A 72,089-nucleotide genomic window follows, 5' to 3' on the forward strand; every position below is an offset into this window, starting at 1 on the left:
CAACCTGAGTGATCAGCCTCCTTACCTTAAAGTGTCAAATTTCTCGGTTTCTGAATGGACGGTTTGGCTTGATTGACAAACGCTAACATTCGGGCATGATTTATACCATCGACCTGTACTAAAACGTTAGCACGCTTTGATCGATTGTTTGGAGATCGCGTGTTTCTCCGTACGAGAGCGCATTTCCTGTTCACATCCGCGACAAAACAGTTGATTATTTACAAATAGAAAGCAAATAGAAACGTGAAAATGGTCTCATTTGAAAGAAAATATCCTAAGCTAAAAGATGATATAGTGTGACTGATTGAAGCAGCCCTTATCAAAAGTGCGGGGGTCAATTTCTGTCTTTTAAAAACTGGGGGTCCAATGGTACTTCATGTTGTGTTTTCCAATATTGTAATATGCATTTTGTGTGTGTTCAAATTAAAACATTTATTGAACCTGATTCATTATATACAAAAAATAAAAAAAATGAACTGTGGTAACACCTGTGTGTAATATAAGATTCAGTTGCATAATACACAGATTGCACATTTGGATAAGACATAATCAACAGATTTCCAGTTTCTCTTTTTTCTTATTAAAAATATTTTTCTTTTGAAGGTTTTTAAGTATTATGACAGTATTATCCTCACCTGCATTTACTTAAGTTGTCTTATTATGTTGCTCCCAAACCTAATGTTGTCCTGTTAACAATTACAAAATAAGCTTTAGTTTTTAGTGTCTTAAGAATGTACAAGGTGCTATAAGAGGTATTAGAATAATGTTGGATGATGCTGATTACTCATATTTGATTTCAGATGAGAGCTTTATATTTTAGTCATTTAAAGCTTTTAATTCTGTTGAGCATAATTTCTTTTTCTTGCCAATTTCTTGCCAACTTGTCAATTGTCATTACTAAGAATAAGAGTTTATTATGGAAAAACTAAAGCTTTGGTTTCATACTGTAGAATCATCTGAGTTCTCAAGCGTGAAATGTTGCTTTCTAAAGCTGAGAGACTCCTCTAACTTTTTTAGCTACTTTTATTTATGTTGATATGATTATGTTCTTTAATGTATTAAAATAATATTCTTGCCCCCGGTTTCACAGACAAGGCTTAAGCTAGTCCTAGACTAAAATGCATGTTTGAGCTGTTTTAACTGAAAGTAACTTGTACTGACATATCTTAAAATATATCAGTGTCATTGTTTTGTCTCAAGATGCACACCAGTAATGTTTTTTTTTTTTTTTTTTTCTCATTTATAAAAGCTACTTAAATGCCCTAATTGAACTAAGGCCTAATCCTGGCTTAGGCTAAGCCCTGTCTGTGAAACCGGCCTAGGTTTTATATTTGTTGACTAGTTGACTTTTACAAGAAATGACCTGTATTGTGATTTTTTTGTTGTTTTTGTTGTCATATCAGGGGCCATATGTGTAAAGCCACTCAGAGTAAAATTTTAGTCTTAGTTGTGTCAAAATTCTAAGAATGACGTAATTTTACTCTTATTCCTAGACTTAAGAATAAGTGTGATTCATAAAGGCTTCTAAGCAGGGGCGGAGCCAGACATTGTAAACATTCGGGGCTTAGCCCAAATCTATTTTGTCCAGTGACAATTTAATTTTCCGTTAACACAGCTTTATTGTTATGAAAGGAAATTTGTAGTAGTATGCTGGAGTAAAGTTCATAAAATGTACATTGTTTCCCACAGGAATTTGCAAAACTTTGTTGGGTGTACCTCCTCTATAGGGGGTCCAGGGGCATGCCCCCCGGAAGAAAATTTTGTACATTTTAAGGTTAAATGGTGCACTTTGAGAGCTCAAAACTGAGAGCTTAAGCCCATGTGCAGTGTGCATATTGAACAAAGAAACAGCATTGACTTGTACCTGTTTTGGAAAAACATTCGGGGCTCCAGCCCCCTTAGCCCACCCCTAGCTCCGCCCCTGCTCCTAAGTGTCAAGACTAGGGGCCTCATTTATAAAATGTTGCCTAGAAACTCTCCTACGTTTGATTTAGATCATTTCTCAAATGTGTGTACGTGTAATTCCGAAAAAAAACGAAAGTATGCACACACAAAAAAACGTGCGTTCGCCTCTCTTTCACATGTGAAATCTATAAATCGCTAATGATCTTGAAATTGTGCGCAGCTGAATGGTTTCAGATCCTCTTATAAATGCCCCTAATCATTATTAGCATATAAAAGCACCATTCAACATCCTAGTATATTTGCAATGTACTATAGAAAAAAGGAATATATTTAAAATACAATAAAGTATACTTTTTTTTCACTAGGGTCACCTTTAAACGTATCAGTTTAGGACACAGATCTAAATCAGACACGACAAATAAGAAACACCATGGCATCAATTTAAATGTAGGCTATGCCAGAAGTACTTTTCAAATTAATATTTAAAAATACGTAGGTCTATAATATGATTAGTATTAGCAGCCTGTTATAAATAACTGTTATAAATAACATATATATATACTATATATATAAACTGCAATTCATTGACTGGATGCTAGGGACAAGCTCCAAAAGAGAGCAGAATCTCATTGAGCCCCATGTTAAAGTGCCCAACTTTACAGCAGAAAAAAAAAACATGTTTACAGCCTGGATCAAATTGTGGTTTTGGTTTAAAACTCATCTGTTTAAATTATTTTAGGCCTTAAAATTCTGCATAATTAAGGGCGTGGCCACTTGACTGACAGGTGGATTGTCGCTGCTGTCTGTGAGCATCATGTTACCTCAGCTAATTCCAGCCGCTGAATTTGGCATCTCTGCCGTGTTTGTGCTTTTTGGGGGTTTATTTCATACAATTATCAAATAATATGGCTTGCTGTGCGGTTTATGGTCGAGACAGATGTGCGTCTGTGTGCATGTGCACACATGCGGAAGATAAACAGAACACACGTTGTTGGATCGTCTTGGCAGTGGCTAACAGTTTTGTTCGTCAGATTTACTACAATGACAATGGCTGGAGAATATGCCTCTCAGGACTCCAAAAACTCCAACAGCACTGCTTGGATATTATAACTAAAACTGCTGCACTATTTTGAAAAATTATACTTTGGACGTGGGCTCATTTGTTTGTGAAAGTCTAATGTATACAATCATATACAGTTTTACAACATAAACTCTGCTCAGGTTGCATAATTTCTTGAAGAACGGTGATGGAGAGCAGATCATTCAGAAGAAATGTGATGTAAACAATGGACAATATATCAATATTTCAAGGATTTAATGCTTTTGTGGACAAAAAGTGCTCATGGACATTTTACCCAAGTGCGACGGATTGGATTCATCTCGCGATCACTATTTCATTCCAAAGGTATGGAAAGGAATGTACAGCGCTCTCTTCCACCCTTAATACCACGACTGAGGTGAGACCCCTGAGCAAGGCATCGAACCCCCAACTGCTCCCCAGGTGCCGCAGCAAAAATTGGCTGCCCACTGCTGTAGTGTTGTCATGGTACCAAAATTCCAGTAGTCGGTACCAATACCAGTAAAATTTTACGGTTCTCGGTACCACAGGAAAATCTGTTAGAGCTATTTTACTATTTTATTTAACTAGCCTATTTTTTTTTTTTTTTTAAATAAATAAATAAATAAATAAATTTGTTGGTAATCATACATATAAATATTTGAAGCGTGTGTGTGTTTGTTTGTGTGTGTATATACAGTGGGTACGGAAAGTATTCAGACCCCCTTAAATTTTTCACTCTTTGTTATATTGCAGCCATTTGCTAAAATCATTTAAGTTCATTTTTTTTCCTATTAATGTACACACAGCACCCCATATTGACAGAAAAACACAGAATTGTTGACATTTTTGCAGATTTATTAAAAAAGAAAAACTGAAATATCACATGGTCCTAAGTATTCAGACCCTTTGCTGTGACACTCATATATTTAACTCAGGTGCTGTCCATTTCTTCTGATCAGCCTTGAGATGGTTCTACACCTTCATTTGAGTCCAGCTGTGTTTGATTATACTGATTGGACTTGATTAGGAAAGCCACATACCTGTCTATATAAGACCTTACAGCTCACAGTGCATGTCAGAGCAAATGAGAATCATGAGGTCAAAGGAACTGCCTGTAGGCACAGATCTGGCCAAGGTTACAAAAAAAATTCTGCTGCACTTAAGGTTCCTAAGAGCACAGTGGCCTCCATAATCCTTAAATGGAAGACGTTTGGGACGACCAGAATCCTTCCTAGAGCTGGCCGTCCGGCCAAACTGAGCTATCGGGGGAGAAGAGCCTTGGTGAGAGAGGTAAAGAAGAACTCAGTATTTAGTAGAAGCACCCTTTTGATCTAGTACAGCCATGAGTCTTTTTGGGAAAGATGCAATGGGGATCCTCTGCCATTCCTCCTTGCAGATCCTCTCCAGTTCTGTCAGGTTGGATGGTAAACGCACTGAGGAGAGGCTTCCGTCGGGCCACTCTGCCATAAAGCCCCGACTGGTGGAGGGCTGCAGTGATGGTTGACTTTCTACAACTTTCTCCCATCTCCCGACTGCATCTCTGGAGCTCAGCCACAGTGATCTTTGGGTTCTTCTTTACCTCTCTCACCAAGGCTCTTCTCCCCCGATAGCTCAGTTTGGCCGGACGGCCAGCTCTAGGAAGGATTCTGGTCGTCCCAAACGTCTTCCATTTAAGGATTATGGAGGCCACTGTGCTCTTAGGAACCTTAAGTGCAGCAGAATTTTTTTTTGTAACCTTGGCCAGATCTGTGCCTACAGGCAGTTCCTTTGACCTCATGATTCTCATTTGCTCTGACATGCACTGTGAGCTGTAAGGTCTTATATAGACAGGTATGTGGCTTTCCTAATCAAGTCCAATCAGTATAATCAAACACAGCTGGACTCAAATGAAGGTGTAGAACCATCTCAAGGCTGATCAGAAGAAATGGACAGCACCTGAGTTAAATATATGAGTGTCACAGCAAAGGGTCTGAATACTTAGGACCATGTGATATTTCAGTTTTTTTTTTTTAATAAATCTGCAAAAATGTCAACAATTCTGTGTTTTTCTGTCAATATGGGGTGCTGTGTGTACATTAATGAGGAAAAAAAATGAACTTAAATGATTTTAGCAAATGGCTGCAATATAACAAAGAGTGAAAAATTTAAGGGGGTCTGAATACTTTTCGTACCCACTGTATATACCTCAATGAAATAAATTTTGAAATATAAGAAAATAAATAAACAAATAATCAAACATCCATTGAAACAGATGTGCGTGCTTATTTTAGCTATTCCTTCAGTGAAACAACACACTACAGCCTGTAAAACTATGAAATAAATATCAGTAAATAATGGTAACCTAAGTTAAGTATTATTCTATATTTTTTATTTCCACACAAAGATGCGTCATATAGCCTACTGCTCTGCAATTTGAGAGGGATGTGGGACACGAGCAGGAAAGGACCATTTCTCTTTAATAATACCTTCATGTTATCTCCTGATGTTACAAGCAACTGACACGTGTTGTAAAAGGTCTGAAGAGCGAGTTTTATCTTCAGACATTCAGGCTATGTTTGATTTTGCGCTGCCAGAGAAAGCGAAACTAAAAACCACGGACGTGTGTGAAACGCGCTATACAAATAAACTTGACGCGCCTTATAAAGTCTAATAACAAGCACAAACTGTGTTAAATAGAAATTGACGTGCAAGCAAAAAGGTTTCTGTCCTACGGTGTTTTTTCTACTTTACCACAGTAAAGAATGCGAATATAAGGCCTAATTAAAAGCGAACCAAAGGGAGAAACGTTTATAATCCCCTGCATGAGTGAAGATTTGGGAAAAGAAACAGAGATTCCATGTTCAGTGGAATAACTAATGAAATATTGTTAAATTCTATGCTAATCGGGTGACCAGATCATGATTCGCAAAACAGAATACAAAGCCGACAAAGCTTAAATGTATGGACTCGCGTACCTCTCTCATTCGGCATGAACTAAAATGTTTCCTTGGCTGCAATGTCACATTTAATTGCTAACCTTTTAGCCTATTTCTTCTGTAAACAAAGCTTTGTGCTTCACTTGGGTCATATTCATGTAAAATACTGCCACAGCCCTATCAGTGGGTACCGAATATACCCGGATACTCGGTACTCCCGGTACTACAGAATGCTGGTATTGTCACATTTTCAAAATTTCAGTACCGACTTGGTACCGAAGTACCGGTACTTACTACTGTACCGGTACCGGTACTACTGCTCCGGGTGTGTGTTCCCTGCTCAATGCTGTGTGTGTGCACTTGGATGGGCACACATTCCGAGTATGGGACACCATACATGGCTACATGTCACGTCACTTTCACTTAAACTACAGCTACAGGTTTCAGAAAAACAAAAAAAGCTCAGAAAAAAAGCGTTGACTACACTGTAAAAAATTGTTCTAAGAAAAGGCCAAATTTCGACAGGAACATGCTGTTTTCCATTAAAACAGTAATATACTGTAGAAAACAATGCATTCTAGGTAATATTTGACGTTTTCGGAAAAAAAAGTAGCCTACAGCAATATACCGAATTAACAGCGCTCAAAGTCGACACTCAGAGGCTGTGCTCCAAATCACACCCTGTACTCTCATTCCCTATTCCCTTAGTTTACTAATATAGTCCATATGACAGAGTGATTGAAAACACGTGTGTGAATGTGTTGTGATAAACACCTGCCTTTAACAAGAAGAATCACTAAAGCAAAGAGAAATAACAAGAACAGAAAAAGATGAAATCAACTGAAGATAAAAGAAGACACTAAATCTCTCAAAATCTGATTAAACAACTCCACGAACAGCATTACAGCTTCACTTATTACTAACCAGATTGACTTTATTTCTGTCGTACGTCTACAGAAGATCTTATTGAGAATGAACAGAGGTTTAGATGTTGTTTTATTGTTTCATTTGACGTTACCATAATGGAGATCCATGTTTGCTTTAGTTGGGCTCTTGTGAACATTAGTTTTTCTTTGGCTGCTGAATCTCAACAATGGGGACAATCAAAAGCTTCATGTTACAATGCATGCTGGGTACCAGCATGCATTGCAGCATGAATAAATTGTTGCTGAATTGTCTGGTTATTTTCTTTAATTTTTACTGTTTGCCTTTATATTGGCTGTCGTTTTTGCGTTGACTTCTAGTAGTGTGTTTTATGATGTTCAGAGTTGATCTCACTGACCTCCATCATGGTGACATCGAACGAAACAATAAAACAACATCTGAATCTCTGTAAATTCTCAATAAGAACTTCAGTAGACATCTGACAGAAATAAAGTCAATCTGGTTAGTAATAAGTGAAGCTGGTAACGCTGTTTTTGTTGTTTAATCCTCCTCTGCTGAGATCTTGTGAGATTTAATGTCTTTTATCTTCAGTTGATTTCATCTAAGGCTGTGGCTGGAAGTCTGTTGTAGTTCTTGTGTTTCTGCTCGTCTTTTGTCTGTTCTCGTTTATTTCTTTTCCATCAGTGATTCTGCTTGTTAACGGCAGGTGTACATCACTAATTATCAATTATCACTTAATCACTAAATTATCTCAACTTCAACACTGCTTCAGTGTTACTCTAACATGCTGTAGTGTGGACACATACAAGTGTTCATTTAAAATTGAAGACTTTGCTGTGGGGTTAAAAGGGTTAAAAATGTAAGATCAAATAAAACAGAGTGATACGTAATTTAACAGTAATCAACTGTAAATTAATTCATGACAACATACTGTAAAAAAAAGCAGCAATCTACAGGCAACCACAGCTGCCAGTAGATTACTGTAAAACCAAGGAAAAACAGTAATATACTGTAAATTAATGTACGACAACAAACTGTAGAAAAACAGCAATTTACTGCCAACCCTGCTGCCAGTAGTTTACTGTAAAATCGAGGAAAAAACAGTAATGTACTGTAAAATGTAAAAGTCAGATTTTCTAAATGAAATAAGTTAATTTCACTGAAAAATTAGTGAAAGTTAATAGAAAAAAGTTGTGCAAAGTCAATAACTGATAAGGAGAACAAATATTAAACTGAATTTTTTTTATGTGTTTTTGCACAAGATAATATACAGTAGGAGAGATCTGTTAGTTTAATTCATTCATTTTGTGGGTCACCATTGTGCTGAAGATTAAAGCCTGTGCTTTAGTCAATGATGAGCTGAGAAACACTGATGTTATGCTGCATGTTGCTTTATTTAAAGGCAGTAACTGTGTAGTTGCTGATGCAGTGATAAGACATTTGCTAAGTACTTTAGCACATATATATGTGTGTGTGTTATTGCTAGCTAACTACGAGCTGCAAAGATTTGAGTTATTATTTCATTATTACACATTAAGTGTTTGCAGTTTTATATTAAGAAATATTCATTTTCAGTTGACTAAAATGAAATAAGGCTACACTCAAACTGTGTGAAGCAATCAGTTTCCCAAATTAAATGAGTTATTTCCATGGTAGTATTACGTTAACAAACTGTAAGAAAAGAGCACTGTAAATTTACGGTAGAGGGCTGTAAATTAACAGTACATTACAGGCAACCACAGCTGCCAGTAGATTACCTTTATTTTACAGCAAAATATTTTTACTGTACAACATAATCAGTTTTTAATATTTCATTGGTCCTCTTGTTTTTCATTTTGTGTTCATAATTGCTTTGTACAACAGCCTGGCCAAAAATAATGTCTGCACAATTTGTGCAGGACAGCTACACAATATGCTTGCATCTATTATAATATTTTTAAAAAAAATATTTGAATTAAGGTCAAAGATGTCAATTTTCCTATGGCTGGACATCACATTTGGTCACTACTCTATGGCAGTTTATTGACTTTCTAACTGACCATCAAACCATAGCAAAAGCAAGCCACTTTTATGTTGACTGTGGACTTTCCTGTTGTTGTTGGAGCTGTTGATGAAACTCATCACATTATTGCTCCAACTGTAAATGAGGAGACCTATATCAATAGAAAAAGATTCCACACCATCAATACTAATTTGTGCTTATTTTGCACAATGCAAAGCTATTTTTAAAAATAAATTTAAACATTAAAACTTTTCAGTGTCTTTTTAAATTAATATTTTTTTATTTAAAGTCGCCAAAAATGAAATCAAAATTGACAATCCTTATTTTTTTTTAAGGAATACTGTAGTATTAATTATAAATAATTTATCTGTGCACTTCATTATTTTTTTTTTAAAAATTCATGTGCTCTCGTAATCTTTAATCAAAAATATTAACCTCCCCTCCCCTTCAAAATGACTCATCGTCTCTTCCTGTCACATGCTATGGCTCGAGGGCGGAGCTATCTGGAACTGCCAGCAGATCCAGTGATGTAAGGGGTAAATGATGTCGCTGGGGTAAGCGGGTGAAGTGCTGATGCCAATCATTGGGGTGTACAGTACCCTTAAACATTGAAAGGATATTACGAAAAACATTACATTTTGGACATGGCAAACTTCTTTTTTTTTTTTTTTTTTTCCATGAATGACTTAACCTGATGGACAGTCAGTCAGTGAGGCTGTGTGTCCACTGGAGCAAGCGACCCAAGCGTTTTTAAATTAATTCCTATGGAAGTTGAGTCACGCTTAACTTATGTGTGAACCTGAGGCTCAACTTCCATAGGAATGAATCAAAAACGCTCGCTCTTCTACACTCGCTCCACACCAGTGGACACGCACCGTCAGTCAGTCTCTCGCACGTGCTCTCTCTCACTGTTAAGTGCCGCTGACCATCCTCGTCATCGTCTTCCTCAATAAATAAAGTTCTTACAGTAATGTGAAGGTGCTGGCAGTGAGTCCGGTGGAGGGAAATCCCCCACAACTGACTGCAAATGGGCATTCAGATCTGCCTCCATTTTGTTAGCAACGCCCAACTTCCAACGATCCAATCAATTCCCGAAGGACAAAATCAAGTCCCGCTCGTTCATTTCAGATGCTGTTTCACTCGGATAGACATCACAGTAGAAAAGAAAAAACAATTGCAACTTCCGCTTCATGCCGACTTTAAATAATTGGTGTTGTGCTGTTGTGATTTCACCCTTGCAGACTTGCTATTGGCTGATTCAGAGGTTGAGGGCGGCCATTTTGAGTTGACATCATTGTAGTCCTTAGTTCTAAACACTAAAGTCAGCACTTAAAAATCAGTCTTAGACTTTACTAAAAGGTGCTTTTAGCTTCTTTATAAAAGTCCTACATTTTACAAAAAATTTTGACACTTAAGTCAAAACTTAAGACTATTGTTAAGAGCATTACTGAGAAGTTTTACACATACGGAAAACTTATCAGAATTGCTCTAGTCTTAAGCTTTGACTTAATTGTCAAAAAATTCTTATTAAAAAGTAGGACTTTTTTAAGAGCAGGAGACTTTTATAAAGAAGCTAAAAGTGCTTATTATTAATTAATAGCAGGTATTCATCATTAATGTTCAATCATCACTTAATTAATCACTTAATTATCTCATTAACTTTTAGGGTTAAAGTTGAGGACCCCTGATCTACAAGAATAAATCTGCTTCACTATAAATACTTTTTCAGCTACTACACAGCAAAATCCCCAGTGTTAAATTAACACCCCTCATTGTATATGTCACAGAGACAAACTCCGTGATTCCCTCCACTGGGCAGCAGAGGGCGCCCTCACCTGAATACTGACATACACACACACACACACACACACAGTACATTCCCCATCAGCCCCGTACCTGGTACTGATTACGCTGCCCAGCTGCAGCTTGTTGACTCGCCTATATAGACTGTTGCTGCACCAGTCCTCTTTGTGAGGTCTTGTATTACGATGGTTTGCATTTCTGAGCGTTATTTCTTGTTTTGCCTGCCTGTTGTGACCCAGTTTATTCCCCGTTTTCGATTCTCTGCTGCCTGCCTTCTGGACTATTTGCTTTGTGTTTTGACCTGTGATTGTTCTCCGCCTGCCCTGATCTCCTGCCTGTTTTACGACCACGACACTGTCTGCCCTCTGTTACTGTATCTGACCACTGCCTGTCTGACTACGTTTTATAATAAAGCCTGCTTATGGATCCTACCTTGAGTGACGAGTCGTTACAGTATATGTGTCCATGCTACAGGGTGTTAAAAATAACACTGAAGCAGTGTTGAAGTTAATTAGTGATTAATTTAGTGATGATTGACAATTAGTAGTGACACCTTGATGCTAATAAGCAGAATCATTGAAAGATAGAGAAACAAGAAGTTGACAATCAATTTAGGCTTACAATGCTTTGGGAAATGCAGGCAAAATCACGATGATTGTGTTTTGTTGATGACATTATCATTGCAAAATGGCCACATTCATCATTATTAATTGGTTAAATAGATGTTTTATTAATTTTTCATTACAGTAATTTTCTGGTTTTACAGTTTAAGTTCTAACAGTACTTTTGAAATCTGAAGATTTTTAAAAACACACAGACATCAAGAATCAGCATATGAACCTTAACAATGGTGACAGTCAAACAAAGTGCTTCATGTTGCAGTGCATGATGGGAGCCACCAATCAAAACTCATCCATGGCTCCCATCATGCATTGCAGCATGAATAAATTATGCAGCTGATTTGTCCTGTAATTTTCATAGATTGTTCATGTTTGCTTTTATTTTGCTGTTGTTTTGTTGTGACAGTAGCTTGTTTTGTGATGTTCAGAGTTGATCTGTTTGTCAGTATTTTGTATTTATTTATTGTCACCATTCTTGAGAATCATATGCTGATTCTTGATGTCTGTGTGTGTCTAAACACAGCAGGCTCTGTTTTGTTTTTTGTTTTTTTTTAAGTTGTTTATGTTGTTGTTGGATCTCAAGCTGGTCATTACATGATGATAATGTCACATTTTCTCTTGCCACAACAAATGTGCTTTACAAACACAAAGTTGGAGCAGCCAGAGAAAGACTGATATTAAGAAGTAAAAGATCAAGAGCCAAACTAAAACAAACATTAGCATGAGGTGTCACCACTGATGGTCAAGCATCATTTAATTAATTAATTATCTCATTAACTTTAACACTGCTTCAGTGTTACTTTGAACACCCTGTAGTGTGGACACATATGTACACTGAGGGGTGTTAATTTAACACTACATTCACTTTGCTGTGAATGAATAACTCTTGCTTTGAATGCGTTCCCGGCCGCATCAAACCGCGAGCAAAGACAAGAGACAGAATATTTCACTGTACGAGTCTTTTTATGGACCCGAAACATTTTCGCATAAAGGACAAATGAGCTGCTCTGTGTCCAAATCTGCGCTTTGTCAAAAAAAGGCAGCAAAGTCCTGTCTTCAGATATTTCCTATTTAATAACATTATATGTGAAAATAAGCAGTAGCCTACTGGTGAATTTCAATTGTCTCATTACTCTGTACATTTTTCAAAATTTTTGGGATGCAAACGATAAGAATTTGCGATATACACAAAATTATGTATGGAAACGGCTCAAGGGCATATTTTTTTTTTTAGCGATACAGCAAAACTTATGCGACAATTAATTTTTTTTAGGGATGATGTCATCTTGCCCACCATTTCATCAGTAAACTGGATGGAAACAGTCTCGAGACAGCGAATTTCACAAATATTTTTTTTGCGCATATTTGCTTTGTTGATAACACCGCAAAAACTGGATGGAAACTTGGCTAGTGAGACGTTTTGACTAATGAAACGTTGAGACGATATACAGACTATAGTGATTATGTGGTGTTTCTGTGTTCTTAAATCAATTAAATCATTTCTAATGCAGTTCTAATGGACATACACTGTATAGAATACTAAAATAATATATTTTCTGGCTCATTCTTTGATAAGAAGTCACATCGGATTACAGAATATTATTTCAAACACACATTCTGACACACACTGACATTCTAAAATTAGTATGGAGCAAAAACATGATTTTAATCTAAAAAATTGTCAGGTTATGATGCCGTGCTAAGCTAACATGCTAGCCCTCATGCAACTGTTATGCTTTAGGAGGAATTATGCTTAATGACTAATTTTGAAAGGTAAAGATCATTGAAATTTATTTTTAAAAACATTAGGTCACACCAACTACATTAGTGTGAAGGTTAGATAATGTAGAAATAGCATTTTAAGGTAATATTTGCAGCCTAACACCTTTTAATAGTGTAACAGATTTTCATAGGTATCATTTTTGTCTCTGGTGGCCATCCTTTTTTTTTGGCAGGGCCCCAGCATAAGTACAACGTATGTTTTGAGAAATTTTAGTGTTTACAGTTAAAGCTTCAACCTTGAAGAAGCTGTGAATCCTGTGTATCTGTATGCGCTATTGTTCTGTGCATCGCCTTCCTTATTCAACTTACGGAACAAACACGGCGCCAGTTCCGGTTTTTCCGTAAGTAGAATAAGGAAGGTGTAGGACATACAGCGTAAGCTCTTTGAAGAATACGGAAAGCGGAATGGTGGAAGCACTTGCAAGGCGATCATTTGTGTTTATAAAGCATATACATTTTTTATTTTTTTTTAGATAATGACCGATCGTTTCTCTAGATAAGACCCTTATTCCTCATCTGGTATCGTTTAAAGCCCTTTGAAGCTGCACTAAAACTAATTTTGACCTCCAACCGTTTGGAGTCCATTGAAGTCCACTATAAAGAGAATAATCCTGGAATGTTTTCATCAAAAACCTTAATTTCTTTTCGACTGAAGAAAGAAAGACATGAACATCTTGGATGACATGGGGGTGAGTAAATTATCAGGAAATTTTCATTCAGAAGTGAACTAATCCTTTAATAAAGTGATGATGGTGATTGGGGCATTAGGTGTTGTGGTCAGAGTGAACTTTACTTTGACTTCCTCTGCTTGATGTGGAAAGTTTTTTTTTTTTTTTGTCTTCCTGTCTGCTTCAGAGTTGCAGTAGTTTCATCTTAAAAGTTGTGTGAAGGGAAGCAAATTCGTACTGAAGTGTTTTATTCACGACAACATGAAGATCATTCAGTTTCAGCTCTGTGAGTTTATTACATGATATGAATATATTATTTACATGCGCTTTGTCATGAATTGTTTTATGTTAAAGGCTCACGATGATCTTAATTATAATGCTATTGTATTTTTTTTTTCTTATAGATGTATTAATCTGTTGTCAAGCAGCAGTAGCAGATCAACTAACTGATTTGGGATCAAATGTGACCATAAACTGTGATCTTGATGAAAATGAGGTTTATTGGATTTTACTGAAAACACCAGATCCTCCAACAGTGATTCTACGATCATTACCAACACCATTATCACCTTTTTACTCAAATAAAACATTCAGAAAGAAATATTCAGTGCAGTTTAAACATTGTCTGGTTATAAATAATGTGACAGCTGATGAATTAGGAGTTTATTACTGTATGAACACAGGCACACCTCTAAGATTCAGCAACAGCACCAGACTGTACTTCACCGGTGAGTTCATTTACTTTTTCAGTAAACAAGGCTTATTGATGATCACTGTTTTAATTTGTCATTTACTACTACTTCTTTTTTTTAGATTTTTAAAACTTAATTATATTCATATACTTGTAATTATATTCATCTTTCATTTATTATTGATATTTTCAGTTTTACAAAATTGTAGCCATTGTATTAACAGTAACAGTTACTGTAACAGATTATGGACACTTTCTTTCCAGAATCAACTCGACTAACTGAGTTTCACAATCATACAGTTGTGGAGTTTATTGAACAGAATCAAACACAATGTCAGATTATTATCATCATATCTGGACTAATGATCGGGCTTCTGCTCATTGTGCTGATCGGTGAGTGTTCTTTAAGAAAAAATGAAATTATCAAATAAAATACACTGTAGTCTAAAATCAGTATGATGCTCTTCTCTAGAGGCAGGTGACACTATAATTGTGAATTTTCCATTATTTCGTCTGTTGACTATTATTTAGCATCTCAGTTTAAGAAAGAATAATAACTTCAGTAAATAATGAAACTGATTTTATTGTCTCATTCTTAGTGTTTGCTGTTGGAAAAACAGAACGGTTGGAAAAACACATTTATGATGCTGATCTGCTGCAGACACGAGTGATATATCAGCTTCAAGACCAAAACTGATTAACATCACATTAAATAAATTATGTGTCAGTTCTGTGACTATATAACATGTTCATAAATAACATGCAGTTTATTGTGTGCTTAATATACTTGATGTCAAGAATAAATTGCTTTAAACTTTAACATCTTGTGTACTGGAGACTGGGGCTTGTTGTCACTCTTTACAGTAAAAAAGGTACATTTTAGAAAGTCAGTTTGTGTACAGACTAGAAGAAAGAAAAAAAAAATACAGTTTAGGACTGTATGAACACAGACACAAATTAAGTGTCAATAACACATTCATTGGTAAATGGTCATTCAGTTATCAAGTCTGCAAGACCTAGTTCATTTAGTTGCATTAAGCAAAATATGTTTGTATTTTTCAATAAATTAACTGGGAAAAAACAATCTACAGTGATTCTTTGGAAGTGGCCTAAAATAAGTCATACCTTGTTTCTATTGTAATGTTCTTGACTGTTATACATCGATAATCTATGGTGAACGATTATAAGAAATTATTATTATTATTGCTGTTTATATATTTTTTATATAAAATATATAAATATTTATATTAATTATTATTACTATTACTATGAATCATGCTACATATACCTATAAAACTGACAAGTTTTGTACATAGTTTTTAATTAAAATTTAAAAAAAAAAAAAAAATCAATCTACAGGCTGTGGTCAAACTCAACTGAAGTGCTAAAAAAACAGAAACATGTTCCACTAGTTGGTGACTTGGTCATCTGACAGCCAATGACAAACAGAGTCTCTCGCCTTCATCTTGAGTGGTGGTTTAACCTTGAACCACATGCCAGTACCTTTATATGTTTATGTATGTCAGTTCTCATAGTTTATAACCTCAAATGGAAACACTGGGTTTAAACTCTTCACGAGATGAGGCTTCTTGTTTGTGTATCTAGATCTACACATTTAATATCAGAGCATTCGGCTATCCTGTAAAACACAGAAAGTACTTTTACACTTTAAGTTTCTATTTCTATGAATGTTCAACAATGACTCCAATTGTCAAAGCTGTTTCACATGGATCTAGAGTCATTTGACTAAAAGAACAAAGGCTTTTACATTGCAGGGGTACTAGAAATGCTAAAACTAGGCTTTATGAAAAATAGTTTAACATGACAATACTATATGTATATAATATTTTATAAATTATTTCTTTATGTTAAGCTGAGACGCAATGAAAGGAAGCAAGGAAAGGAAATGAGGATGCACAAATAAGAAATGAGAAGCACCCAGCCTCTTCATCTTCTTCTTTGGGTGTTTTATGGCGGTTGGCAAACCAGCTAAAAGGTGCATTTACCACCACCAACTGGACAGGAGTGTGAAGCGTTGACAGAGCGTAAAGTCAATTTTAAAAATGATACTAGACTATATTCTGTTAAACAATCCTGTTTCCCTTAGGTACCTCAGTAGAGCACTATAAACCCTTGTCTCTTTCTGTGCGCTATGAAATATGCTATTTACTGACAACTTGTTAATTCCTACATAGCTTAATGATTCTGTAAAATGGATTCTTTCTCTGTTATATGCTGTGCAATGAATCAACACATGCTTAACTGTTTCTAACAAGCCACACTGCGCACAATTTCCAGAGTCTCAAAGGGAAGTTACTAAGACAATTCAGCTCATAATTTATTCATGCAGTAATGCATCTGCATGCACTGCAGCATGCTTTATTATTCTCACCACTGTTGAGATTCACAGGCTGATTCTTGATGTCTGTGTCTCTAACTGAAAGAGACTTTTTTTTTAATCAGAACAACTTTTAAGAAATCCTTTGGATTATATTGATCTTCGGCTGTAGAATCACAAGACTGCTGTAACCAATAATATAAATCTAACTCAGAGATTGGGCTCTAAATGAGTTCAGTGATTTAGTTCAAATAATGATTATGAGAAAACATAACCAGCACCACCTGATCATCTTTTCTCTTTGCTTGTCTAGCTTTTGTATTTTAACAGCCAAGCAAATTACTAACATTAAAAAGTCAAGGGTCAAGAGCCCAACTAAAGCAAACCCTGATCTCCATGATGGTGACTTAAAATTGTGATTTTCTCCTTTGGTGATTCTGCTTGTTAACATCAGGTATCTTCAATAATGGTCAATCATCACTCAATTAATCACTTAATTATCTCATTAACTTTAACACTGCTTCAGTGGGTGGAATAAAAATATGGCAGGACTTTTACTTTCTGACCCCTGGACTTTCCACCTCTGTTTTTCTACACATTTCTTCTTAGAGTGTAGTTGCATAGCTGTCAATGGAGGGACAGAAATGTCTCAGATTTCATCAAAAATATCTTCATTTGTGTTCTGGAGATGAACAAAAGTCTTACAAGTGTGGAACAACATGAGGGTGAGTAATTAATTTTTGTGTGAACTAACCCTTTAATTAACTACAAAAAAATACAGCAAGTTTCACAACAAAGAACAAAAAATGTGCAGCAGGTGTGTTTTGCTTTCTATGTTTAATTAATTTATGAAGCTGCTGTAAACTTTATAGTTACATATTATATTGTCATATTACAATCAATACTATCATATTTTGTACAGGCAATTAGCTTACTTCGTTTTAAACAGAAAAGCCAGACAATATCACTAAATACCATGTAGTATTGTAGTATTTTGCTGTTTCTTACTGACACGCCCCAACTCATAAAGATCTGGGTTTAAAGGAAACCCTGAGATTCCCACTCGAATTAACAACAATGTGGTAGCATTCATATGCGTTCAACTCAATATTTCCGACATGACTTGAACACACCAATAGCCTACGTGTTTTGTCCATCATTAGAATGGCCACATCTGAGGCAGTAACTGTATCACATTACATTTTAATCAACTTTCTGCTTATCAAGTTTACTGTATCTATGTGGGCCTTCATTTTTTCTGTCCTTTGGCCAAAATCTCATGTTATAAAAGATGAATAGGGTGCCGCCTGGAAGGTGGGTGAAAAGCAGGGGGTGCCCTAGTTCATAATCTCAATTTTTTATTGTTTCAAAAGATAGACTGGCCTAAACTGCACTCTCCACACTATACATTATACAAATACTATATATTTGTACATTAGTTAAGTCTCTGAAGAAGTAATATTAATTAATACATCAGCCTTATATGAAAAAACATCTTTAAATACATACAGGTGCAGCTCAATAAATTAGAATATCATAAAAAAGTTTTTTTTTCTGTAATTTAATTCAAAAAGTAAAACTTATATATATTCTAGATTTATTAGACATAAAGTAAAATATTTCCAGACTTTTTTGTTTTCATTTTGATGATTACAGCTTGCTGCTCATCAAAATAAAGAAATCAGTATTTCAAATTATTAGAATATTTAATTTCAAGTTCTATTAAATTACCATTCTCAGGGTATAAATACTGGGTTTAGGTCAGTAATCCCAACAGCAGTCATGGGGAAGTCTGCTGACTTGACAGTTGTCCAGAAGACGATCATCAAGACCCTCTACAATGAGGGTAAGCCAAAGAGGGTCACTGCTGAAAGAGCTGGCTGTTTGCGGAGTGCTGTGCCAAAGCATATTCATGGAAAGTTGACTGGAAGGAAAAAGTGTGGTAGGAAAAGGTGTACAAGTGAAAGGAATGACCGCAGGCTTGAGAAGATTGTCAGGCAAAGCTGATTTAAGAACTTAGGAGAGCTTCAAAAGGAGTGGACTGAAGCTGGAGTCAGTGCATCAAGAGCCACCGCATACAGACGTCTTCAGGAAATGGGCTACAACTGTCACATTCCACGTACCAAGCCACTTCTGAACCAAAGACAACGTCAGAAGCGTCTTACCTGGGCTAAGGAGAAGAAGAACTGGACTGTTGCTCAGTGGTCCAAAGTGCTCTTTTCAGATGAAAGTAAATTTTGCATTTCATTTGGAAATCAAAGTCCCAGAGTCTGGAGGAAGAGTGGAGAGGCACAGAAACCATGTTGCTTGAAGTCCAGTGTGAAGTTTCCACAGTCAGTGATGATTTGGGCTGCCATGTCATCTGCTGGTGTTGGTCCACTGTGTTTTCTGAAGTCCACAGTCAACGCAGCCATCTACCAGGAAAGTTTAGAGCACTTCATGCTTCCTTCTGCTTACAAGCTTTATGGAGATGCTGATTTCATTTTCCAGCAGGATTTGGCACCTGCCCACACTGCCAAAGGTACCAAAAGCTGGTTCAATGACCATGGTGTTACTGTGCTTGATTGGCCAGCAAACTCGCCTGACCTGAACCCCATAGAGAATCTATAGGGTATTGTCAAGAGGAAGATGAGAGACACCGGACCCAACAATGCAGATGACCTGATGGCCGCTATCAAAGCAACCTGGGCTTCCATTACACCTGAGCAGTGCCACAGGCTGATTGCCTCCATGCCACGTCGCATTGATGCAGTAATTCATGCAAAAGGAGGCCCAACCAAGTATTGAGTGCATAGAAATGAACATACTTTTCAGAAGCCTGACATTTCTGTTTAAAATATCCTTTTTTTTTATTGATCTTATGAAGTATTCTAATTTTTTGAGATAGTGAATTGGTGGGTTTTTGTTAAATGTGAGCCAAAATCATCACAATTAAAAGAACCAAAGAAAGTACTTCAGTCTTTGTGCATTGAGTTGAATTACTGAAATAAATGAACTTTTCCACGACATTCTAATTTATTGAGATGCACCTGTAAGTGTATGTACAACAGTGAAAAATTACAGGCCAATTCTCAAACTGAAGGCATGTTTTAGACTCTAAAAAGTTTATGAAGACATTGAACACTTCAAATGTCCCAGTAAACACTGAAGATAAATGTAAGTGTTATTACCATATTAATTCAATAAGGTTATCAGCTTCAGTCATCAGGGGTGTCGCTATAGTGGAAGAAAACGTGGGACAGAAAACAGGGTGCCCAGAGGTATTGGGGGTCCACAACAATTCCTGAGGGGCCACATTTCTGCTGAGAAGATGTGAAATGACATTATAGAGTTAACAAATTGTACAAATCAAACCCCCAGTTTCACAGACAAGGCTTAAACTAGTCCTAGACTAAAACGCGTGAATGAGCTGTTTTAACTGAAAGCAACCTGTACTGACATATCTTAAAATATGTCAGTGCCATTGTTTTGTATCAAGATGCACACCAGTAATGTTTTTTTCTAGTGAACGTTTATAAAAGATATTTATATATCCCAATTAAACTAAGGCTTAATCCTGGCTTAGGCTAAGCCTTGTCTGTGAAACCGGGCCAAAATGTTTACAGTTTTGCAGATATCGAAGATAACTTTTTAAAAACTATATTCAGCTCCAAGAATGAACTAGGCTGGGATTAGTGAACTTGCAGCAATAACTCTCATATTACAACATGAGTGCTGTTTTTTCTTAACAGAGAGCATGCGTAGGCCTAATGGTATTTGAGTTATTAATGAGAAAACATTCACTTTTAGTGAAAATCTTATAACTTATAACATGCAGATTATCTTAACACCAACATCTGCACTGTTTCATTCACACATTTGTCTTGTACATTAAGATCATCCACACACATGAAACATGACTTTTTTTCACTCCTCTGAATGTACCTGTGAATATTACAGTATATTATTATTACAATATTTCACATTCCGTTGAAGCTCTAACACTGTGGTTTTATGGACCGATATTATTATAATTATTACAACCCTGAACACTGTATGCCTTAACGGTCAACGTGATTTTGATCCTGGAACAACATTTCTATCCGAAAATTTAGTCCTAACCTTTTCCCAACCCCTAAACCTAATCCTACCCATAACTTATCCCTAAAATCAGAGGGAAATGATAGTTGAATAACACTGTTGTGGAAGCACCTAACCCAGGTTGTAAGCCTAAACTTGACATAAATGGTAAACTTGTCCCTCAAATCTGATTGTTGATCCTGGAACATGTTGTACTTGGTGAAATCAAGTTCACCGTGTATTAACACTGAAATAAACCTGACTGATGTGACAACAAAAAATAATTAATTTAGTAAAAGAAATGAAATTTTAACAAACATAAAATACATAAAGAATACAAATGCATTTAATACTGGCAAAAGCAACATTATGAAAAAAACACTTGTGGCACAGAATTGTTCAGGCAGCAACATACTGACAGACTCATTCATTTTTTAACTTTAACAAAAAAAAATCATTTTTCAGTGTTTCAAAATGTAATTCAATTATACAATAAATGAAAAACAATGGAGTGCATATGATAAGAATATAGGTGCTTTCACGCCATATCGTAATTCCTCTAACAATGAGATTCTGGCTCGTAAAAAGCGTTCACGTCCTCATAGAGCTTGTAATTACAGCTTGTAAGCTGGGAGTTTTCTGAAAGCTCCCACATGTACCACCTGTACCACCTGACCGCTGTAGATTTATTTAGGCGTTGATAGTGGTGCCATAGAAACGCATAATTCCCAGTCAAAGGACATGAACAGCTCCGAATATAACGTCACATGTTGTCATCTCAAGATTCCAGTAACTACGAGATGGCGTGAATGCAGCATATAACTACAAGGTTATATTCTTACCATTCTTAAAAAAAAATCAGAAAAGCTTTTAGCCCTGATTTGTCATTTCTGTCTCTGGTCTTGGTTCTTCAGAAGGGAATAAGGCAGCTTGAATTCTTTTTCTTAAGTGAAATATGACAAAACTGGCTATAAGATTAATAATACTACAGGTAATACAATGTAAACCCAGAGTAATGTTGATGATGTCACCACAGCTGTTCCTGCTTCTTCTCTGTTGTTTCCTTGATCGGTTGATTTGTTTCCTTTTTCTGCTGTTGATTCTGTAACAAAAAAGTAAAAAAAAAAAAAAAAAAACATTTCTGCACTGATAAAGACAACAGATCTGTCTATAATTCAGACTGGAACATCACTAGTGAACATCAACATTTAATCATAAATTAATAAACCAGTCTCACCATTGATGATCAGCTGTACAGTCTTCTGTTCAGATGAGTGTGTGATGAAGCAGCTGAACTCTCCTGCGTCATCATGAGTGAGATGGTTGATCTTGATGGAGAAGTTTCCTCTCAGATGCTCATCAGGGAAGGTTTCAGCTCTGTTCTTGTACTGCGGGTCCTGTTTCTGTAGTGAATCTTGACACTTGATTATATCATACACAATCTTACTGTCATTGTGTCTCCAGTGTACATCAATGTCTTGAAGTTTAAGAGCACGTTCAGTGGAAGAACACGGCAGGACAACAGAACCACCAATAACAGCCTCTACTGTTTCCTGCAGAGACACTGAAATGACAGAAACATTAACTGTAAACACTGTCTGGCATTTAAATATAAAGTTTGTGTGTTTAAGTGCTCACCTTTGTTTATCAGCACTGCAAAAACACAGATGAAGCTGAAACTGTAGAAACACACAAAACAATTCCTTAACCTCAACCATTAAGTTAGCAACTTTCACTTATAGCAACAATTACAGAAAGCTCGCACACACCCCAAAAAAATACTATGATTCTGTTATCCGTTTTATCGGTCAATATTCAAATAATTTGTAAAAATGCATCAATTTACTACTAATTTTGCCAATGTTTCCATTAATTTCCCTTAATAATATATTGGGTGTTGCATCATCATCATGTACATGCTAAACTCATCTCTAAATATGTTACAGTTTAGCTGTAAATGTTCTTACCAGGTTCTTACCCATCTTAACCTACTGGTAAAACCCTAAATGCACCTTAGGTTAATACTAGGCAAAATTACATAAACTAAAACTAAACAGCACATGCTCTGGGAACTATAATGCTAATGCTAATGCTAATTTCTACTGAGTAAATTAAAATTATAGATTTTTATTTTTTCATGCAAATTAATCTGTTAATCATTAATAAATCAAACCATGTTTAATATATTCATGACGTCTAAAGAGGTCCCCTGTAAATGCTAGTTTAAATAAAACAGTAGAACGCCAAGACAGAAGCACCACGCCAAAAGCAAACATCAGCCCTTCAGTGCTATCTGATAACCTGCGACACGCCTTTGTCCAAACAGCGCTTCATTCAGAAATCATTAACATACCTGGTGATCATGATGCCCTAAAATTACTTACATACATGGTATTAAAATAAATAACAAATAAATATTTCTGGAATTATGACCAAATGCTACCTTTTTAAACAACAGGAAGTATCGTAAAACTTCCGCATCAATATGCCACGCACGCCTCGGATTTCATGTAAGTGACGTCAACATTTGACGTCGACACACAGTAAAATATCAAAATACATGCATGGTGTTTCACCATCCAGATGTCGAACACATTAATCATATTGTATATTATGAATGTCAATTATAAATGTCCGTCAGACCAACATCAGACCAGAACAAACAAGAAAGCATGCGTGCTGCTGCAAGTGATGGGACATTAGGTGATATAGGAAAGAAATAATGAGTAAATTTACTCATAAATAATTACTTGAAGCTTCCTTTTGTAGACTCATTTGAAAAAATGAGAAAGAGAGACAACAGATCTGAACATGCAGTCTGGATTTTCCATGAATTTGCCTTTCAAATTTTTCTTGTTTATTAACATTTACAGTTGCAGCTGATAAAAGAGAAAACAACAATTACTCTCTCCTGAAAAATAAATAAATAATGGATTACGTGTTTTTTTTTTTTTTTTTTTTTTACAATAAGAACTTACCATTGTTGTTTTTTCATATGTAGACTCAATACGTGAAGTTCCTAAATGTAATTTCGGGAGGAGTGAATCCATCTAACCCAACATAAAGTAGGTATCTTGCTATCAAGCATTAGTAGTCCCACTGGGGGGTATCTAAGCTCGAGTTGAAGCTGCTTCTTTGAGACCCTCCACTGCGGACAGCAAGCCAAATAGGCCTACTTTTAACATTAAAAGCTTAAAAATTATATGGGCAAATTAACTCCCCTGCAAACAACCCTGCACTGGCCCTTTATGGGCCCACTTAGGGCTGCCAGCGCAGGGTCCCTGCGAATGTGCTCACTGGCAAAACGTTGGCCCCTTAGCACAGGCCCTGCATGGGCAGCCCTCACTTAGCCTTCAGGAAGCCCTCACTAGCCTCACACAGTGCCCACACTATTAATCTACAACAATAAATCTGTTTCACTATAAATACTTTTCGGCTACTATACACTGTAAATAAATAAATAAACGTAAAAAAAAAACAAAAAACAAAAAAAAAAACAGTGAAATTCATGGAAGCACAGGGTGCCAAATGTTTACCATTAATGAAAATAACGGTCAATGAAATGATTCTGAAATTCTTGAAAGCTTGGTTTGTTGTATGACCATTGCAACTTAGTTTTTAATTACATATATTTCATATGTAATTAAAAATACCAAAAAAAAAAAAAAAAAAGATTAACATGGAGGTCTGTGGATCAAAGCCAAAGTAAAACACCACATTATTTAAAGTAGTTCTCTGCTGCCCTCATGAGGCTGCAAATAGTAGTTTTCCACTCATTTTCACCAAGTTGCTGCTACTGGATATTTCTGTTCTCACCACTGGATGGCAGCTGTTACTGACTGACCCTCACTGTTTCATGTGATTGTCTGTTTGCTGTATTGCAATTTCATGCGCACACACTCCAGATTCATCATATACTCAAGGTCAAACCGTGAATTGACAGAGACCACTCAAACTGATCTAAACCATGTTAGATTTGTTTGGATTTGTCTACTACTTTGTCTAGGCTACTTTTTAGGTGGTCCATAGGCCGTGAAAGAATATCATGTGTAATACTTGTTTTCATTTTGACCCATGTAACATTGTATTCTAATAAATAAGCTACAAAATTTGTAGATAACAGTGGAATTTCGCAATTCTCGATTCCAACTTATATACTACTAGTCTAACTAACATATATTTAAAAAATTATTGAATGCAAATGAACAGTCAGTAATAAAAAAAGAACAGTGCTAAGAATTAAGTGCTTTAAGCTTTTTAGGTCTAACAGTAACTCAGGCACTGAAATTGAATAATCAAATGTAAAATAACATTGCATAATCTTCACTGTATAAAATATAGATTAATAGATTTTTTTCTTTTGTTCTAACTTTAATGACATAGACGGCAGCATGTAGGCTATATTAGGCTGCTGTCACTTTAAGACTGAATGCAATATGAATCCAATATATTGATTTCATCCGATTTCTTTCTCGACTGTGTACATTCAGTTAAGACATAACCGCATATTTTTACTATGATACTCTCCAAGACGGCTATTTTGCCATACTTTTATGTGTATTTGTCCGTTTAAGCACAATAGGAGTATTCATGCATTCTCTGTGTGTGCTATGGATAAAGCGCCATATGCCTCACACCACACGTGTTGTTCTCAAGTTCAAAGCAGCAATGCAAAACAGTGGCTCTTTAAGAATGAAATAAAGTGGCTTTGTGTTTTGCTATAAAAATTTTGCAAACGGAAACAGTCATTTAATGGAAAACTATGTGAGTGGTGCTCTGTGACAGGGCAGGATTTTGAACAGCTCTGCGCATGTGCAACTCCCTCTATTCTTAATCATCTGTGTTTTGCAACTAACGTTGATATTCCCTTAATATTCAATGTTAATACATTAACAATGTGCTGTGTCACCGCACGTCAAAATAAATGCTTCTTTCAACAGGAGGTGAAATGGAAGTAGCGAATTAAATTTTAGGGTGGCACCCGGGGGTGACCAATTAGATGTCAGGGGTATCCAATGCCACCCCGGACAGACCTCTGGCTTTGCCACTGCTCTTGCCACAGATACATCATGGGTGGGGACACACACAAGTTTTGTGTTCTCTGCCTGGGAACGAAGCATGCACAGGCAGCTCTCTAGGGGGCTGCCTGTACTCACTGTGAACAGCTGCCGCTTAGGATGCTCTGGATGAGGTGGACACAGCTTCAGCACTTTCTCTGCCTTCATCTGTAGGTTCTGATGAATTGGAAGCTCACAGCATCGATGCGGGAGTGATTAAGGATTCGCCACCCTACTCGCCCGCTTATAAGGAGCTGGTTGAGGTTGTGACTCATGCCCAAACTTAACATCAAGTGGCCACCAGAAAAGCAGAAAGCAAAATGAAAGAGCAAACTAGATGAACGCTTTCTGTCAAGCCGAGCACAACCTCAGCATCTGGGCTTACCTTCTTTCACAATCTCCAAGTTGAGTTATTGTGGAGCCATTCTCTTTCCATTTATCGAGCCCATCAGCAAATGTGTATTCAAACATAATGGGCTCGAAAGAGAATAATATGGAAGGATGCTGTGGGTGGAAGAGACTTTGGCATCTCGTTTTTCCCCAACGTTGCATCATCCCTGGAAGCCCTGACACTGCCCACCAAGCCATGCAGATCTTTATATGCCTTATACATGGGCAAGGCAAGGCATATATGGTGGCTAGTGCAAGGATGCTGGTGCATTCTTGGCCATGCCATGGCCATCATGTAGGCATACCAAGCAGGCTTGCTAAGGGCGAGAGGGTCAGACACAACGACATTAACGAGCTGCGTTAGACCACCGACCTGTCTCTCTGTGCCACCAAGGAGACGGCCCAAGCCAGCATTGGTGGCAATGGAGAGGCTTTTGTTATTAAACCTCTCAGGCATCAAGGAGAGGGATAGAACATTCCTCATTGATGCCCTGCTGCTGCCTTCTGGCCTCTTCAGTGATGCTGTAAGATCAGTCATCAAAAGGTTTCAGGAGGCGAAACGTCAGTCTGCAGTGTTTAAGAGGTTTATACTTCGCCGCTCTCAGTCCCATGGGGCTGCTGCCAGGGAACAGCCCCAGCCACCAACTCATATTGTCAAGAGCAAAAAGAGAGTACTGCTGCTCTAAGAGCTTGGGGGTCAAGGCAATGCTCTCACCCAAAGCCTCAGAGGGAGGAAACGTATCTGAGGACCATTGTTCTCTCGAAAACGGCTTTGGGGAAGAGGTCCTGACATCAGACACAGTTTTTTCCTCGCTGCCTCATGTGCCTCGAGGCCAGAGTCGTCACAGCCCTGCGGAGTTTGCCTTTAGAAAGTCATGTTTGGTTGCTCCCTGCCGGTCAACTGCTTCAGGGCACCAAACTCAGTATTCGCAAAACACCAAAGTCAGTCTTGAAAGACTGATATATCTCAATGGGCCCTGCGTATGGTAGTTTTGTAGCAAAAGTCGGAATTTGGAACAGGAAGTGCACTCCCTCTTGGCAAAGGAGGCAATAGTATTTGTTCCTCCTCCTGAGAGGGAGTCCAGTTTATAGAGCCACTACTTCATAGTTCTGAAAGAGGATGGGGGGGTTGCACCCGATCATAGATATTCTGTAGCTAAACCGGTCTGTGAGGAGATTCAGGTTCAAGACATTGACAGTCCTGCTGATTGTGAGTCAAATCAAGTCCGAGGACTGATGAAGCATTCCAGTATCGGGTTCTTCCATTTGGCCTAGCTCTATCCTCCGCATCTTCACAAAGTGCATGGATTCAGCACATGGGCATTCATGTGCCCAATTATATATAGACGACTGATCGATTTTAGCCCAGTCACAGTTTGGCATCAAGCTAGGCCAGCCCATCACTGTAAAACATTTTCAAGATTTCCGGGGCTCATGGCAGCTGCATCCAATGTGATACCTTTTGGCATGCAGTACATGAAATCCCTGCAGTGGTGGCTCAGGTCCAAGGGGATTTCCTCCATATGATCAGGGTTACGCGTAGATGCCCTCTGTACAGACTGGTGCATCAGGTCCTCATCTGAATGTGTGGGCAGACATCCTGTTGAGGCAGGGGCTGAGGCCCGGGGAATGGAGACTCCACCCTGAGATGGTGGAGTTAGTCTGAAGGAAGTTTGGCCAAGCAGAAGTAGATCTGCACTCGAGAGACAACCCATGGTCCACTGTGTTTTCCCTCATGCATTCAGCTCTGCTGGGGCTGGATGCCATGGTACAGGTGTGGCCAAGGCGACACCTGTACGCTTTAACCCTAATTGCTCTGCTCCCTGGAGTTCTAAGAGGGTCTGCTGGGACGGGGTCAGTCTACTCTTGGTAGCCCCATTCTGGCCGGCCTGAGTATGGTTTTCAGACCTCATAGCACTCCTAGATTCCAGACAGGAGGGACCTTCTGTCACAAGCCGGGGGCTGTGGAAGCTGTGGGTCTGGCTTCTCAAGTTAACTGATGTTGTTGAGACCATAAACTCAAGAGCTGCCTCCACAAGGAAATTGTGCACCTTACAGTGGAAGGAAACTATGCACCTTAAATTGGAGAGTATTAGTGTTGGTGAAGTTCCTTACACTAAAGTGGCTTTCTTACTGGCAATAACGTCCCTTAAGAGAAAGGAGGACTTACAAGCCCTGTCCACCTCTTCTTGTCTTTTTGGAGTTCACTCCTGGGAGAGCTAAAGCCATTCTCTACGCTAGACCGGGTTATGTGCCCATGGTATTGATTAATGTGGCATGGCCTATTGTGCTCCAGGCCTTCCATCTGCCACGGCATGTGTCGGCGGATCAAGAGAAGCTACACCTTGTGTGCCTGGTTAGGGCTCTGGGGACCGATGTGCATAGGTCCTCCCCATGGAGGAAGTCTGACCAGCTGTTAGTGTGCTTTGGGTCTCCCAAGAAGGGGTCCCCAGCGTCAAAGCAGACAATGAGCAAATGGATTGTCGAGGCAATCTCTACAGCATATGAGGTGCGCGGTATGCCTTCACCTCTGCTGATCAGGGCACGCTCTACAAAGAGTGTTGACTCCCTACACACATTTATGAAATTCTAAAGTCTGGAACTTCCAACCTGAGTTGTTCCCAGACAGGTTTCACACCAGGGCAGGCATTAGTCAGTGTGGCGCAGTGGGCATTTTGTTCCCAAAAGTGTCGTCATTCGATGCAGCATGAGTCTAGAATTAGGTTCTACAGTGGATCTTTCTCTGCAGTCAGTCTGTTTCACTGAATGATGTTTTATTAACAAAGTTCGGGAGGAGCAGGTTCAGATAATTAACCTAATTAGAACAAGTGGAGAGGATTCAGTTAATCAACTCAACCAACGTCAAGAGGTATAAATACAGCAGACTTATCTCTGTTCGTCTGACAGTTCATCAGCATCCCTCCACCACCCCATCTCCTAACTTCTAGTTCTATCTATTCTTATCACAACCGGAAGGAGTACTCTGGATTCAGGCCAAAATTCTGAGCTCGGAGCCCTCCCCCCGGACAGCACGCCAAATACGCATAACTTTACTCTATTTAATTAAATGTAAATGTGAACTCGTGAACTCAGTTTAATCAAACACACACGTCACATAAATATGATTAAAATATCAAAAATCTTATTAAAACAGTGGTTATAAAAGCACAAAATATGTTTTGATTAATGAAGTGATAATGATGATAGTGGGGCAGCATTTCCTCTGCTTGATGTGGGAAGTTTTGTCTTCCTGTCTTTGTTTCAGAGTTGCAGTAGATTCATCTTAAATGTTGTGTGGAGGCAAGCAGATTAAATAACGGGAACAACATGAAGATCATTCAGCTTCAGCTCTGTGAGTTTTACATGATAACAAAATATGTACATGTGCTTTGTCATGAATTGTTTTACAGTATGTTATAGGTTCACAATGATCTTAATTATAATGCTATTGTATTTTTTTATCTTATAGATGTATTAATCTGTTGTCAAGCAGCAGTAGCAGATCAACTAACAGATTTGGGATCAAATGTGTCCATAAACTGTGATCTTGATGAAAATGAGGTTTATTGGATTTTACTGAAAACACCAGATCCTCCAACAGTGATTCTACGATCATTACCAACACCACTATCACCTTTTTACTCAAATAAAACATTCAGAAAAAAATATTCAGTGCAATTTAAACATTGTCTGGTTATAAATAATGTGACTGCTGATGAATTAGGAGTTTATTACTGTATGAAAACAGGCACACCTCTAAGATTCAGCAACAGCACCAGACTGTACTTCAATGGTGAGTTCATTTACTCCTTCATTGTATTTACTATTCATTTTATTGTTTATCACTACTTCAGTTTTTTAGACACATGAACAACATAATTATTTATTTTATTGGTTGCTCCACACAGATATGAATATATTGTAAGCTAGATATTATATTCAGATTTATAAGAATTGCAGTCATTGTGCTCTATTGGAGACTGACATTAACAGACTGTGGAAACTTTCATTACAGAATCAACTCGACTAACTGAGTGTCACAATCATACAGTTGTGGAGAATCAAACACAATGGCCGATTATTATCATCATATCTGGTCTGATGATCGGGCTTCTAGTCATTGTGCTGATCGGTGAGATATCGCTTTTTAGTTTAGAAAATTAAGAATAAAAATATGCAATCTGTTAACATATCAATATGATGCTCTTTTCTACTGGCAAAAGAGTGTAGTATTTATGTAAAAGTTCTTTATTTAGGATTGTTTATATTGACTATTCAATATTGACTATATTTTGACTATATTGGTATTTATGCGACATCAAATTTGTCTTTATATTTTAAGAATGAATAATACAACCTAATATTGAATCTGATTTTGCTGTTTTATTTTTAGGACTATTAAAAGTTTTAGTCATTGGAAAAAGAAGGTCCACAGAACAATCACAACTCAACACTGATCTACAGCAGATGCAAGTTATAGAAGAGCATCAGGACCAACTACAGGTAAAAAATTATTATTGAGCATTCTTCATTATTATTAATTATTGAGCATTCTTCCTGACATATTTCAACAAACTTTACCTTTTTGTTTAGATCATGAAATTAATTTTGTTTTAGGAACAACTGCGGCGGAAGTACTAATATTGTTTTCCTCATTGCTTTTTCAGTACGCTGAGGTAGATTTTACCAAGCTGCGTAGAAATATTCGGTTCAGCCAAATCAACAGCACCTATACCGCACTAAACCTGCCAAAGTCATAAACACATGAGTATGACTGATGCTTATATTGTACATTATTTGATTATTAACCTTTTCATTTCATAAACCTATTTAAATATGATAATTAAATATGATAATTCCAAGTACAACACAAGCTAAAAATGCTAATTTTTGCTGTTGTTGCTGCTGCTGTTGTTTTACCTCTTAAAACGGTGTGTATGTAAATCTAAGTGGTACATTGGAAATCTATTGTTCTTTGTTGTTAACATTAATGTTCAATGGGTGAGATGCCATGCATTTCAAAGCCTAATAGATCTTAACATCATTATTATATTATTACTTACTACTGTAATATTTACTTAAGGAAATTATTTTTTAATACAAAGTGTTTCAAATATAGATCAAGTGACAAGGACAAGAACTATTTTTTTGTACTTCAAGTTCTCAGAGAGACAATTGCAGGAATATGAAGCAATGATGCATTCATGATTATTTATTATCTGTTTTTTGTTTTAATTCTCTCGAATATTTTGCATAGTTAGCATCCTTATGACAAAAACAGGTTGAAAGCAGGTCATGTCCTTGAGCCTAGTGACATGAATGAACACTGCACACTTTTGCATGAATCATAGTTGTTTTTTGTATATTGGGAACTCTTTTTATATTCAGTAAAATTGTTAAAATGTTTTATAATATTTTTTATTATATAATTACAATTATATAATGTATTAATATCTTGTTTTTTAAATCTCCAATTAGTTGGACAGTGAACGGGATCATTGGTGTAAATTTAATTATTATTTTGTCTTGTGGAATATAAAGTGAATATCTGTTATGTGAAATAGCCTTATTATGGTACTAAATAAATTTTTTTTTTTAAAGTTTTAAAAGTTTTATTATCCTTCTTATTTTTTAAAAAAAGTGAACATACATATGTTTATTATTTAAATGGTTTTGTATTCAGAAAAAAAAGTTACAGGAAACACCATGTGGTTAAACTCAACTGAAGTGCTAAACCAAAACAGAAACATGTTCCACTGATTTGGTCACTTGTTGACAACCAGTGACAAACAGGGTCTCTCGACTTTGTCTAGAGTGGAGGTTTAATCATGAACCGAGCGCAGTGTTTTTCCAGTACCTTTATATGTTCATGTATCTCAGTTCTTACAGTTGTCTAAACCTCAAATGGAAACATCCGCATGTGCTGTGTATGTCTGCTGGGGTTTAAACACAAATCTTTACTTCATGACATGATGCTCTTTGTCTGTATATCTACATCAACACATTTAATATAAAGCATTTGACAACTGTGTTGTAACATGAAAAACACCCTTTGCACTTGATACCGAAGTTTCTTTTGCTAGGAATGGATAGACTGCAGTAAGACTGCAACTGTCAAAGCAGTTTCACATGAATCTAGGCCAAGGGTCTGCAACATATAGCACACAGATATATACTGACACGCGAGCAACCGAGAGAAAGGTTGCCCATTCTCAGCATGCAACACTTTTACAAAGCCATGGTAGGCCTACTATGGCAAAATATTAAAAAAAAAAAGTGAAAAGAAATCATAAAATGAACATTCACCCTACAGTCTATGTGAAGTCAGAGCTGAACCCAATCCCATTGCACTTATTTTTTGTGATAGATGAACATTGTAGTTGTGTACATAAAAGTATGTAATAAGAACAATAATAATAATGAATAATGATAAATAATAATAATGATTATTATTACGATACCGTACCGCTTCTGTAATCAGTTAACATGATATTTTAAACATTTGCTGGTGAAGTCTTCTATTTGTGTCATTCAGAGCTTCTCATGCTGCCCTCTGCAGGTCATTTATGACCAAGAAACTGAATGAGTTACAGCAGATTTAGATCACTTTCCAAGCATGCTTTGCACATGATTAATATAGTGAAACACGGTTAATATAATTCAAAATTTGTTTTGGAATTATTTAATTCTCACCTAGATGAAAAAATATGACAATAATAATGAATTAATAATAATTAATAATAATGAAACAAGAAAATAATACTGAGGATAAAAACAGACTTTAACACAATTTGTTGTTACGGGGGATCTGGTATTGTTTCTGTTTTGGGTGGATTTTGCATGTGTTTAGTTCATCTTTTTTTTGTGGTTTGTTTTGAGTTTTATTAAATAAATCTTTGCACTGATGCATTTAGATTCATTCTCATCATTTTTTGCAACCGTATGCTGACAGAAGAACAAACCAAAACATGGATCTAGCGGCAGTTCGTATTCCTCTCTCACAGGAAGGACAGGCCCTCAAAAGACAAATGCAGGTGTTCCTGGATTTGTAGCTTCTCGTCCACTATAACAAAGGCAGCCTGTGTCCTTGAATATCCCTCGAGGTCCTTCTCTGGGCAGGCGCACTCTTGTCTCTGCGTTGAGACCTGCCCGGAGTTGGACCTCAAGGGACGTTCAAGGAGTATGTAGACTGGGTGCTTCTACATAACCGTTTCACTACACCTTCGACGAGAGGAGAAGTTCAGCGCACCATCCGCAGCCATCAGCCCAGAGAATGCAAAGCTAGAGCCCACCACAGACACAGAGCCCGAGCCTGCTGCGATACGAGAGCCAGAGCTGACGCCTGAGACATGGATCACCCGAGCCAACCAGGTCTGACCATGTCTGCGTCTGCATAAGCCGGCAACATCACTTGTCACTTGTAGATATACTGGTGGAGTACGAGGTGATGGAATGGTGCCCCATCCCTTCAGTTAAAGTGGATGTAGACACACTCTAATCTGAGTCCCTGATTGATTGTGAGAATGACTGCACCTTGCTTGTCTTGTCACCCTGCACCGAGCCAGTTTCTTCACTCTGCACCCTGAGTTATTGAAGTCTGTGTTCCTACCCTGCCTCCCACCACCTCTGCCTGTTTCGACTTGGCCAACAGAGCCATTCCTGAAATCTGTGCCTGTTCCATGTCATCATCAGCCCTTCTACTGATGATGACATGGAGTTTTGGTCATCAGCCCTCATCAGCCCTTCTCCTGCTATGTCTTCTTGGTACTTTGAGAACCTTGGACTGATTGTTTGCCAACTCAGCCCTGGACTGTCCGCCTAGAACCTCCATGCCCGTCACTCCATCCCAGCCCGTCGACTTGTTGGATCCATTGTGGCTCCTCACCCCCTTGGCTCAGCCTGGGACCATTGTCCCTACAGGCTTCCTCATCCCTCTGGCTCTGCCCTGGTCAGTCGTCGCTCTGCCTGTGCTATGGACTTACAGGCCTTCTTCTAAAACTCATCAATCGACACTTTTGGCTTTGTCGGGCTCCACCTTTTCTCCTTGCCACCTCAGACTTCCATATATATATATGAATGATCAATATATTAAATGATATAACAGCATATTTGAAAATATACAGAATAATATATTGTGTAAATATATTACAATATATTGAATAATACATAAGGAATTGCCACTTTTCATAAATTGAAAAATATGTGATAATATATTTACTAATATATCATAATGTATGTAATTTTATATTCAGTAATATACTTCATAATATATAGATTTATATGTGATCAGATATGGTACTGCATGCATAATATATTGCAGATATATTTACTCATGCAGTATAAACACGTATATGGTAAAATATATTATGTAACACATTTCTTATATTTCATAATTATTTACATTTTAAATGTTTCATATTTTCAAGTTAGTTAACAAAAGCACACCTGCATGTAAGTTTCTACCAAAGCGACTATTACTGTACTATAGCATATATAGTTATTATAGTCTTAATGGTGTTCAGCCAATCATAAACCTAACCACAGACTCTACTCTTCAACACAATGGTAACCCCGAAAACTCACACATAACAGAAAACCTTTTAGATTCCAAAGTAATACAACAACAAACACTAACAGATCTCCCCATATTAATATTGAGCAAAACACATGGAATTACACTTCATTTTAATTTAATTTAATTTAATTTTACAGTCAGAAGCAAAGCATGCTGGGAACTAGAAGTCTGTTGTAACCACTGATCGTAACTCATTCTTATGTGTGTACAATACATACACATTGATAAGGGAACATGCATGAGCAATATACGTACACAATAAAGGATAAAACTTTATGAATATTACATGTAATGCTATTTTTGTCTTCCTTTCAAAATGTTTTATATGTATCAATATATAGCCATACATGGTCAATGCATATATTGCAGTATATTGAAAAATATAAGCACTAGTTTCCCATATATGGAAATGTATTATGTAATATCTTGCATTATATTCCCATATATTTTTGTTCCATAAGGGTTCACCCCGGCTGCTCGTCTCCATGGTGTAACCAGAGATTGTATTATTATAGAGAGATAGGAGGGTCTGTATCTCTTACCATTGGAGAAAGCGTAACGGCTAACTTAATCACGTGCAGCACCTCTCAGCCTTTCGTGTAATGGCAGTGACATCAGTCGCAACATTCCCTAGTCTGCCTTCTCTTAAAAAAAAAACATATAGTTCCCAACAAAAGTATTGTTTAGTGTAAAACATGCTGAAGATTAGCAAACAGGCTGTAGATTAATTAAATTATTAGCTATTTCCCCACAAAAGCTGTTTAATCAACATAGTGAAGCCTCTCATCCATTGACATCCATTCAAAAAAACAGCCTCTGGTCTCATTCCCTGCGTACCGCCGGGGGCGGAGCATTAGCATTAGCCGTTATGCTTTTTTGGCTAAAGGTTGCAGGCTTGCCTTCCAGTGGCTTTGGTGTTACATCTCGTCTGTTCTGTGACCTAGTTTTCCCCATTCAGTTTAATTAGTCATTTCCATCACCTGTGTTCTGTTAATCACCTTGTTAAGATCCTTTGTTTGCTTCATGTATTTATACCCTGTGTTCTCCCTCATTCCTGGTCCGTTCTCGTCTATGTAAGAGGTGTTAGTAGTCTGAGTGTTGTCATTAAATCCTGTCTTCATTGTTCATCTTCGTTTGCCTGTTGTTTGATACTACACGTGACACATGGCTTGTTTTGTTTTTGTTTGTTTTGAGTTGTTAAATCTTTGCACTGCTACATTTACGTCCATTCTCATTGTTTTTTGTTTTGTTTTTTTGTAACCGTATGCTGATATTTGTCAAGTAATTTTAAATTGTTGCAAGCTTGTTTTTGTTTTTTTTTTTTCCTGACAATTTCAACTTGTTCATATATGATAATAATAAAAAAAACACTACTACAAAAGAAAGGCTAACACAGATGTTTATGTGGCCAAACCAAAGTAAAACATCATATGCTATAGAACAGATGGTAGTTCTCCACTCAATTCACCAAGGTCCACCCACATACACTTCCTCTGACTGATGTGGGACAAGTCTTTTTTGTTCCTATCTTTGATTCAGAGCTCTGCAAAAGAGTTCATCTTGAATGGTGTGTGGATTGAGTGTTTTAATACACAGCAACAACATTAGGATCTTTCAGCTTTTTCTCTGTGAGTTTATCATGCTATGAATACATTTACATGTGCTTTATCATGAATTGTTTTATGTTTTGGATTCACACTGGTTTTATGTGGGTAATCATAATTAGGGCCCGAGCACCGATGGTGTGAGGACCCTATTGTAATTGCTCAGCCAATTATTCTTCTTCTCCAAAATGAATCGCATTTTTGAGGGCCTAAACATGCCCGAAAACTCATGAAACTTTGCACACGCGTCAGAAGTGGTGAAAATTTACACCTGATATGGGTTTCAGAATTAGGTGTGGCAAAATGCCTTGATAGCGCCACTTACAAAATTTCAATTAAGCGCCCTTCGTGCTACGTTTAACATACAGGTATGAAATTTGGTAGAGAGATGTAACAGCCCAATACCTACAAAAAAGCCCCTGGGTGCAAAATCTGTAAACCCAACAGGAAGTGAGATATTTTGGATTTTCTCTGCAAAATTTTGTCAGTTTTTGCCATTTCCACACGTTGTACTTTAACGAACTCCTCCTAGAGCTTTAATCAGATCAACATCATATTTGGTCAGTCTAATCTTAAGGCCTTTGCGACGTTAAATTGTGAAGATCTAGAGTTTTCGCTGAAGGACGTGTCCGTAGCAGCCTGACAAATTTCGATGTTTCGCCAGTTAACAGGAAGTTGTTGTAACTCATATATAATGTCCGATCTGCCCCAAACTTCACATGTTTTATTAGAGTCCTAGCCTGAAGACATCTACATGCCAATATTCAGTTACAATCATAGCGCCACCTGCGGGCAACAGGAAATGACATGTTTTACACTGTGATTAACTACTCATAGATATTTAACCAGGTCAACATCATATGTTGTCAGTCTAATCTTAAGACCTTAGCGATGATAAATATCAAAGATCTTGACTTTTCGCTGAAGAGCGTGTCCTTGGCGGCCTGACAAAGTCTGATGTTTCACCATGAAAGAAGCTGTTGTAACTCAGTCAAACAATGCCCGATCTGCCCCAAACTTCACATGTGTGATAAGAGTCCTGTCCTGAACACATCTATATGCCAATATTCAGTTAGTCATAGCGCCACCTGCTGGCAACAGGAAATATCTTGCTTTACACTGTAATTCACTCCCAGGAACACATTTTAATATGCCACAAAGTACCAAACATGCTAGGAACACGTTAAATTATGCAATACTTAGCTAAAGTATGCGATTAACGCCACGAAACAGGAAGTTGTAACTCAGGCATACAATGTCTGATCTGCTCCGAACTTCACGTTTGATAATAGTCCTGGCCTGAAGACATCTACATGGCAATATTTAGGTATAGTCAAAGCACCACCTGTTGGCAGCAGGAAGTGTGGTGCATCAAAATGACTTATGACTCATATTTCTCCTCTATCCTCTATCCGCTTAAATGAATATTGCCCACTGTTCACAGTTTTCCTAAGGACACCGGGCGGCGGTGAGCCCAGGTGCGAGGGCCCTTTCATCACTGCTTGGAGCTTTAATTATAATTGTATTTTTATCTTATAGATGTATTAATCTGTTGTCAAGCAGCAGTAGCAGATCAACTAACTGATTTGGGATCAAATGTGGCCATAAACTGTGATCTTGATGAAAATGAGGTTTATTGGATTTTACTGAAAACACCAGATCCTCCAACAGTGATACTACGATCATTCTCAACCACAACATCACCTTTTTACTCAAATAATAATAATAATAATAATAATTCAGAAAGAAATATTCAGTGCAATTTAAACATAATCTGGTTATAAATAACGTGACTGATGATGAATTAGGAGTTTATTACTGTATGAGCACAGGGAAAACACCAAAATACAGCAACAGCACCAGACTACATTTCATTGGTAAGTTCGTTCGCTTTGTGACTACAGTTATTATGACCTACTTTTTTAGGAACTGAAAAGATAAGTAGGCCTCTTATTGGTTACTTCAATCCACAGAGAGATGAATGTGTTTAAATTTAAGTTTTAAAATTGCAGACAGTAACAGATTATGGACACTTTCTTTCCAGAATCAGCTCAACTAACTGAGTGTCACAATCATACAGTGATGGAGTTTATTGATCAGAATCAGAAACAATGTCAGATTATTATCATCATATGTGGACTGATGATCGGGCTTCTGCTCATTGTGCTGATCGGTGAGTTCTTCCTCTTTCAGAAAAAAATGTAATTTAAACAGCCAATGAAATATGAAACTGTAGTCTAAAAATATCAATATGATGCTCTTCTCTAGAGTCAAGGGACATTGTTTTAACTGTGAATTTTCCATTATTTAGTCTTTTGAATATTATTTGTCATCTCAGTTTAAGAAAGAATAATAGGCTATACCTGTCATAAGTAAATACTGAATTCACTGTCTCATTCTTAGTGTTTGCTGAACGGTTGGAAAAACACGTTCATGATGCTGATCTACTGCAGACACGAGTGATATATCAGCTTCAAGACCAAAACTGATTAACATCACAATAAAGTACATCATGTGTAAGCATCAGAAACCATCAGTTTAGGACTGTAAGAACACAGATTAAGCATCATTGGTCTTTCATTTATCAAGTCTGGTGTGAAGACCTCATTTAGTTGCATTAAACAAATTAAAAAATGTGTTTGTATTCTTCAATAAATTAACTGAAAAACAACAACAACAATGAATCTACATTGATTCTTTGGAAGTGGCCTGGTATGAGTAATTGTATTTGTACAGTCTATGTTGTGATGTTGTTGACTGTTATGCATTGGTGTTATTTGGTGAATTTTATTATAAATTATTATTATAATGGATATTTATATATTTTTTATATAAAATATCATAATGTATATTAATTATTACTGTTAATCATTATATATACACACATAGAACATTCACACTACAGTCTGTAAATATAAGGCTTGATATAAAGATGTAAAGTCAGAATTGAATGTGTGTGTGTGTGTGTGTGTGTGATGAACATTGTAGATGTGTACAAGTATGTACAGATCGTACCTCTTCTGTAATCAGTTAACATGATATTTTCGAACATTTGCTGGTGAAGTTGTGTGTATCAGAGCTCATCTGCTGTCCTCTGAAGGTCATTCATCATAGTTCAGATTGGTTCATCACTGTACAGAAACTGTAGATATTTAAAATTATTTTACTTGTGGCAATATCTTGAAGTTTTGTGGATTTTTTTTTAACCTGAAAGTCTTTTGTGATTGAAATTGCCCTGACTGGATTTGATTTTGATTGGCGTTGAAAGTTTTCCAAAAAAGAAACTCAAGGAAGGGGAAAGAAAATTTGTCAGTAAATGAGCACAACAAAAATGCAGAGCTTGTTGCTTGTTACACCCTTATTCATGAATAATTTATTTAGCTTGCATGTGTTAATAAGTCTGTCAAAAAAAACAATTATTTGTCATTGACCCAAACCCTTACAGTCACATTTACTAAATAAAAAGTTAATTTTACTCATACTACTGAAAGTCCATTGTACTACAGACTAATAAAAGTTAATATTAAAAGTTATGTGCACTCACTAACTGTCACAGACACGCCAGGCTCTACACTCACCCAATCACTACGCACTCCCTCTCCTGAGTATTGACAAGCCACACCTGACGCTCATTCACACTCATCACCACAGCCACATAAAAGACACGCCAGATCACTCAGTCACTGTCTGGTCTCGTTAACACATACCAGTGTTATACTTACCTCCAGGACTCCCGAAACACGACTACTTACCTGTCTCCAGCGTCTCCTGTGATCCCTTGTGTCTCCACGTCTCCTGTGATTCTCCAGTGTGTTCATCTGCTCCACGTCTCTGTTGCACCCCTGGAAAGACAAGACTCCGTCTTCTCCTTTTTACAACTTTATTCTTCTCAGTTCAGTGTTGGAGTTCGTATTTACACGCAAGGATTTCTCTATACATAGCCTACACACACACAATCAACAGTGCACGTTCGCTCTCTTTTTTTTTTTCTCAAGGACTCAGGCTGATGACGCCACTCTTCTGCTCACCTCCGACGTATCGGTAGCAAAATCAGTCAACATAATTTAACACAATAGAACTAGGCTGTAATTTTGATATAGTCCCCTTTCAAAACTAAAATTCACATCCGATTAAAAAAAAAAAAAAAAAATTAAATTTTAACATATTCCTAGCGTGCAACATCTCTCTGCATCCTCGCTTCCTAGGACACACAGACAAGTATCAGTTCCAGTTCCACGTCTCGTCAACTCTATCATCTGCAACAACTCACCTGCACTCTGCTTGCACGCTCTGTTTTACCTTCAATAAACCTGATTACCCTTACCTGTGTCTCCGCTCCCTTCTGTACGTAACACTAACTGATTATTTGAAGTTACAGCAGATTTCATTTTCCCAGCATGCATTGCTTTGGGCTGTTAAAGGAGCGTAAATGTTGAAATTGTTATTTTTGTGTTTTTGCACAATTAATATAGGGGTAGATCTGGTATTTTGGTAAAGAGTAGAGACTGTGGTCAAGAATGAGCCAAAGAACATTAAAAAAATTTGTTGCATTATTTAAAAAGTGTCTGTGCTAGTCCACAGTGTTAGTCTGTATTAACTATAAATTAGCACATGTTCTGTATGTGTGTTTGTGATATTGCTATTCTAGCTGGCAGTTATCTGCAAAAGATTCTGATTTTAATGGTTTTATGCAATTTGGCTGAGTTTTAGCTACACAAAGTATTTGGATTTATAGTTTAATTTAATATTAAGAAGTATTCTTTTTGTTCACTCAAATGTTTTTTTGAAAAACTGAAAGAGAGAAACAAAGGGGTCAAATATGAATTTCATTTGTGATAATTAAATTAAACGTTTTGATGACAGAAATGTCTGTTTGTTTGGAAATTATTTCTTTGTCACCAAGAAGAAAAAGAAGTATGCAAGATAATAATAGTGATGAAAAACAGAATTTAACACAATTTTGTCAAGTACTTTTAAAATTCTTGCAAGCTTGATTTGTTTTCTGACCATTCAACATATTAATAAACAACTCTCTGTGATTAAAAAAAAAAAGAAAAAAAATACTATAAAGAAGACTACACAGATGTGGCCAAACCAAACATCATATGCTGTAGAGCAGACAAGAGACTACAAATGTTAGTTCTCCACTCAGTTCACCAGGGTACCTACACTTCCTCTGACTGATGTGAGAGAAAAAAAAATTCTTTCTTTCTCATATCTTTGGTTCAGAGCTCTACAAAAGAGTTTGAATGGTGTGTGGATGGAGTGTTTTAATACACAGCAACAATATGAGGATCTTTCAGCTTTTTCTCTGTGAGTTTATTACGTTACTTCATCATTTTTTACACTGTGGATTCACAGCATTATGCTACTGTTTTTCTTCTTCTTCTTCTTCTTTCTCTCTTTTAGATGTATTAATCTGTTGTCAAGCTGCAGTAGCAGATCAACTAACTGATTTGGGATCAAATGTGACCATAAACTGTGATCTTGATGAAAATGAGGTTTATTGGATTTTACTGAAAACACCAGATCCTCCAACAGTGATTCTACGATCATTACCAACACCATTATCACCTTTTTACTCAAATAAAACATTCAGAAAGAAATATTCAGTGAAATTTAAACATTGTCTAGTTATAAATAATGTGACTGCTGATGAATTAGGAGTTTATTACTGTATGAAAATTCAGCAACAGCACCAGACTGTACTTCAATGGTGAGTTCATTTACTCCTTCAGAGATCATAATGATGATCAGTGAAATTATTTACTATTCGTTTTATTGTTATTCACTACTTCAGTTTTTTGGACACATAAACAACATAATTATTTCTTTCATTGGTTGCTCCACACAGATATGAATATATAAAAAGCTAGATATTATAGATGTATGAAACTGCAGTCATTGTGCTTCAGTGGAGACTGTCAGTTTTTACAGTAACAGATTATGAACACTTTCTTTCCAGAATCAACTCGACTGAGTGTCACAATCATACAGTGATTGAGTTTATTGATCAGAATCAAACACAATGTCAGATTATTATCATCATATCTGCTCTGATGATCGGGCTTCTGCTCATTGTGCTGATCGGTGAGTGATCAGCTATTCTTTAGTTTAGAAAACAGAATATCCAAAGGCAGGTGGAGTTCTTTATTTAGGATTGTTTATTCTGACTATTTAACAATTAATTTGTTATTTTTGTGACTTTGAATGTCTTTACATTTTAAGAAAGCATAATACAACCTTTAATAAATATTGAATCTGATTTCGCTGTTTGATTTTTAGGACTATTAAAAGTTATTGTTGTTGGAAACAGAAGGTCTGCAGAACAATCACAGCTCAACACTGATCTACAGCAGATGCAAGTTATACAGAATCAGGAGCTATTGCAGGTAAAATATGCAAAACCATCATTATAACTAATATTTCTGACTTGATAGTTATTGAGGGGTCTTGACTTATTTCAACAAACTACTGCTTTTTTAGATTATGAAATTATCTAGTAAAGTTTTGGTGCTAATATTGTTTTCCTCGTTGCTCTTTCAGTATGCTGAGGTGAATTTTACCTGCGTAAAAAATATTTGGCCCAGTCAAATCAACAGGACCCGTTCTGCTCTAAAACTGCTGAAGTCATAAACACTTGAGTATGACTGAGCTCATACTTATATTGTACATTATATGATTATTAACTTTTTCAGGATTTTATTAACCAATGTCTTTATGACTAAAGAGACCTTAAACTCCAAGTATAGCACAAGTTTGTTGTTGCTGTTTTACCACACTGTGAAAAAAATGAGCTAATTTGAAAAAATAAAGGCAACCTCTCACATTCAAATTGAACACATTCACATGAACTTAAGAATTAAAGAATGTTTATCATTTAGTAATGTAAAGGGTTACAATTGTTCTTTCATCTCCATGTTTGATTTTCAAAGCTAACTACTTGATATGAACATTAAAACTAGAGCTCACGTTACAATTTCTGTTTTATGTGTACAGTCTATAACATATTTCCTTTGTGTGTCACTGCCATTTTACTATGAAAAAAAAATGAGAGTAAGGGTTTATAAAAAGTGTGATACAGTAAAAATGCTAAAAAAACAATTTTTTTCTTTTTGTTAGGACAGTACATCATATTTCAAGGCCTTATGTCCACTTTAACAAATTCTGTGGCGGCCAAAAAACCGAAAGAAATCAATACTTTTATTCAGCAAGGATGCATTAATTTGATCAAAAGTGACAGTAAAGACATTTATAATGTTACAAAATCTTTCTATTTCAGATAAATGCTGTTCTTTTGAACTTTCTATTCATCAAAGGATCCTGCACAAAATTGTACATAACTGTTTTCATCACTGATAATAATCATAAATGTTTCTTGATATGCTAATCATCATATTAGAATGATTTCTGAAGGATCATGTGACACTGAAGACTGAAGGAATGATGCTGAAAATTCAGCTTTGAATCACAGGAATAAATTACATTTTAAAATATATTCAAGCAGACAACAATTACAATTTTTTTTAATAATATTTCACAATATTCCTGTTTTTACTGTATTTTTTTTATTAAATAAATGCAGTCTGGGTGAGCAGAAGAGACTTCTTTTAAAAACATTAAAAAATTGTACAGATCCCAAACTTTTGAATGGCAGTGTATATATGAATTCAATAATAAATAATACAATTATTATTTTGTCTTGTGGAATATGATGTGAATATGTGTTGTGTGAAATAGCCTCAAAGCACTAAATGAAAAACAAAATGCAAGTTTTATTATTATTTTTTAAAATGATCACATATATAGTATATTTATCAATAAAATGGTTTTGTATTCAGAAAAAAAAAAGTTACAGGCTACACCATGTGGTTAAACTCAACTGAAACGCTCAACCAAAACCAGAAACATGTTCCACTGGTCACTTGACAGCCAATGACAAACAGGGTCTGTCACCTTTGACTAGAGTGGAGGTTTAATCATGAACCGAGCGCAGTGTTTTTCCAGTACCTTTATACGTTTATGTATCTCAGTTCTCACAGTTGTCTTAACCTCAAATGGAAACAGCAGCACTGCAGGATGTCTGCTGGGGTTTAAACACTGTTCTTTACTTCACGATGCCCTTTGTCTGTATATCTAGATCAACACATTTAATATCAGAGCATTTGACAACTGTAACTTGAAAAGCACCTATAGTTACTGAAGATTTTATTGCTATGAATGGTTAGACTGAACCTGTCCAACATGACACTAGGTCTGTAACCTGTAGCCAAAGTCCCACAGAGATGTAGGCTACTGACATGTGAGAAATAGAGAGAGAGAGTACATTTTGAGGAGGCCCTTTCTCATATGCAACACTTTTACATAGATCAAGTGTAGCATCCCACTAAGCAAAGCTATGTCCAGAAGACGTATTTTCAACGTCTTTGTCACAAAAGTCGTACGTTGAAAAGACGTCCACTGAGGAGCCAGAATAAGTTTTTATGACGTCTTCTGAACGTCCAATATAGACGTTCATGGAACCTCTGCAAAGTTAAAAAAAACCCCTCAGTCACGGCTCCATCCATAGGCAGTGAAACACACGTTCACACCTTTAGACAACTTAGCATCTATAATTCACACATCTTTGGATTGTGAGGGAAACCATCAGAAGGAAAGACTTTCTGGCTCAGCTGAGACTCAAACCAGGAACCTTCTTGCTGTGAGGAGACAGTATTTCCCACTGAGCCACTTGTGCTGCCCTTAGACAGAGACATAAAATACAAATACTTGTAGAATAATAATTTTAAAAAATTATATATAACTGACTTTTTTCATGTTTGTATGTAAAATAAAATAAAACATTTACAGGTACAAAACTCTGTTTGGATAGATGCTGAAATGTACAACATACACAGCAAAATCCTCAGTGAACACTGCTCAGTGTTTATATGAGTCCAATCTACACAATGTTAAAAGAAATATAAGGAATATAAAAGTATGTATAAGAACAATTATGCTGCTCCTTTTCATTACAGACCGTACCTCAGTTAATGTGATATTTTCAAACATTTGCTGGTGAAGTTGTGTGTATCAGAGCTCATCTGCTGCCCTCTGAAGGTCATTCATCATAGTTCAGATTGGTTCATCACTGTACAGAAATTTGAGATATTTAAAATTATTTTACTTGTGGCAATATCTTGAAGTTTTGTGGATTTTTTTTTTTTACCTGAAAGTCTTTTGTAATTGAAATTGCCCTGACTGGATTTGATTTTGATTGGTGAAAGTTCTCTAAAAAAGAGGGGAAAAAAAGAAACTCAAGGAAGTGGAATTTTTTTCAGTAAATGAGCACAACAAAAATGCAGAACTTGTTGCTTGTTACACCCTTATTCATGAATAATTTATTTAGCTTGCATGTGTCATAATTAAATAAATTAATGAGTCTGTCAAAAAAACATTTATTTGTCATTGACCCAAACCCTTACAGTCACATTTACTAAATGAAAAGTTAATTTTACTCATACTTCTGAAAGTCCATTGTACAACAGACTAATAGAAGTTAATATTAAAAGTTATGTGCACTCACTAACTGATTATTTGAAGTTACAGCAGATTTCATTTTCCCAGCATGCATTGCTGTTGGCTGTTAAAGGAGCATAAATGTTGAAATTGTTATTTTTGTGTTTTTGCACGTTTAATATAGGGGTAGATCTGGTATTTTGGTAAAGAGTAGACACCGTGGTCAAGAATGAGCCAAAGAACATTAAAAATATATGTTGCATTATTTAAAAAGTGTCTGTGCTAGTCCACAGTGTTAACCTGTATTAAAGGATTAGTTCACTTCTGAATGAAAATTTCCTGATAATTTACTCACCCCCATGTCATCCAAGATGTTCATGTCTTTCTTTCTTCAGTCGAAAAGAAATTAAGGTTTTTGATGAAAACATTCCAGGATTATTCTCCATATAGTGGACTTCAGTTGAATGTTTTCCTCAAAAACCTTCATTTCTTTTCGACTGAAGAAAGAAAGACATGAAAATCTTGGATGACATGGGGGTGAGTAAATTATCAGGAAATTTTCATTCAGAAGTGAACTAATCCTTAGCACATGTACTGTATGTGTGTTTGTGATATTGCTATTCTAGCTGGCAGTTATCTGCAAAAGATTCTGATTTTAATGGTTTTATGCAATTTGAGTTTTAGCTACACAAAGTATTTGGATTTATAGTTTAATTTAATATTAAGAAGTTTTTTTTTTTTTTTGTTCACTCAAATGGAATAAGTTCACAGAACTCATAAAAAAAATGTTCTGTTTTTTTGAAAAACTGAAAGAGAGAGAAACAAAGGGGTCAAATATGAATTTCATTTGTGATAATTAAATTAAACTTTTTGATGAAAGAAATGTCTGTTTGTTTGGAAATTATTTCTTTGTTACCAAGAAGAAAATGATAATAATCGTGATGAAAAACAGAATTTAACACAATTTTGTCAAGTACTTTTAAAATTCTTGCAAGCTTGATTTGTTTTCTGACCATTCAACATATTAATAAACAACTCTCTGTGAATTAAAAAAAAGAAATACTATAAAGAAGACTACACAGATGTTTATGTGGCCAAACCAAACATCATATGCTGTAGAGCAGACAAGAGACTACAAATGTTAGTTCTCCAATCAGTTCAGCAAGATCCACCCACTTACACTTCCTCTGACTGATGTGGGAAAAATCTATTTTTCTTTCTTTCTTTCTCATATCTTTGATTGAGAGCTCTACAAAAGAGTTTAAATGGTGTGTGGATGGAGTGTTTTAATACACAGCAAAAACATGAGGATCTTTCAGCTTTTTCTCTGTGAGTTTATTATGAATTATATTTACGTGCACTTTATCATTTTTTTACGCTGTGGATTCACAGTATTATGCTACTGTGTTTTTCTCTCTTATAGATGTATTAATCTGTTGTCAAGCAGCAGTAGCAGATCAACTAACTGATTTGGGATCAAATGTGACCATAAACTGTGATCTTGATGAAAATGAGGTTTATTGGATTTTACTGAAAACACCAGATCCTCCAACAGTGATTCTACGATCATTACCAACACCATTATCACCTTTTTACTTTAATAAAACATTCAGAAAGAAATATTCAGTGCAATTTAAACATTGTCTGGTTATAAATAATGTGACTGCTGATGAATTAGGAGTTTATTACTGTATGAACACTGATACACCTCCAAAATTCAGCAACGGCTCCAGACTGCACTTCACCGGTGAGTTCATTTGATCTGTGACTATTTACAGTTATAACTACTTTGTTGTTTTGTTTTGTTTTTTAGACACTAAAAGATAGGCTCATTTGGTTGCTTTAGTCAACAGAGATTAATGTTTAATTTTAGTTTTAAAATTGCAGTGGAGACTGACAGTAACAGATTATGGACACTTTCTTTCCAGAATCAACTCGACTAACTGAGTTTCACAATCATACAGTGATTGAGTTTATTGATCAGAATCAAACACAATGTCAGATTATTATCATCATATCTGCTCTGATGATCGGGCTTCTGCTCATTGTGCTGATCGGTGAGTTTTTGCTCTTTCAGAAAAATTACATTTAAACAGCCAATGAAATATGAAACTGTAGGCTAAAAATATCAATATGATGCTCTTCTCTATAGCCAGGTGCCGTTGTTATAATTGTGAATTTTCTATTATTTAGTCTATTGACTATTATTTGGCATCTCTACAGTTTAAGAAAGAATAATATAACTGTCAGTAAAAACAGAACGGTTGGAAAAACACGTTCATGATGCTGATCTACTGCAGACACGAGTGATATATCAGCTTCAAGACCAAAACTGATTAATTTTACAATAAGTTAAATTTATGTGTAAGCATCAGAAATCATCAGTTTAGGACTGTATGAACACAGACAGATTAAGCATCACTGTAACACGGTCTTTCATTTATCAAGTCTGGTGTGAAGACCTAGTTCATTTAGTTGCATTAAACAAATCTTAAAATGTGTTTGTATTCTTTATTTGTTTGTAAAAAAATAAATAAAAAGCCTGGCATGAGTCACACCTTGTATTTATACAGTTTATACTGTAATGTTGTTAACTGTTATACATTGGTGAATTTTATTATAAATTATTATTATTAGGGATATTTATATAATTTATATATAAAATATATTAATATGTATATTAATTATTATTACTATTACTGTGCATAATACTTAATATATATATATACATAATATATATATATATATTATGTATAAATTTAATAAAAAAAGAAATCTACAGGCTACAGTTTGGTCAAACTCAACTGAAGTGCTAAAAAAACAGAAACATGTTCCACTGGTTGGTAACTTGGTCATCTGACAGCCAATGACAAACAGAGTCTCTCGCCTTCATCTCGAGTGGTGGTTTAACCTTGAACCACATGCCAGTACCTTTATATGTTTATGTATGTCAGTTCTCATAGTTTATAACCTCAAATGGAAACACTGGGTTTAAACTCTTCACGAGATGAGGCTTCTTGTTTGTGTATGTAGATCTACACATTTAATATCAGAGCATTCGACTGTGCTGTAAAACATAGAGTTTATATTTCTGTAAATGTTCAACAATGACTCCAACTGTCAAAGCTGTCTGACATGGATCAGAGTGATTCTCAGGGGGTTGGGGGTGACACGGTCATTGACAAAAGGAGGGCAGGTGGTTATATTCTCATAAATCAAATGAGTTTTATTGGTTTATAACACCCCACCCGACCACCGTTCTTCATACTTTAATTGTTAATCAATGTTAACACATCTGCTATAAACCTCAGTTAACCTACATATGAGATCTGTGATAACATCAGTTACAAAATAATAAATAACAATAATGAATAATAATAATAATACAAATTTACATATATTTCCTTTGCATTTATTTGAGTTTCTCCTTTTCTGTCTTCTGTGCTTTTTTAGAAAACTTTTGCCATCAATTATTAAAATGAGGACAATTTCACTAACCAAATAAAACCTGTCAGGATAATGTACATCCACAAACCTTCACTTTAAAAATACACTGGTACATGTTAAAGGATTTTAAACACCTAGGGTGTTATGATGTTGTAAGATGTAAAAACAGAATGAAAACAAAAGCTAACTCCAAACGGTTGTCTTTACTGTAGGAAGCATCAGTCAACAGTACCACAGCAATTCAACAACTCGACTCCTTCATCACCTCTCTAGGTTTTTCTTATTAGGTTTTACTGCCCTCTAGCGACCATACTCAATATCACAATGATTCACTGAACACAACATCTTCCCTCTCTGTTAAGAACGCTACTTCAGTAACTAAACTCTTTTCGTTTTATGAAATTTTTGCAATAAAGGCTGCAACTGCAGTTACAAAAGAAGGTGACATGTGTATTAACATAACTAAGATATGGCAGTCAAAAGTCTTTCATAAAATTTCCTTCCTGAAATTAAATGACTTCACATTCATGAAACTCAGAACACTTTTTAAAGTACATTTCTTTTACAGCTTAGTTCAACTAAAAAATGGTTCTTAACCCTTCAAATCTCAATCAGTTACATTACATAGTCTTTGTGCCACTTTGAATCTAATACGTAATAATACATAATAATACAATACAATACTAATACATAATAATTTTGGAGAAGTACCCTGAATGAGTTGGGTGCAAGTTGGTGTATCATCTTGACCTCCACTTCCGGGCACAGAATGAGAACGAGCCAAGTGTGTGACATTCCATCTCTTCTCATCACTTAGCAGAAAGGTGTTTGGACTCGCACGCTTTTCCACTGTTAACGGAGCAGAGAATCTGGAGTGTGCTTTAGAGACTAAGCAAGGAATTCTGATCCTCACTCTCTCCCCTTCAGCAAAAGACGGGGTACGTGCATGCCGCTTAATGTCAGTGTACTGTTTCATCTTGGCTTGTTTCCTTTCCACAGTGTCATGGACAGATGAATTCGACATAGGAGCAATGAGCAAAATGTCCATTCTGGTTCGCATTTTACGTCCATAGAGCAGTTCATAAGGTGAGGTTGAGGTAGTGGCATGAGGTGTCGCACGATACACTTGAAGCCAGTTGGTCACAGCTTCCTTCCAAGGCTGTGACTGCAGGATGGCTGTCTGTATGCAGCCCTTCAGAGAACAGTGGAACCTCTCAATAGCTCCATTGGCTGCAGGGTAGTACACAGATGTCTTGTTATGGTTTTCCCCCGGGTCTTAAGAAATTCAGCAAAGGCTGCGTCCCGTTATCAGTCACAATGCTTTCCGGATTTCCATGATGGCTGAAAACGGTGGTCAGAAAATCTATGACACCGTCAGTTGTGGAGGATGGGCAAAAGGCAAGTTCAGGCCACTTTGAATAGTAGTCGGTCAATGTCACAGCATACCGACAAGCAGGACTGGCAGTCTCGAATGGCCCAACAATATCGAGGCCTAATTTCTTCCAGGGACCGCCAAGGAGTGGAACAGGTCATAGAGGCGCTGGATAAGTGAGAGCTGTTTTGTCATTAGACTGACAAGGGGCACAGGCAGATGGTCTGAACCTGAGAGTCCATACAAGGCCACCAGTAAAGGTCACACAGACGCTGTTTAGTGCGTACAATCCCCTTGTGGCTTTTCATGGGCCAGGGTGATCAGTGTATGACGCAATGAGACAGGCACCACTAATCTGAAACCACGGAACCACTGAAACAATGTTGAGTCAGTGTTGATGCGTAAATGCTAACTGCATTGAATTAACGTTACAAAGTGATGTTGCTTTAGTATCACTCTTGCACCCTCAGTTAATGTTGAAGCAATGTTGAGATTTCAACCTCAAATCAATGACAATATGATTGAATCAACATTATAACGTGATGTTGGTTCAATATCACGTTTGCACCCGCATTTAATGTTGAAACAATGGTGAACAAAAAAATCAATGGTAATGCTATTATTTAAGTAAAACAATGCCATATGTTTTTGAAATAAAAAAGCATGTTGAAATGCACTACTTGGGAAAAAAAAATTGCATTGCATTAACCTTGCTTGTATTTTAATGCATTGTATTTTTAGGGCTGCATTTTTATGGTCTGAAATTCAACATGGTTGTATATTTAAGCTGTGAATATTTAAATTCAAAACATTTCACACACATTTTCATTGTTAAATATGCAATAATTCATATTCACCTGTCAGATTTCACTTCCAAAATATTCATTCTGTTTAAAAATACAACCTATAATATTCAGCAGGCAATTTTCGGGCCATTTTATTTCGCGTTACAAATTCGCGTCCACAAATATAGTGGTTCAAATTTCAACATTTCACATCCGGGAACTACAGGAAAAGCAGTAGAGTACCGAGCATAATCTCCATCTGCTGTTAGTCGACCTTACCAGCAGGTGGTGCAAGCGAGTGTTGATGAAGAGCAGAGCAACAGTTAGAGCAAAGAATATACACTGAAGCGAAGCGAAACTCAAAACCAGCGCCCAGCAGCAGACCTATGCTAGAGGTCTGCATTCCCGCGGGACCCGATAAGATTTCTTGCTGCGCGGGATTAAATTTTGAATGAAAGGCGGATTGCGGTCGGTAACTTTAGTGTACTTTAGGCGGGAGCGGGCGGTCTGACAATAACCCGGTCGCTCCCGAGATGCTTTGACATCAGCGCATCTGTGCTTGAACTTGAAGTGTACAAAACTTTCTGCAGTGGTGGCGTTCACACAGTCCCCAGTTCCCTGTCCTGAGAAACCTGGCAAGATATGTTCTTTGCATTAGAGGTCTGCGCGAGTGCCCCTTCAGAGAACATTCAACCTTTGTTATCGGATTTTGAAGGAGAGAAGTTCTGAAACGGTCGTCAGTCAGCGTCATTCTGTTCTTGCGTGGATGTTAAAAAAGATTTAATTTTGCAGTAGGCTAGCTAGTAAGCCAACAGTTTTCGTTTATGTAATTTTGGCATAGCCTATAGTTTTGAGGGACATGTTGTAGGCTATTTAATTCAGCCTATTTTTCTCTGTGATATTTAGCCTATTATTCTTTGTGACATTTTTTCTCTGACATTTTTTAGGGTGTTGACAGCATCATAGACAAATAACAAATGCAAATCTTGTATATGCAACATTTTATATTTGTTATCCCCACTCACTCTCTTTCTTTAGGGGAAGTTTAAACGCGAGATTCTGGAAACGATCTTTAGCGGGACCCGTCGGGTTGGGAAGAAAATCACTATATGTGGATAGCGGGTGAACACAGAGATGAATTTTAGATGGGAGCGGGTGCGTGCGGAATAGAACCATTGCGGGAGCGGGACGAAAAAAACAGTCCCGCGCAGACCTCTTAGGTTCTTAAGGAACACTGCCCAACAGCGACACCCACAGGTAAAGTTACAGCAGGAGTCATGCCTCCCTTTACTCTCATAGAAAAACAGCTGGTATTTACCGGCATCTTGAGATGACAACACGTGAGGTTCTATTCGGAGCTGTTCACATCCTTTGACTGGGAATTATGCATTTCTATGGCACCACTATCAACGCCTAAATGAATCTACAGCGGTCAGGTGGTACAGCGGCCACGTGGTACATGTGGGAGCTTTCAGAAAACTCCCAGCTTACAAGCTGTAATTACGAGCTCTATGAGGACGTGAACGCTTTTTATGAGCCTGAATCTCGTAGATACAGTAATTACAATATGGCGTGAACACACCATTAAACCAGTTTAATACATGTTTAACAGTTTATGTCAGTAATACCAAAAATGGTTTCCAAGCGAGTGAGTAACAGAGTGATTAACAAATCTGATTTACTATTATTAGTAAAGCAAAGATCCTGAAGAAATAAGAATTTTTATTCTGTCACACACGGTTGTGGAGTTATTATTAGCTAAAATGTATACATAATAGAAAATCAAATTTTTATGGTTATCTAAAAAAAAATGTATCCAATTTGTTTTAAAAAATATATTTTCAAACTCCTCCTTAGCTGTTTGTCAGAACTTCCCTGAACTTTGCACAAATCAGCTCTAGACCATGCTGACAAAAAGTTATCAAAAGAATTTTGTTCTTTTAAACAGATTAGGAGATACAGTTTTTGGCTACACTTTATTTTAAGGTGTCTTTGTTACACTGTAATTGTATATTTAAGTACTGAGTAATATTAATTAACAACATGTTTACTATAGGGTTACCCAGGATTAGGGTTTGGTTTAGGGTTAGTTGCATGTAAATGCATAATTTGCATAACTACATTCCATACAATGACCTAGTTTTTATGTGTCTGGTATGACCTATAATAGGCTAACTATATCTTGTGTGCACAAAATCACAAATTCTCAAAACACTGTACATATGGAGAACAAGTCATTCTGAGCAAACATGCTTGGTTTGATGATTTTATGATGCTCAGGAGGCTAACAGCAAATGTAATTGTTAATCACTGTTAACACCTGCTGTAAACCTCAGTTACATATGAGGAGATTAATGTGATAAAATCACAAAGTATAAAAATAATAAATACATTTTCTTTGCATTTATTTAAGTTTCTCTTCATCTGTTCTTCTTTAGAAAACTTTTGCCATCCAAATGATTAAAATCAGGATCATTTCGAAACCACATGCCTGTCAGGGTAAACTTCTTCCATATGTTGATGCACATAAAACATTTTCCATTTTCCACTGTTCTCTTGGGTGGTGAGACGCAGATCTGAACGATCATAAATGACCTACAGAGAGCAGCAGAGGAGCTCTGTTGCACAAAAACACCAGCAAATGTCCATAATAACGTCAACTGTTACTGATAAAAATTAGAGTTAATCTTGTAAACGCTGTTAATGTGAACTGTGTTGTTTTGGAGTGTAAATAGTGTACTCTTCCAATAAAAATTGCCAATAAAACATTTCCAAAAAAAAAAAACAATTTTCGAATTATGTCAACAATGAAGAAACTAACTTTTGAAATATACATTTTTATATTGCTGTAGGCCTATATGTTCTGCTTCATTTAATTGATATATTCAATGTAGAACCAGAAAGATTCTCATTCATTTAAACTATGAATTGGTTTAAACAAAACAACAACAAAAAACCTTTATGTATAATCTTTCTTTCTGATTAAACCGTCTGGAGCAACATCAACAACAACTAAATGGATGATTTAGTAAAATGAGTAAATGAGCAAATCAGTGATTAATCAGTGAATCAGTCATTTCTATCAGTGAAAAACTGATATTAGTCACAAATTGGCATATTGACAGCTTGATCTTCTGACATTTTGCAGAATCATAATTTGAGCAAATGTTTATCCTGAAGATTTCTCCGAATGAACAACTTCACCTTGAGAAGAGCATCATGTGACAGCAGGTTAAACTTGAGCTGGACTTACATCATGCTCAGCAGAATAAGGAACGAACGCTTTCTAATGAAAACACGTGTATGTATATAACAGAGTATAACAAAATATTGCTATACTGAAGGATATAATATACTGTTACATATCCATAAGTATGTGAACAGTCTTGACTGTTGAAAGATTTGCAACCATATATTAAATAAAATGACTTACAAACATTTTGCAATAATTTTAGCTGCCTTAAATTGAGCAATTCTTATTAAACGATCTTTAAAACTTGATTCATGTTAATGAATGTGAATGTCCTGAAATTAAATGTGCAATTATGGATACCTATTCATTATTAACTTATATATATGCTGAAGTATATGACATTGGGCCATCAGGGTCATTTATTTATTTAAAAACAAAAACAACAAAAAATTTAAAATCTTAGAACTAACTAACCATTAACATGCAAATGATCTGAACACCAACCTTCACCTTGTTTCATCTACACTGTTTATTGGGTCTTGAAAGTCACATACATACAGTGAAACACCTGAATGCAGTCTGGTGCTGTTGCTGAGTTTTGGAGGTGTGTGTGTTCATACAGTATTTAACACTTCAAATATCCCAGTGAGCACTGAAGATCACTTTAATCGTTACAGACACATTTATTTAATAAGTTCTGTACATGTTAGCATTTTCACACACACACACACACACACACACACACACACACAAAGCTATGACAAAAGCTGTTTTAAAGGCAAAGTGTGATCAATATTGATTTGATTTATTTAACAGAGGTTAATTGTTAAAAAAATAAATAATGTTTTTCACTTTACAGTATTTTTTACAAGAGTGAAAAAAGTGTCTAAAACTTTTCACATACTGTTGTTTTGCAGGTATTTCACACATCTCACCACAGTTCTTATGTCTTATACTGTATTTAAACTGTGATTTTCTGAACTCTCACAAACTCAACACACTGTCTAGTTTATCTTCACTGTCATGTGTGTCAATAATGCAGAGTTTCCAGTTCCTCATCCTGTCCTGCAGAGAAAGAGAAACAAAAGGGTCAAACATACAGCCTTTTCATGAATTTGCCATTCAAATTTAATTCAGATTTGTTTATGCATATCGGCATAAAGGTTTGGTTGTGCGTATTTCCGTAAATAGTTGCTTTAATCAGATTGAACTCTTTGGCACACATTTGTTTTATATGTGTTTATTTTAGTTAATAGTTGTCCTGAATTTGACATATTAGTTTTCCACCAAATACCTGGCATGCAACAGCAGAGCAATAATTGTATGTATTACAGCATTGTTGTATTGTGTTTTTGTGTTATATGGACACAATAACACCTGTTCTCATAGTGCTCTGTCTGTTTCTTATATACATAGATACGTCTCATTTAGTTTGCAGAGGCGTGTCACCTGATGCCAATGTTTGATGTTTTACATTTACTAAGGTGTGGTGTTACTGTGGCGACACTCCAGGATGCACCAGGATGCTGGAGTTATAAACAAGTGAAAAGAGCCGCATCCATTTCTCTAATAAGGGCCTCATTGGGCCCTCAAAGGGCCCTAGTGCACTATACCACAAATTAAAATAGCCCAGTGAAATAATCCCAGTGTTACTGAGAATTAATTAATCAGATCTGGTTTGCAGTTTTAATATTAAAGACCCCCCGTGGTGAAACAGTTTTTAATGTTGTTTATATGCCTATGTAGTGTTTTTGATATGCTTTAAGACAAACCATGTGCAAATTCATAAGTCAGCACCATTGCTGAGTATTTTATGTTTGAAACTGCAGTAAACCAAAGACAGTCTCAAACCCACGGTTTGAAATCGGTGGTGTTTGTGACGTCATAGACTACCTTGTAACCAATCACAACAACATGCAGGCTGGCTTTAGCGTATCATTAACTATGACTGCTCTGAAGTCTCGAGAGAAGCCAGGATATCCCGGTATATTTTCTGTTGATATGAAAAATTGTGTAGATTTAGCAATATAGCGAGTCTATTACGATGTTATGAACTATATGCCTTTCTCCACTTACGTTCTGAGTTGTTCAAAGCGTTTGTAAGGATACTGATTGTTAGAAGGCAGCTGTCTGACTCTGTCTGAGATGAAGAACGGGAACAGTGTGTGTAACATTAGCAACATATTATTAGCTGTTTGATAAAGTAGTCAGGCAAAAGGCTAATCATATTCATATTAATTAATGACAGAACCGTCGCAAGGGCTGTGCCAAGTGTGCGAGCGCATAGGGGCTCGCGTCAAAGTAAAGTGACAGCTGACTTGAAGTAAAGCCAATAAAGTTCATGTTTTTGTCTTGAAATATTTTAATACTATAAAACATAGCTAAAACAATATTGCTCTGGGCGTGTGCGTGTGACCGTTTTACCAATTCATAATTTAGAGCACAATTTAAGCGTCAGAAATTAAACTGAATATACGAAGCGAAGCAAGCTTTTTTCTTAAATATCCACAACACAACAAATTGCTCGTCACTATAGCAACAGTAGACTCTCCGAGCTGGCGTGAGCGAGTGGAGGCGGGGCTAATTTGCATATTCATTGATCCGTGTATATTAAATGAGGCAAGGGTGTAGAGTTACATTCAAGCTATTTTAAGGCATCATTTTTTCACTTGAATTTTTTTTTTTTTTTTTTTAAATATGTCATTTTGGTGATCAAAGATGAGTTTTAAGGGATAAAATAATTGACTACAGGGGGACTTTAAACATAAAATCATATATAACAAAACATTAAGAAACACATATGTCATAGAAGGATAAGGGTGGTTGGGCCCTTTCTAAACTCTTAAAGAGGATTTTTCTCTTCACTGTCTATGTGAAGAGGAAATCTTTTACTTTTCATTACCGAGGATAAGAGGTATTGAGAATGGATGGATGGATCGAGTTAAAATATATCATGTTATTTAACATGCCTGACCAATAAGAGACAGCAATGTGTCGACAATCTCACCCATTTTAGGATTCATGATTTCAGGCTTGTATAAAAATATTTCACGGTCTGAAAGCTCTAGAAACCCATGAGACCCACCATGGGATGGATGGAACTGATATAATGGCAATGACTGGAACAACAGCAATGACTTCAAGTCTGGACCATGACAAAGAAGAACAAAGAGGGATGAAACCATTTTTAGAGACTACAGCAATGTTTCATGCTGGAAAACAAGTGGGCAAAGGAAGTACCCGCACTAAGAAAATTAGAAAGACACAGACACAATATATATGACACAATGAAAAGACATACTTTAGTTGCACAAGCAAATGTATTACTCTGCCATGGCTAAAAAAAGGTCACCATTTGGTTTTAAATAAAGCAAATACTTAAGAGTCTAATGGATCATTATTGTAGTGATTAATATGTTTCTGGCTTGTTATATGTTTGGCAACAGTTCTTTTAAACATAACTGATGCGGTGTGTAGCTTTTTATTTCTTAAACAACCATGTCGGAAGACGTATCCCATATTCCAGCCATATTCCAAGATGATGAAGAGCTCAAACTGTGAAATAATAGTGGTTCAGGGAGCCAGAGCAAACCTAAGGCAGGACACTGACACTGGACAACCTGTTCAAGAAGGAATGTGCGGGTCAAAGAGCTGAAGTTGTATTTGTAATTGCAGGGATGTGAAGAATGCTTTTTAAAGGTTGGAATATCATAATTTCCGCGGGAAATTCAAGCATGCCGCTGTTCGTCTTTGCGTCATTATGTCACGTCTGTTTACATGAAGAAAGAGTCCCAGCTAGTATAGGCTATATCATGTGAGGATGCTGCAGGTGGCAGACCTTTTCTCACAGCAGCTGGAATAATCAAATTTATAATTTTGATGGCAGTTTGTATGGTATGACAAATTAACGTTAGAGATTAGACTGTACAGAAATTGAAATCTACAATGCTAATACACACTAAATACACATAGTCACACAATGTTGATGTTGTTAACATTAACCATTTGAGAACAAAGTATAACAATAATAATAAATTGTACAGTTTGACGTGATATGAGCTAAGCAATCATTAGATTTAATCACCATTGGCAGAGCAATTTATTGAAAAAAAGTGACAGATTTGTCCAGATGACATTTTCTGATGAAAATTCTTATTTTGGTCATCCAAGACTACAATCTGTAATTTCAAAGTACAGTATCCACACTGATGTGGTGACTGACAAATAACTGCAGTTGCAGGTTTCAATCAGAGATGGCGACAAAGAGGCAAAATTACGGACTGCAGTTTTAAAGGGTTAGTTTACCCAAAAATGGGTAAACTAAAACACTGCTTCGGAGCTTTGCGAATCGAATCAGTGACTCGGAGTGCCAAAGTCACGTGATTTCAGCAGTTCAGCCGTTTGATAGGAGATCCGAATCACTGATCTGATTCGTAAAGCTCCGAAGCAGTGTTTTGAAATCGCCTGGTCCTGCATTTCTTTGACCTGTTTGCCACAAACTGGATCGTGTACAGTTCAGACCACCAGATTTCTGGGAGACCAGAGAAGAAGAAACTGCAGTATTTTGACTTCAAGCTGCTGTCTGAATTAATGCACAAGCACAGGGTGGTCGAGAAATACATGTTGCTCCCTCAGCATAGGATCTCAAGCCATGACAAAAAATGTATGTCCCTTCCCGATCACCGTACTGCAACATATGTCATGATGAAAAAAATTATACCCCAAAATATAATTCATGAAGACTAAATCCCCTTGCCCTTTGCCTCAGTGAAGGTTTGAAAGTTTTCTCACTGAATGCAATGCGCTAGGCGTAACGCTTTTGCCGATAGTGACCACACTTCCCTTGAACATGTGGCAGTATCGGACCCCTTGGGAGTGAGAATGGGTTGATATTTTAATAAGGCTGAGAGGGGAACAACCTTGACCGTCACCAAGTTGGGACAGGTGTTCTGCAATTCCCATTTCAGTTTTAAAGTCCCCATGAACCGGAAGTTGCAACCGACATAACTTCAGTGTTGTGACGTATTTCCAAGTGAAACGGAATATTGAATAGAGGGCAGGGTTTTATTTTAGCACATCTCCTCCCTATCTCTCGCTCATAGCAGACTGACGGTTGGAGGGGAATAGTTAAGGATATCCAACCCAAGCCGTCAAACTGACGTCATCAGAGAAGGAACGCCATTCCAGAGCGGAAGAAAATTTTCAGATTTTGATTAAAGATCAACAAACAAATGTTTTCTGTGTGTTAACTTGCACGGATTAATTGTTAATCACAAGACTAGTAATGTGCGCTAACAAAGTAAATAGGGCCAATTTTGATTTCATGACGACTTTAAAACCAATATGGCTCCAGAGATATGGCTCTCGAAAGTGTGGGAGAAACATTATTTCTAATTTACATTGACATTTTTTCTGTCCATTTAAAATTTATACGTAATAAACTGAAAAGAAGTCAGTATTTTATTTTGTGCATGAAATTTGTGTGTACGGGTCTAATTTAAATTTTGGTATTCAAAATAGCATTTAAAAATACAACAACCGCTCTTTATATTTTTTTCTCGCCGTGGTTAAAAAAGAAAATGGACACAAAAGTAGCCCACACTGGCCGAAAATCTTCATCACACTCCAGCACTGCAGGAGCCGCTGTTCATTTTTCTAGTTGGTTTGCAACCCGGCAGTAAATCTACATAAGAAGAAAAGATCGCTCGGGGTCCACATTTCCGCATCTGTTGTCGGAAAAAGTAGTATTTCAGAAATATTAATACATATGAATTATATCGGGACACCATGATCATCGGGTATGTTTATGATTTTTGAATGAAATTCTGTTTTTACAAAATGCATCGTTCCCTGGAACTTCGGCAATTCGTACAATAACAAGATGCTCGCTCGTATTTACATTTGGCCTGGTTTGTTTTGGTCCTTATTTGATTTATTTAAGACAGAATTAACAGGAAAACTCTTTGCACGTCATTAATACATTACACATTGATTGACTGATTAATTAATGATTAATATCTGCAGGAAAATGTCTAACTGTTTTTTGATGCAATTATTAGCAGTTAGCATTAGTATATTAATGTCAATTTTTTTGTGTCGCGGTGCAGGTGTTTAGTTTTATTTAGAAGTCATTTGATTGGCCTAATCTTACAGTGCATTCAAGATATTAAAGAACACAAATTAAGATATTTTTGATGAAATCCATGAGCTTTTTGACTCCTCAATAGACAGCAATTTAACCGCCACTGTCAAGGTCCAGAAAGGTACTAAAGACATCATTAAAACAGTCAACATGAATGCAGTGGTTCAACCTTAATGTTATGAAGCGAAGAGAATACTTTTTGTGCGCAAAAACAAAACAAAAATAAGGACTTTATTCAACAATATTTTCTCTTCTGTGTCATTCTCTTACTGTGCGTTCACACCGCCACTGGCGAGAGTGTCAAAGTATCAGAAAGTCATTAATTTTCAATGTGAGCTGGCGGCGAGCAGCGGCGCGTCTTGACGGTGTGGGCGTCGAGGAGAGTTGAAGTCAGGTCAACTATATGGTAATGAGCTATGATGCGGTTCGGCGGCAACCAGTCGGAATGTAGAGGTCCTTCACTTGAGAGGATTCCAGAGAACGCAGTTGTGTAAACTTTGGCTCTGAGCAAACATTAGTTCCCAAGCAAAACAAAGTAGAGGTGGATAATTGCCGTGACGGGTTTCCCAAATATACATCGAGTGTCTCTGTTTGCGTAGCTTTATAAATCTTTTGTTTCGAATCATTGGTTTGGAGCGTGTATCAAACTGACAAAGTCATGTGAACCACTGGAATTTCAAAAGACTTATAACGTAACGAAGCCTCGTTTTCTGATATTACATGACTTTGGCGCTCCAAACCACTGATTCGAAACAAAAGATTCGTAAAGCTTCATGAAGCAGTGTTTTGAAATTGCCCATCACTAGATATTGTTGAATAACAGGGTTGCTGCGGATCCTTAAAAAGTCTTATTTTTACTTATGAAAGATCTTAAATTTTAGATGACAATTTGACTTAGAAATATCTAAATCATTAACCAAATTAAAACTATCTAATTAGCGTACATATTATTTTTTATTTTATTTTTCTTTGTGGATTTGCTTGTTCACGTGACAATTCGTGGGGCTTGCGGCATTTACGACAGCATATAACCAAAGACTATAGAATAACACAAGACGTGTCACTCATATTGTTTTTGAATGGGAGAAAGTGCAATGCGCAATATGGCAGAATAAGTCCCGCCTTCTAAATAAGACGGGCCGTTAGAAGCTCCGGTTCCTATGGAAACAGTCAGACGCGTGCCTCTGAAATGAGACGCAAGGGACGCGCACTTAGGATTGCGCATGCGCATTAGCTTGATCCAGCCTGAAAAATACAGTTTTTTTTCATGATTCGAGCGTTTAGAAACAACATTTACAAAACAGTTGTTGTCAGATTTCATTGGTGATTTCAAATATGAAATTTAATCGAAAGCTTGGCAAACAGCTTTGGAGAATTTGATATTTCCACATTTAAAGAGATACGAGCTGCACTTGAATGCCCGAGAGGCGTTTCAAAGATGGCCACCGAGTGAAATGAAATATCTTAAAGGGACTTTGATATAACGTAGGTTACTGTCTCCTGCACGCGAAAGGAAGAGAGCAGAAGAAAATGGGTAACTGTCAGTTCAGTGACCATTGTAAGTTCATTGTTTATTTGTGTAGGGGTGTGTGATAAGTATTTTCTATGATGATATCGTAATTATATGTTTTAACGATGTGCGAGCTGACACTCACGCTTTCACTGCATGATGTATATTATATGCCCTCAAAATTCAAGATACATGGGCATTTTTGCCCCGATGAGTTTTTGTCTTATAATGATATATATCATATGATATGATGTAGTTATAGGCTACAATATCACACGAGTAAGAGTGCCGTTTTCCCCAAATCAGAACGATTGCAAATGTTATATTTATTTTATACAACAGTTAAATAAACAATGTTAACATAGTGAGTTACATTTTAGACACAATATTGTCGATATTGTTTGTTTTTTCTTCATTTTGCCAACGAAAATTTCAAAATGAAGAACAGCAGAACAGTCTCCATGCAACAGACAGAAATGTTTTTTATATATACACTATACTGCCAAAAGTATTGGGACACCCCTCCAAATTCAGGTGTTCCAATCACTTCCATGGCCACAGGTGTATAAAATCAAGCACTAGGCATGCAGACTGCTTCTACAAACATTTGTGAAAGAATGGGTCGCTCTCCGGAGCTCGGTGAATTCAAGCGTGGTACCGTGATAGGTTGCCATCTGTGCTATACGTCCATTCATGAAATTTCCTCACTACTAAATATTCCACGGTCAACTGTTAGTGGTATCATAAAGTGGAAGCAATTGGGAACAACAGCAACTCAGCCATGAAGTGGTAGGCCAAGTAAAATCACAGAGCGGGGTCAGCGCATGCTGAGGCGCACAGTGCGCAGAAGTTGCCAACTTTCTGCAGAGTCAATAGCTACAGACCTCCAAACTTCATGTGGCCTTCAGATTAGATTTTTCATTAGATTTCAGATTTCATGCTCCCAGCTTTGCCCCCTACTTTAGTTTCATATATATATAAAGTACATTTTAATTTAAAAGTTAAAATAATTTCATATTTAAATATTGAATTAAATTTATGTAGACAAATTGTAAATGCTGTGTAAATATATTAATGCCACTTCTCATGCCGCTTCTGTGTCACCTCTGCATTGCAAAGATGGATTTTGTTGATAATGATTTCATTTGATTGGTAATAACAACCCTATACTGTGCTATTATTCTAATAGAATTTAATTTGAATGTTAGAATTCAACATAAAAGGTGATGCATACATCTAATAAGAAAAAATGCCATTTTGTAGGTAAAAATGCCCCTGGAAATCAATTTAAGGTGGCAAATATTGCTTTTGAAACGACTCTAAAAATATTGAGAGAAATTTTTTTTGCCAATGTTGCACACCCCTAATGTACAGTATTAATTTTTATTTTTCTTCAGGTCTTAAAAAGGTCTTAAAAAGCCTTAGATTGGACTTTAAAAAATGTGCAGCAACCCCGAATAAAGTCGTCATTTGGTTTTTTTGGCGCACAAAAAGTATTCTCGTTGCTTCATAACATTAATGTTGAACCACTGTAGTCATGTTGACCATTTTAACAATGTCTTTTAATACCCTTCTGGACCTCAAAAGATGCAGTGTCATTGCTGCTTATGTGTGGACAGATACCCTCGGATTTCATCAAAAATATCTTAATTTGTGTTCTGAGGACAAACAAAGGTCTTACGGGTTTGGGACAGCATGAGGGTAAGTACTTAATGACATTTCATTTTTGGGTGAACTAACCCTTTAAAGACTTTATAGACTATTTATTTTCAAACTTAAACATTTTTACCTGGAGTACAACATGCTGTAGATATTGATTGAAAATGTTCTGATTCTTTATTATTGTTCGGTAACACTTTACAATAAGGCTCCATTAGTTAACATTAGTTAATTCTTTAGTTAAACTGACAATTGAAAATACTTTTAAAGCATTTATTATTAATCTTAGTTAATGTTTGTTTCAACTTTGTATCAGTTGTATTTTTTTTTTTAACTAACATTATCAAAGAATAATTAATGTAACAAATCTAGCTATTGCTCATTGTTAGTTAGTTAATGCATTAACTAATGTTAACTAATGAGACCTTATTGTATAGTGTTACCTAATGTTGTTTATAATTCTTTTGAACTTTAATCTGTTTGAAACATTTTTTACTTTATACTTTTTTGTGTAATGTTTTAGATGTTCAGTTCTTTTTAAGAGAATTAAAAAAAAAAAAAAAATTCTTGGAACTAACTGCAATATCAGGATAATACCACATACCATGATAAAAGCTTCATCAATTATTGAAACATGAAAATTTGATACCATCACATGCCTACTTTCAAGAAAAGTTTCTTTATGAGCTCTCCATTACTCTGTGCCTCGTTTACAAAACAGAATGCTCTGAACAAACATAATCCTCTGGCGCAATCCAATCCACTTGTTACTTACTGTACGTTGTGTTGTACAGTATGTTGGGACGGAAGCGCCAGAACCGATAGAATGCACTCTAGCACGATACTTCAAAAGCAGATCGTGGAGACATTTTACTCGTTCACTATCAAAAATCATCACATCGCACACCCCTACGTCAAAGCAAACATTCTTTCACTCTTCTGTTTGTTCTGTTGTCAGCAGACTCGAGTGTGGAGTATGTCAGAAACTGAACATGTATCTGTAAACTGTATCCAGTGTAGACAGCTTCAGTGACTATAATGACTTGACTTGACGTGACGCTCACATCCAGTGTAGGCAAATGTCAGCCACTAAGTGACTGAATGCCAGTGTTTGCGGTCTATGGTGCAATGATGTAAAACTATTTGTCAATGTCTTGCTCTTGAGGCAGGCGTATGCAAATGTATTTGCTGTGTGACGTCACAGGTCACCCAACATCAAACCAGCTGTTTTTTAGAGCTTGATAAAAAAAAAATGCTTTGTTTATGAGGAGGAAGTATTACGCTCTGAAACTTGAAAAGTGTTTTAATGGTACAAAGACCTCTTATGTCAAAAGACAAATTTGATTTCTCATGTCATGATCCCTTTAATATTAGTTAATGGATTAATGTTAACTAATGGAAATGTTAACTAAAATATTATCTATTGTTCTTTATAGTTCTTTTGCAGTTTAATCTGTTTCAAACAACTGTTTACGTTATACATTTTTGAGTATTGTTTTATTGTATTTAAATATTCTTTTTCTTATTAGAAAAAAGTTATTAAACCTGTTAGGAGGACAACACTTAGGTTTTTTTAATCTTAATTAAATAATGTGATAATAATGTATACTGTGATATAAGCTTCAGCAATGATCATGATATAAAAATATACTAATCAGCAGTAAGTGATTTCCCAATATTCTTTTAGTTTGTGTAGCTTGTAAACAGCGAATGTGGCTGCTGTCTCTAAAAACTGTGCCCGCCGGGCTGGAGTATTTTACTACATTAGTGTGACGTCACAGCAAGTCAGACAGCATTTCTAAATGGCATGTACTTCACAGAGATCACCAGTGATGGGTTCTGTGCAGAACTTGCTCATCTTAAACAAGCCCGTTGCTAATGTCATGCTCTACTGTGAGATAAAGGAAGTTAAAGAAACTTTTTTTTCTCTTTCTGCAGATGCTGTTTCTGTGTGTTTGCAGTTCTAGTAAACAAAGGTGAGAATCTGAACAACACATTTAAAGATGAATTCATGACACTGACTGTGTGTTTAAAAGTTTCTGTCATTTCAGTGTCTCTGCAGGAAACAGTAGAGGCTGTTATTGGCGGTTCTGTTGTCCTGCCATGTTTTTACACTGAACATGATCATAAACTTCAAGACATTGATGTGAACTGGAGACACAATGGCAGCAAGAATGTGTATGATATAGTCACGGGTCAAGATTCAGTTGAGCAACAGCACCCACGGTACAAGAACAGAACTGAAACTTTCCCTGATGAGTATCTGAGAGGAAACTTCTCCATCAGAATCAAGAATCTCACTCATGATGATGCAGGAAAATACATCTGCTTCATAACACACTCAGATGAACAGAGGACTGTACAGCTGCACATCAATGGTGTGTAAAAAAAAAAGAAAAAAAAAAAGAAGAATATATATATATATATGAAAATGTATATATTGTAGACGAATGTTTTCTTTATCACAGTGAGTTAATGTTTTCTTTCAAACTTGTTGCAGAATCAACAGCAAAAGGAAACCAATCACATGACCAAAGAGACCAAGGAGAAGAAACAGAAGCAGACAATGTGGGGACATCATCGGCCTCGGTTTACATTGTACCAGCTGTAGCATTATCAGTAGTACTAGTAGTAATAGCAGTCGCAGTGATTATACACCGTTTCTTAATTCCGAGGAATAAAAAACAAGCTTTACCTTCTGACACGACTGAAGGAGAAAGAACACAAATAACATGTCAGGTCTAAAAGTTTCAATTTTCACATTCTCACTTTTGTGACTTTAACTATTAGTTGTATTTCTACAGCTTGTTCACTGTGTCTGGTGCTTATGACTGTTTTTATATTCTTGCTGTATGCACTGATTGTTCTTGCTGAATAAGATTATGAAATGCTGAAACGAGCATTTCTTGAAGTTAAAGGTCCAATGAGCTGTCAATAGACAATTTAGGAGCAGATGTTACAGTTAATCACTTCAGCTGTGTGTGCATTGTGGTGGCAGAAAAACAGTGGTAACAAGTGGAGGAAAATGAGCAAAATCTGTGGAATAAGAGAAAAAAATGTCCTTTGCCTTTGGGTGTCAGAAATGGAAAGTAAAAAAAGATGGTCTTAATATTTTAGAATAATGTCGTCAAAGACACCCTTTGAAGCCAAACATAAACTTTTATGGTGCAAGCCATTAAACAGGCAGATTGGACTGATGAAACCTGTAATGATTAGTGTACTATTAAAGCATGAATTTGATGTAATCAATAGATCTACATAATATTCACATAGGGGGCATGATGTATTAGCCTTACAGTTACAGCATAAAATATTTATACTTATAACATGTTACATCGATAATATTTAAACCTATAACATTCCTTTGAGAATGCTGACTTCTTTCTCCCAGTTCATACTTTATAACTCGCAATTGTGAGTTTATATCAATTTTCAGAATTGCGGGATATAAGCTCACAATTCTGCGTGGGAAAAAATGCAGAATACCAAGTTCATATCTCGCAATTCTATTTTTTCTTCTAAGAATTGTAAGATATAAACTAAGTCATAATTGTGAGAAATAAACTTAACATTTTCTCTTTTTTTTTTTCTTTTATTCTGTGGCTTCCATTGTATCTCCAGCATCATCTTTTACTGCAGAACTTTATTTTCTGTCACCAGGTTGGCTCCGCCCACAAAAACATCATCGCTGTTTGCAAAAACCCAAATGCTCTCTGTTACTGCCTTAACAATTCTGTACCTCAAGTGCTCTTTCTTCTTGTTGTGTTTGACAATATTAAATGTATTTTGTATTCTTTATGAATTATTTTGTGTTAAATTAAAACTGCAAATTATTTACCAAATCTGATTCATTAATTCCTGATCAGTCAAAATAATGATTATTTTTCTGTCTGTCAGATTTCTAGGAGTGGACGGATTGTCTTTTTTAAGTTTTTCATTTTGCAAAAGTTTTATGACAGTATTATCCTCTCCTACATTGACTCAAGGCCTTGTTGCTCCCAAACCTAAAATGTCTTAACAATTACAAGCCTTAGTTTTTAGTGTCTTAACATACAAGTTCCTGTAATAGATTTCAGTCTGTTTCCCAGTCTGCTTCTTTTTATGCTGCTGTTCAGACTTCCAAAGCTTATTTATTTCATTATTTATGGAAAACTAAGAAATATTATCTGTAATCTGTTATCTGTAGTTAAAACTGGCAGTCTTAACTTTCTCTGCTATTAATTATACTGTTATAATAGGGTCAAAAACACATTTATATCATTTCACAAGAGATGTACAAAAAGAAATCAATTTTGTCTGTACAAAAAGAAATCAATTTTATTTCTATAATTGGGTAAGAATAATATAATTTTGGTTAGTTATTTAAAGATAATATAAAGAGATAATTAATGTAGTGTCTTATAGAATAATACATCCTTCTGTGATAAAAAAAAAAAATTCATTTTGTTTCTTATTGTGAATATACTAAGAATCAGTTTGGACATTTTTTGTAGTATGGTTCATGATACTGCTTTGAATTATGAAAATAATATTCTTGCTTTTATATATTATAAAAGAGACGAGTTGAATGTTACTTAGATTTGTTTTGTTTTTAGCTACAGGTGAGATGAACAGCAAAGAATGAAATAAGAAAATGTCCTCAAACTTACGTGAGTATGAGAGGGAAGCTTCCTTTCATTGATGTTTTCGTTCTGATCCTCAAGTTAAACACTTCCCTGAATTATATCTCAAACATTCCTGCTGTCATTGTGTCAATACACAGTCCTGTCATTACTGAAAACGCACAACACGATCTTCCAGTTTTACCCTCCCTCCTGACCTGCAGACAAAATGAAACATGAAATAAACAACATTTAGATTCTTCATTCATTTGACTTTTAAATTTTGTTTATTAGAAGCACCAACAGATGGAGCTGATAGAACAGAAAAACAGTATTTGCTCTTTCCTGAATGAATCAATGGTCAGCTATTTTCTACAATTCGAAATTACCAGTATACATATACAGTATATGAAATTTTTTTTTTTTCCATATCTGGACTCTCTGGTTTTCATCCTGACAGACTATAAGTTATGTATAGAAAGTGTAATTGTCTCTGACAGTGGGAGGAGAGTTTTAATGGTTGTATTGTTAGTAAAACTGGATGAGTCAGTCAGCATGCATGGTATGTTCTTTCAGATTATCAGATAATAATATAAATTTTGAAGCCTAATGTTCTCTTTATCAATAACTGAACAGTGTTAATGAGAACTGATCAGTGAGAAAGTACAATTTGAACAAAATTTTACTAAATCTAAACTATTATTTTTCTAATTGTCTCATGCATTCAGTTTGTCATTGTAAGAGCACAACACAACAGTTGTTCTCTGCTGCCCTCAAGAGGCAGAAAATATAAATGTTTTATTTTATAGGCATTACATTACATGTACACTTACTGAAACTGTTAACTCTTCTCCTCTGTGTTTTTCTAGACACCGCCACTCAGTCATAATAAGACTAGTGTAGATTTAGTTTGAACATTGGTATGCTCCCATGTGGTTTATCTATCATAATAATATTCCTTTAGGGAAATAAACTGGACTTTTTGCTGTTTATGTGGGTAATCACAGGAGTTATGGGAATACTTGCTAGTTTTGATTATTGTGGCGGTATTAGGTATTATGTATGTACGATCAAATAACATTAATAACAGTGGTTATAAAAACAAAAAAATATGCTTAAACTTCTTAATGAATTGATGGTGTTAACAGGGTATTAAGTGTTGAAAAATGTGTTTGTGGTCAGAGCAAACTTCTGATTGATGTGGGAGAAGTGTCTTCCTGTCTGCTACAGGCTGCAGTAGATTCATCTTAAATGTTGTGTGAGAGGAACCAGGTCTCACTATTTTCAACTGTTTTAATCAAGCCAGTGACATGAGGATCATTCAGCTTCAGCTCTGTTATAACATGATATGAATATTTACATGTGCTTTGTCATGAATTGTTTTATATGTTCACAATGATCTTAATTATAATGCAACTGTATTTTGTAATTATAATGCAATTCTCTCTTATAGATGTCTTAATCTGTTGTCAGGCTGCAGTAGCAGATCAACTAACTGATTTGGGATCAAATGTGACCATAAACTGTGATCTTGATGAAAATGAGGTTTATTGGATTTTACTGAAAACATCAGATCCTCCAACAGTGATTCTACGATCATTCTCAATATCACAATCACCTTTTTACTCAAATAAAACATTCAGAAAGAAATATTCAGTGAAATTTAAACATCGTCTGGTTATAAATAATGTGACTGCTGATGAATTAGGAGTTTATTACTGTATAAACACTGATACTCCTCCAAAATTCAGCAACGGCTCCAGACTGTACATCACCGGTGAGTTCATTTACTCCTTCAGAGTTAAAGACATATTGATAATCAGTGCTTACTGATCACCACACATACTTGTCATTTACTAAAGTTTTAGATACTTATGAAAAACATTAATATTCATAAATTATATATTATCAGTATTTTCAGTGCTACAGATCTGCAGCCATTGCACTAACAGTAACAGTTTTTACAGTAACAGATTATGAACACTTTCTTTACAGAATCAACTCAACCATCTGAGTGTCACAATCATACAGTGATTGAGTTTATTGATCAGAATCAAACACAATGTCAGATCATTATCATCATATCTGGTCTGATGAACGGGCTTCTAGTTGTTGTGGTGATTGGTGAGATATTTTCACCCATCTGTAAAAATATTATAATACGTTTCTCCAGGTGAAGAAAAAAATACAGCTTTTTGTAAATAATAAATCTGTATTCACTGTTCCATTTTTAGGACTTGTAAAGGTTTTTGTTGTTGGAAACAGAAGTTCAGCAGAAGGATCAGGACAGCTCAACACTGATCTACAGCAGAATCAAGTTATAGAAGAGCATCAGGATCCAGATAAATTACAGGTAAATTATGTGACATCATCATAACTAAAACTCTCTTCTGTCTTCATAATTATTTATCATTCTTGCTTGTTATTTCAACAATAGTATTCCATAACATTAATTTTAGTTCATTTTGGTTCAGTTTTAACTGAAATTGCTAATATTGCTCTTTCAGTACGCCATGATGGACTTTTCCAAGCTGCGTAGAAATTTTCGCTCCAGCCAAATCAACAGCACCTATGCTGCTCTGAAGCTGCCGAAGTCATGAACATATGACTGAACTGATACTTATTTTGTTCATGTTTTCTTGATGTTCATTCAACTCTGAAACTTCTAATCACAAACTGTTTGGAAATTTAACACACAAGACATTAACCAGCCAAACATTCCAACGCTCTTTTGATCAAGAGGTTTCAAGCTGGGGTCTGCGGGAAAGTTCAGAGAAAACAGTTTAAAAAAAAATAAATAAAGTTAAGACTGATTAAAATTGATATGATTACTGTTTCATTTCTCTTTTTAAAAATTAGTTGAAAATCATTAGATTATTCACAATTATTGTATTATATTTACAGCCATATTTATTGATTTCCAGACAATATTTTACTTAATACATGAAACAGGCATTCAAACAGCATTTAATATGTATGTATGTATGTATATATATAATGCTGTTTGAATGTCTGAATGTTATTAATATATGAAAATAGAGCTGCTAAATCATCATATTTGGTGGTCTGTGGCATAAAAATGTTTTTAAACCCCTGCTTTAGATGAAATTTGTGTTTAGGAAGTTGTTTTACTACTTCTCAATTGAAAGATCTTTGTTTTGTAATAACTGTATCTTTTAAAAAAATATCGTTTGACATTTCTGTGAGCAAATGCTAATATATTTATATATTTTAAAATACTTTGATCACTCTGTAAACTGTCTTGACACAAAGGAAATATCTTCAAATGGAATTTTGTGAAATCTGATTGGCTGAGTTTTCTATGCTGGACCAAGAAGAGGTAGCAATATCTGAAAGATTTCCTATTTTTTATAACATAGAGGAGTTTATTTTGTCAAGATGCATTAATAAATTCCTGTATACATATATATATATATATATATATATATATACATATATATATGTGTGTGTATATATATATATATATATAAAGTAAACAGCATCTGTTATTTTAGTCAACAAACTGTT

The 72,089-nt window shown here is 36.1% G+C and overlaps 4 protein-coding genes and 1 long non-coding RNA gene across 7 annotated transcripts in view; 4 read left to right on the forward strand and 1 right to left on the reverse strand.

Moving 5' to 3' along the window:
- The window catches only part of LOC127520004 (myelin-oligodendrocyte glycoprotein-like), a 4,911-nt gene extending 4,424 nt beyond the window's left edge, over nt 1-487 (forward strand). Inside the window, exon 5 of the mRNA XM_051907722.1 lies at nt 1-487. This exon is cut by the window's left edge and continues 762 nt beyond it. The gene's annotated coding sequence lies outside the window, so the exon portion shown is untranslated.
- Nucleotides 488-13,652: 13,165 nt separating this feature from the next.
- LOC127520013 (uncharacterized) lies at nt 13,653-15,415 on the forward strand. Its single transcript, XR_007931998.1, has 3 exons — nt 13,653-13,926; nt 14,045-14,368; nt 14,596-15,415. It is a non-coding gene; the product is annotated as an uncharacterized LOC127520013 (long non-coding RNA).
- Nucleotides 15,416-21,056: 5,641 nt separating this feature from the next.
- Nucleotides 21,057-23,265, reverse strand: LOC127520012 (ICOS ligand-like). Of its 2 annotated transcripts, none has more exons than XM_051907732.1 (4): nt 23,172-23,265; nt 22,367-22,407; nt 21,966-22,292; nt 21,057-21,830 (listed from the first exon to the last, which is right to left on the reverse strand). In XM_051907732.1, exons 1-4 carry the CDS (start codon nt 23,207-23,209, stop codon nt 21,697-21,699), a joined length of 540 nt encoding a protein of 179 aa, XP_051763692.1. In that variant the 5' UTR covers nt 23,210-23,265; the 3' UTR covers nt 21,057-21,696. The 2 variants fall into 2 exon arrangements, with proteins under 2 accessions (XP_051763692.1, XP_051763693.1); XM_051907733.1 differs by having other exon boundaries at nt 23,082-23,222.
- A 6,187-nt stretch (nt 23,266-29,452) lies between these two features.
- Nucleotides 29,453-38,505, forward strand: LOC127520003 (uncharacterized). 2 transcript variants are annotated; one of them, XM_051907721.1, is made up of 5 exons: nt 29,453-29,527; nt 29,645-29,968; nt 30,191-30,307; nt 30,569-30,678; nt 38,399-38,505. In XM_051907721.1, exons 1-5 carry the CDS (start codon nt 29,503-29,505, stop codon nt 38,411-38,413), a joined length of 591 nt encoding a protein of 196 aa, XP_051763681.1. In that variant the 5' UTR covers nt 29,453-29,502; the 3' UTR covers nt 38,414-38,505. The 2 variants fall into 2 exon arrangements, with proteins under 2 accessions (XP_051763681.1, XP_051763680.1); XM_051907720.1 differs by lacking the exon at nt 38,399-38,505 and adding an exon at nt 30,843-31,065.
- A 21,791-nt stretch (nt 38,506-60,296) lies between these two features.
- LOC127520009 (CD276 antigen homolog) lies at nt 60,297-67,802 on the forward strand. The gene is made up of 4 exons (XM_051907728.1): nt 60,297-60,447; nt 65,899-65,936; nt 66,012-66,338; nt 66,461-67,802. The coding sequence occupies exons 1-4, from the start codon at nt 60,437-60,439 to the stop codon at nt 66,703-66,705; spliced, it is 621 nt and encodes a 206-aa protein (XP_051763688.1). The 5' UTR covers nt 60,297-60,436; the 3' UTR covers nt 66,706-67,802.
- The last annotated feature ends 4,287 nt before the right edge of the window (nt 67,803-72,089 follow it).

This window comes from Ctenopharyngodon idella, chromosome 10, assembly GCF_019924925.1.
Source record: "Ctenopharyngodon idella isolate HZGC_01 chromosome 10, HZGC01, whole genome shotgun sequence".
NCBI lineage: Eukaryota > Metazoa > Chordata > Actinopteri > Cypriniformes > Xenocyprididae > Ctenopharyngodon > Ctenopharyngodon idella.

Excerpts from the sequence above, each read along its gene's own strand:
- LOC127520012 (XM_051907732.1), bottom strand. The coding sequence starts at position 23,209 with ATGCGGAAGTTTTACGATACTTCCTGTTGTTTAAAAAG. Across the intron at positions 22,293-22,366 it reads TGCAGTGCTGATAAACAAAG|TGTCTCTGCAGGAAACAGTA; the intron begins GTGAGCACTTAA and ends CTGTCATTTCAG. Across the intron at positions 21,831-21,965 it reads TGTACAGCTGATCATCAATG|AATCAACAGCAGAAAAAGGA; the intron begins GTGAGACTGGTT and ends TTTTTGTTACAG.
- LOC127520003 (XM_051907720.1), top strand. The coding sequence starts at position 29,503 with ATGAAGATCATTCAGCTTCAGCTCT. Across the intron at positions 29,528-29,644 it reads GATCATTCAGCTTCAGCTCT|ATGTATTAATCTGTTGTCAA; the intron begins GTGAGTTTTACA and ends TTTATCTTATAG. Across the intron at positions 30,308-30,568 it reads TCTAGTCATTGTGCTGATCG|GACTATTAAAAGTTTTAGTC; the intron begins GTGAGATATCGC and ends TTTTATTTTTAG.
- LOC127520009 (XM_051907728.1), top strand. Across the intron at positions 65,937-66,011 it reads TGCAGTTCTAGTAAACAAAG|TGTCTCTGCAGGAAACAGTA; the intron begins GTGAGAATCTGA and ends CTGTCATTTCAG. Across the intron at positions 66,339-66,460 it reads TGTACAGCTGCACATCAATG|AATCAACAGCAAAAGGAAAC; the intron begins GTGTGTAAAAAA and ends AACTTGTTGCAG.